This window comes from Cynocephalus volans, chromosome 3 (genome assembly GCF_027409185.1).
Source record: "Cynocephalus volans isolate mCynVol1 chromosome 3, mCynVol1.pri, whole genome shotgun sequence".
Classification (NCBI taxonomy): Eukaryota; Metazoa; Chordata; class Mammalia; order Dermoptera; family Cynocephalidae; genus Cynocephalus; species Cynocephalus volans.
The window spans coordinates 12004177-12076265 of NC_084462.1; the positions used below are offsets into that span (position 1 = coordinate 12004177).

General features: G+C 40.5%; 1 protein-coding gene across 4 annotated transcripts; it reads right to left on the reverse strand.

The window, feature by feature from the left end:
* Positions 1 to 15596: 15596 nt before the first annotated feature.
* Positions 15597 to 43908, reverse strand: PEG3 (paternally expressed 3). Of its 4 annotated transcripts, none has more exons than XM_063088610.1 (10): positions 43769 to 43908; positions 39691 to 39777; positions 32836 to 32911; positions 30618 to 30783; positions 29937 to 30026; positions 29074 to 29193; positions 27728 to 27831; positions 24103 to 24205; positions 23269 to 23361; positions 15597 to 23093 (listed from the first exon to the last, which is right to left on the reverse strand). In XM_063088610.1, the coding sequence occupies exons 4-10, from the start codon at positions 30631 to 30633 to the stop codon at positions 19189 to 19191; spliced, it is 4431 nt and encodes a 1476-aa protein (XP_062944680.1). In that variant the 5' UTR covers positions 30634 to 30783; positions 32836 to 32911; positions 39691 to 39777; positions 43769 to 43908; the 3' UTR covers positions 15597 to 19188. The 4 variants fall into 4 exon arrangements, with proteins under 4 accessions (XP_062944680.1, XP_062944677.1, XP_062944679.1 ...); XM_063088607.1 differs by having other exon boundaries at positions 30618 to 31097; XM_063088609.1 differs by lacking the exon at positions 43769 to 43908 and adding an exon at positions 42760 to 42825 and having other exon boundaries at positions 30618 to 31097.
* Between the last annotated feature and the right edge of the window lie 28181 nt (positions 43909 to 72089).

The window sequence follows — 72089 nt, forward strand, 5'->3', positions numbered from 1 at the left end:
GTCTTGAAGAGATATTCGTATACCCAAGTTCATAGTAGCAGTCATTATTCACGATAGTTAAAACGTGGAAGCAACCCAAGTGTCCATTGACAGATGAATGGATAAGCAAAATGTGGTGTGTATATATACCCCCCCCACATATATATGTATATATATGTATGTATGTATATGTATATACGTATACACACATACACATGCACAACACAATGGAATATTATTCAGCCTTAAAAAGAAGAAAATTCTGACATATGCTACAACATGGATGAAACTCGAGGACACTATGCTAAGTGAAATAAGCCAGTCATGAAGTAACATATACCGTATGATTACACTTATATGAGGTACTTAGAGTAGTCAGAACCATAGAGACAGAAAACAGAATGGTGGTTGCCAGGGGCTGTGGGGAAGAGGGTATGGGGAGTTATTGTTTAATGAGTATGGAGTTTCAATTCTATAAGATGAAAAGCATATAAAGATGGATGGTTGTGATGATGGTTGCATAACATTATGAATGTATTTAATACTATTAAACTGAATGTTTAAAAATGGTTAAGATAATAAATTTTATGTGTATTTTACCACAATAAAAAAAAATTAGGAATAAAAAGAAATAAAAAAACTCATCAGCAAACCCAAGGTCACACCAATTTTTCCTGTATTTTTTTCTAGAAGTCTTGTAGTTTTCCATTTAGGTCTATGATCCATTTTGAACTAATTTTTGTAAAAGGTGTATTTATGTATCTAGATTTGGAGAAAGGGAAGTGGATGGACGTCCATTTATTCAACTACTATTTATTAAAAAGACTATCCTAACTCTATTGAATTATCATTTCATCTCTGTAAATAATCAACTGACTATAATTGTGTGGGCCTATTTCTGGACTCTTTATTCTGTTCCATTGATGTATGTGTCTGTCCTTTGGGCAATACCACACTGTGTTGATTACTGTAGCTTTATTGAAATTATGCAATGTGAGTCCTTCAATTTTATTCTTCTTTTTCAGAATTGCCTTGGCTATTCTAGTTCCTTTGTCATTTCATACAAATTTTAGAATAAGCTTGTCAATATCTGTAAAAAATCTGGCTGGGATTTTGACTGGGATTGATTAAGTATATAGATCAAATTGGGGAGAACTGACATCTTAACAATATTGAGTCTTTCAATCCACGAACACAATATATCTCTACAATTATCTTGATCTACTTTGATGTCTTTCATTAGTGTTCTGTAGTTTTCTGCATAGAGATGCAGCACGTGTTTTGTTAGATTTATATCTAAGGACTTCAGTTTAGTGGGGTTATTATAACTAGTTTTTTAAATTTCATATTCCACTTGTTCATTGCTAGCATATAGAAATACAATTGACTTTTGAATATTAATCTTTCATCATGTGACCTTGGTAAACTCACTTATTGGTTCTAGGAATTTTAAAAAATAGACTCTTTTTTATTTCCTACATAGATAATCATATCATCTGAGAATAAAGACAGTTTTATTTCTTTCTTCCCAAATTTTGACTTTTATTTTTCTTGACATTGCAGTAGCTTCATCTTCCGGCGTGATGTTGAATCGGAGTAGTACGAGAGGACATTTTTGTCTTGTTTCAATCAGGGAGAAAGCATTCAGTTTCTCATCAGTATGGGTAACATTAGCTGTGGGTTTTTCATAGATACCTTGTATTAGGTTAAGGAAGTTCTATTCTATTCCTATTTTGCTGAGAGTTTTTATCATGAATTTTATCAAATTCTTTTTTTGTGACTATTGATGTCATTATACAATTTTTCTTACTTAGTCTATTAATATGGTGAATTACATTGATCAATTTTCAAGTGTTGAACCAGTCTTGCATTCATACAATGCACCCCCACTTAGTCATGATATATTCTTTTTATGTATTTCATATGGTAATATTTTATTAAGGAATTTTGCGTCTATGTTCATGAGAGATATTGGTTTGTAATTTTCTTTTCTTCTGACATGTTTGGTTTTGGTATTAGGTTAATACTGGCTTCATAAAACAGATTGGAAAGTGTTTCCTTCTCTTCTATTTTTTTTGAAGAGAGTGGAAAATTTGGTTCTTTCTTCCTAAAATATTTGGGAGAATTCACAAGTGAAACCATCTAGGCCTGGAGTTTTATTTTTGGGGAGGTTTACAACTACAAATTCAATACCTTTTATAGATATAGGGCTATTCAGGTGATCTATTTCTTCTTCAGTCAGTTTTGGTAGTTTGTATCTTTCAAAGAATTGGTCCATTTCATCAAAGTTATCAAATGTATGGACATATAATTGTTAGTGGTGTGCCTTTATTCTCCTTTTAGTGTCTCTGAGATCAGTAGTAATGTCCCCTCTTTCATTCCTGATATTGGTAATTTGTTCCATTTCTCCCTCTCTTTTTCTTGGTTAGCCTGTCTTTGAAAGTCATTATTTTGGGTTTTCTTCAATGAGGAGATTCCAGTATGGTCACAGAGCCCACAGCCTGGCTCTTTGGCCTATACCCTAACTGTCTCAGAAGGTGAAGTCTTTGGTTGTCATGGAAACAGAAGCTTGCAGCTGTTGACTAGGAGACAGCTAGATGCTTCTTCCTTCCTTGGGAAAGAGGATGAAGGAAAGCATGGTTTCTGATTGACTACAGAGATAACCTCATTCTTGAAGTTTTTCCAGAAACTCAGAACTAGGAATTCTTGCCCCAGTGGTCTGGCATCTGGGTCCTGAGATAGGTAAAATCCCTTCCCCACTGGTCATTGGAGACTTTGAAAACTAGGAGAACCAGGCACCAAGGTACAGTGGGGGATTGGAGTCCAAATCCTGCATAGGTGAACCCTGTCCCTCCATTCCTGAGACCTGAAGCACTCACAGCACAGTTGGGAAGACTATGGGGGTGTGGAGGAGCGTAGGACAGTACCCAGGCATGATTTTTAAACCTTATAATGTTGAGAAGTCCTTTTACTCACATTATTTTTAGAATGTACACAGGGTGCTGCAGGTAGAAACTATTTTCACACGCATTTTACAGAAGAGATTGGTGAGGCTCATAAAAGTGATATCTTTGCTCATGTCACACAGCAAGTAAGTGGTAGAGCCAGAGTGGGCCCAGGAGTCTGTGGGTTAAGCTAGCTCCCCAAGGTGATCCTAATTCATGGTAGAGGACAGCCCTGTCTGATACCTTAAATGCAGTCTCATGAGAGGACTGGAGCCAGACAGCTCAGATGAGTTGTGCTGGGATTCCTGACCCCCAGAAACTGTGTGTGCTTTAAGCCTTTCAGACTCCTAACCTCCAGAACTAAAAGATAGTAAATGTGTGTTGTTTTAACCCCTTTTAAAATTTCTTCATAATGCCTGTATCTGCCTGACCTTGACTTATATATTGGTATATGAATTCACTGTCTGCCACATCACCAATCATCAGAGAAGTGCAAATTAAAACCACAATGGGATAGCACTTCGCGTGGATTTAGAATGGCTACATTGAAAAAAAACAGATGACAAGTGTTGGTGAGGATGTTGAGCAACTGAAACTCTCATATATTGCTTGGGAAGTATAAAACGGTTCAACCGTTCAACAAAGGACATCATAGAAGAAACATCTCCACGCTTGGCTGGGAAAATCGGGAACAGATCTGGCTTCAGCATTTAACTACGTCATTTCTCCTCCTATGTCCAGTGCCAATTCTTTTAGAACCATAGTTTTTCAGCTTTCTAGAAATGCCTGGTTTCCCTGGTGAGGCTGAGGAACAGCTGGGCCTGTGTGGCAACACTGCCTTTACCTGTGGGGAGCGACAAAATCTCTCCCTCCCCTTTGCAATCTTAACTTCTCTCCCCAACTCTTATTACCATTAGATACTCACTTATTCACTTGTTTATTGTTTTACTTATTCACTTGTTTATTGTTTTACTTATTCACTTGTTTATTGTCTGTCTTAACTCACTAGAATGTGGGCTCCACGAGGGCAGGGATATATGTATGTTTTGTTTATTCTGTATCCTTAGTGGCTAGAACAGTGCATTGCTCCTTTATATAAAGTAATCAGAAGGATTGAAAAGTGATTGAAAAGAGAGTAACGTTTTCATCAGCAATGCCACCTGTGATAACCTTGATCCGCTCTAAACTAATCTCAACTATTATAACACTCAGCTATTGCACAATCATGGTGTATAACAAACGACTACAAAACGCCACTGGCTTACATCCATAAGCATTTATTTCTCATTCACACATCTAAAGGTCGACCAGGGCAGTTCTGCTTTGAGCTACAGGTTGGGTCCTAGTCTTCCTATGTGTCTCTTATTCTTCTAGGGTTAGTGGTTTACCTGGAACGTGCTTTTTTCATGTTAATGGTAAAAGTGCAAGAGGGCAAGGCCATTTGTGTAAATGCATTTCAAGGCTTTTCTGTGTCGTATCTGCTGACATTCCATTGGCTAAGGCAAATCATAAGGCCAAGCCCACCCTCAATTGGGCTAGGAAATATGCTCTACCTCTAGTGAGTGTAATGGAAGCATCACATGGGAAAGGGCATGGTTGCAGAGAGAGAAGTGAAGAACTGGAAGCAATAATGCAATCTATCACAGCTATTTCCAGCAGTTATTTATCACTGGTGTATGTATTATTGGTGGAGTGTCCAGGTTCTCAGTCAGAATGGGAAACATTGGCACTGCTTTTTGGGGAAAAAAATGGCATTTGAGTTAAACTACAACATTCAAACAGTTGCTGTTACACTAGGCAGCCTGCACCTCTGGGAACACCTATGTCTTGAATCTGTGCCAATAGCACAACACCCCTGATGTAGATATGGATGTTTCCAATGGTAGGAAGTCATTCTAAAAAGGGCCATTCATGGACTGAAGTAGAAAGAGTCACATAATTTCTACGGAAGCTAGAAAAACTATAAGATTCAGCATCCGTTCATGGAAAACTAGGCAGAAAAGGTAACTTTCTTAACTTGATGGAGGTTACTTATCAAAAGCCCAAAGCAAGTATTACTAAACTTAAGGGTGAAACTTTACACTTTCTGAAGACATAATACTGAAGAAAGTAGAGTTCATTATACTATTTTCTCTACTTTTATATATGCAATTTGCCATAGTAAAAAATTAAAAGGGATGGGTGAGAAGGTCATGCAACTGAGGACTTGTGTATGTCATGCATATTTTTTCATTTCCTTGTTAGGCTTCTGTTCCTGTAATCTCTCCCATTGTGGCCAAGAACACTGCCATCTGTTTCCCCACACACACATGGCCTAGACTGTTTTTTCTTTATCCAGTACCCTATTGAGAAATGATTAATCCTCTGTTCTTATAACAGGGTTGCAATGAATAGACCTAGTCAAATGTCATTCTGAACATTCACAAATATATCAGCAGGAGCTGAATGAGCACTCTTCCTGGCCAGGCCAGGGACAGATGGCTCCTTGGGTGTCTGAGATCCAGAGGAATGTTCTAACAAAAGTAAACCGAGTCAGTGGCTCAGGGTGGAAGCTCCAGGGTCCCATGGTTGTGTTTCAGCCTGACTTCAGCATTGCCATTTGTGAGCCTTTCAAAATCCATGCTGTCCTCTACAACCAACTATCATTTGACAGAAGATGCAGGGAATAGAGGAACAAATTAAAGGAAACCATGGGAGGATGCAACAGTAAAATCCAGACCATGGGAAAATCTACTGGACAAATGACCTGGATTCTTCATTAGAGAGGTTTTTTTCCTTATGCATTGACATACCTAGATGTGTATGTGTATATTTATATAATGTGTTATATATGTATATATTTATTAATGTAAGTGTATATATATTTATAGATGTATACATATTTATAATATACATATGCATTTATAAATGTGTCCATATGTGTGTGTGTGTGCTTTTAGCTGTATCCCACAGTATGCTTGCTTTGTACTTTATTAATTTCTACTTGTATCATTATCATATAATAATAATATTATTATTCTCCCTTTAACTTTTTTTAGATTTATTTACTGCTTATTTCCCAATTTCTTAAGATAGATGCCTAATTCATCAATTTTTAACCTTTATTACTACCTAATATAAGATTTAAAGCTATTCATTTTCTTTTAAGTGCTGCTTTGGCCCAATCCCATAAGTTTTGAATGTAGCATTTTCATTAGTTTTCAGTTATAAATATTTTCACGTTTCCACTGTGATTTCATGTTGCTATTTCCCCTTATTTCCTTAAGTGTATTTACACATGAACAAGATGCTCTAACTAAAAGAAAATGATTATTAGACTCAACTTTTTAAAAAGGCAACTATACAATGCTTAAAGGAGGTACACATTAAACATAAGGGCACAAAAAAGCCTGGAAGTAAAAGATGGAAAAAGACATGCAAACACTAACCAAAAGAAAACTGGAAGTTTTATTACTATTCGGACAAAGTAGACTTTAAGAGAAAAGCCATAATTGAGACAAAGGGGGTCATTTCATAATCATAAAAGGCTGAGTTCACTAAAAACATATATATATATATTTAAACAAAAATTAATGGAAGTAGGAATGGCCAAATCTATAGTTATGGTGGAAGATTTTTATAAATAACACCTCAGTAAATAAGCATATAAGTACACAGAAAAAAAGAAAAAGCAGGAAAATTGTAAAATATAGGAAAAACATGATTATCAAACTTGACCTAATTGACATGTAGAGACCAATGAAAGTAACAGTGCAAAATACAGGTTCTTTTTTTACACACATGGAACATCTACCAAAATAAACTGTATGTTCATCCAGAAATCAAGGCCCAACAAGTTTCAAATGATTTCAATAAGAACAAATCTGTGGTTTCAGAAACCAGGAGAGTGACTACCTATGTGGGAGGACAGAAGCACAGTGCTTGGGTAGGGACAGAGGGACTGTTTCTGGTGCAAGGATCTATATCTTGATATTTGTGGCTGTTAACAGCTGTGTTCTGTGTGGTAATTCATTGATATGTGCAAGTACGATTTGTTTCCTTTTCTCTATGTATGTCTTACCTCATTAAAAAAGTAAAAACTTATATTTATATTTTAAATTATAATTAAAATTATATGATTATTACCTATAATTATATATTGTTATATAAAAATTACAATAATCATATGATTCTAGTTTATTGTCTAAATTTAAATTATTTATAATTTATAATTTTATTTTATGTATGTATATTTTTTCCTTTCCTTTCCATTTTATTTATTTATTAAAACCATATTATTATTACAAATCACGATTTTTCTTTATGCCCTTTACCCAACCTAACCCTCCCCAACCCTTCTGCCTTCCCCCATCTCCAGTATCCTTAGATTTGTTTTCCCCTTCTGAAAGTTTGATGTATTGTTTTGGTCCTTTCCTTCCTTGTTCCTTCCCTTCCTCCCTTCCTCCCTCCCTCCCTTCCACCCAGTTATTTTATTTTATTATTTATTTTTTTGTGACCAGTAAGGGGATTGCAACCCTTGGCATGATGTCGCCCGCACCGCTCTCAGCCAGTGAGTGCACCGGCCATCCCTATATAGGATCTGAACCCGTGGCCTCAGCACTGCCAGCACCGCTGCGCTCCCAGCACCGCACTCTCCCGAGTGAGCCACGGGGCCGGCCCCCACCCAGTTATAAGTGAGAACATGCAGTATTTATCTTTCCTTGTCTGGCTTATTTCACTTAACATAATATTCTCCAGACTCATCCATGTTGCTGCAAATGGCAGAATTTAATTCTTTTATGAAAAGAATTCTTTTATGAAAAGAATTTCATTCTTTTTATGGCTGAGTAGTATTCCATTGTGTATACATATCCCATTTTCCTTATCCAGTTGTCCATTGATGGACACTTAAGTTGGTTCCATATTTTGGCTATTGTAAATAGAGCTGCAATAAACATGGGAGTGCAGGTATCCCTTTGATGTGATGATTTCCATTCTTTTGGATATATGCCCAGTAGCGGGATTGCTGGATCACAGGGTAGTTCTATCTGTAGTTGTTTGAGGAACCTCCATACTGTTTTCCATAATGGCTGTGCTAATTTACAGTCCCACCAATAGTGTAGAAGAGTTCCCCTTTTCCCACATCCTTGCTAGCATTCGTTGTTCTTGGTCTTTTTAATAATGGCCAGTCTAACTGGGGGAGATTCCATTTACAATAGTCACCAAAAAATAAATAAATAAAATACCTAGGAATCGATTTAGCCAAGGAGGTAAAACATCTCTACAATGAGAACTACAAATTGCTACTGAAAGAAATTAAAGAGGACACAAAAAGATGGAAAGACATACGATGCTCTTGGATGGGAAGAATTAACATTGTGAAAATGTGTGTTCTACCCAAAGCAATCTACAGATTCAATGCAATCCCCATCAAAATACCAATGTCTTTCTTCACAGAAATAGAAAAAGAAATCCTAACATTCAAATGGAACTACAAAACACCATGAACAGCCAAAGCAATCCTGAGCAAAATAAATAAATAAATAAATAAAGCTGGAGGCATAACACTACCCAACTTCAAATTATATTACAAAGGTATTGTAACCAAAACAGCATGGTAAGGGCATAAAAACAGGCAACTGGATCAATGGAACAGAACAGAAAACCTGGGAATCAACCCACATTCTTACAGCCAACTGATCTTTGACAAAGCCAACAAGAACATACATTGGGGAAAAGACTTCCTCTTCAATAAATGGTGCTGGGAAAATTGCACTTCTATATGCATAAGAATAAAACTGGACCTGCACCTCTCACCGTATACCAAAGTCAACTCAAAACGGGGTTAAAGCCTTAAATATAAGACCTGAAATCATAAGATTACTAAAAGAAAACATGAGGGAAACACTTCAGGAAATAGGGCTGGGCAAAGACTTCATGAATAAGACCCCAAAAGCCCAAACAACAAAAGAAAAAAATAAACAAATGGGACTGTATCAAATTAAAAAGATTTTTCACAGCAAGGGAAACAATCAACAGAGCTGAAAGACAACCCATGGAAAGGGAGAAAATATTTGCAGACTGTACATCCCACAAGGGATTAATGTCTAGAATATATTGTTTGGGTTAAAGAACTCAAACAACTGTACAGTAAAAAACCCCAAATAATCCAAATAAAAAATGGGCGAAGGAGATGAATAGACACTTTTCAAAGGAAGACATACAAATGGCCTACTACTATATGAAAAAACGCTCAACATCACTAGTTATCAGAGAAATGCATATCAAAGTCACATTGCAATATCTTTCTGCTTTTGAGTACCATTATGTGAGGATATGATCCTAAAGGTCTGTCTCTATCTTAGAAATTTGAGGGGAGATATTGCTATCACATGGAGCATGGCAAAATTCAATAGTGGAAATAATCTGCATCCTTAATGCTGTCCCGGAGCCCAGTGGCCTGAAATGCTTACTTCTAGACTTTCTTTTTTTTTTTTTTTTTTGTCTTTTTCGTGACCGGCACTCAGCCAGTGAGTGCACCGGCCATTCCTATATAGGATCCGAACCCGCGGCGGGAGTGTTGCCGCGCTCCCAGCACCGCACCCTCCCGAGTGCGCCACGAGCTTGGCCCTTACTTCTAGACTTTCTAACTGAAGCCATAACTAAACTTTGTTTGGCAGTTGGGCATCCTGTTACTAGTCACCAAAGCCACCCTAAGCAAATGACACACCTCAGAGTTGTGAGAACAACCCTCCCAACCACAGCTTTGCCTGGAGAACGTTTCTTTGACGAAGGCATCTAGGAGTTAGTGAGATCCTGACTGAATGCCACAGCAGGGCCTGGAGGGCTGAAGGCAGTTGAAGAAGTGAGCCGATATTTAGAATAACAAGTCAAATGACTATCGGGCAATCTACATTGTCTGCTCCCCCACCCTGCCCCCATTATTCTCTCTCAAAAACCCTATCCTTTTTCTTCATAGCATTCATCACAATTCTAACTATATATTTAGGTGGTCATTATTTATAGCTTCTAGTTATTAAAATATTTGTTTAATTACTGTAATGCACAGCCCCCAATTAATAATTGCTTAAATATGATAGACATTTATTTCTATTTATATAAAAGCCTGGGTAGATAGTCAAGAATAATCAGAGACATAGGCTCTTATCTTATTACTCTAACATCCTCAATACGTGGCTTCCATCTTGTGATCTGAGATGGCTGCTGTAGTTCCCACTATCATATCTACATTCCAGCCTGTGGAGAAGGAAGAGAAGAGAATAGAGGGCTAGTTATGACCTGGAATGACACACACCTTTACTGTGCCAATCCCATGGACTAATCATCAGTCATATGACCACATCAAGCTGCAAGGGAATCTGAGAAAATATCTACTTACTCTTTCTCATAGACTAATCATCAGGCATATGACCACATCAAGCTGCAAGGGAATCTGAGAAAATATCTACTTACTCTTTCTCATGGACTAATCATCAGGCATATGACCACATCAAGCTGCAAGGGAATCTGAGAAAATATCTACTTATTCTTAATATCCATGGACCCAGCTAACATTTAGGAAGAATGGGAAAAAATATGTTGGGAGATAACTTGTTTTTGCCACTGTCTTCCTCCCCATACATACTTCTACAGTCTGAATGTTTGTGTCCCCCAAAATTCATATGTTGATGCTCAAACCCCAATGCAATAGTATTAAGAGGTAGGGCCTTTTGAAGGTGATCAAGTCATGAGGGCTCACTCTCAAGAATGGGATTAGTGCCCTTATAAAAAGTTGCAAGGGAGCTAGCTAGTCCCTTCCACCACATGAGGATGCAGCAAGAAGGCACTATCTTTGAAGCAAAGAGTAAGCCCTCACTAGACTCCAAATCTGTTAGCACTTTGATCTTAGACTCCCCAACCTCCAGAACTTGTGAGCAATAAATTTCTGTTGTTTACAAATTACCCAATCTAAGGTATTTTGTTATAGCAACCCAAATGGACACATACTCTTGGTTCCATTAGGGAAAAGCACATCTGATTTTTCCACCACAGAATCCCTAGCTCAAAACAGTACCTGACACTTACAAATACCCCATCAATTACTGAGCAAATGAAGATGGCTTACAAGAAGAGTTCAGAGTCATGGAAATGAGATCTCATGGTTCTTTAATAAATGGCAAAATGTGGATATAAACCAAGATGAAAGTTGACTTCTCTCCCAGTGTTCCCTGAAGACAAATTCAGTATGATAGGCAAATGACCAATATATCCATCTATGAGCTTCCTTATGATGGGACAAGGGAAAAGAGCACAAAGAATTTCAACCAGAATCCTGAGGAGGTGAGCTCCCATTTGCAGCATGTTGTGATTATACAAATAGAATCTTTCCATCTGTTCAGCTGTGATAGAATAGATTCCCTTGGAAAAAAAGTCTTCTTGAGCTTGCAATGGTAATCTATATCTCTGACAGGAAAATAGAAACCACATCTGGTTGCAAGCAATAGGATCTCATTCAGGTTAACTTAAAAGGGAAAACTTATTTTATTGGAATAATATTGTGTAGCTTAAAATAGTAAAGGGTTGAACAACTGGTCCTTCCAGAAGGAGAGCAATCAGAGAAGACCCATTAATCTCATTAGGGGGAAACAATAGACAATCTCATTAAGGTGTGGCCATAAGAATGACTCAGCTTTGAACACTTTCCAACCATGTGTTGCTCTGCTGAAGATTCAAATTCTTGTGTAAGGGAGTCTGACTGGTCTTCCCCAAACCACGTGCTTGTCCTTTGGCTGAGATGAGGGAGGGGCACAGATAGTGATCACAAGGAATTGGGGAGGGATAGTTCACCAAAATCATGCAGTGTACTGTTATTAAAAGGGTGCTGTGCAGACAAAAGAAGAGCTATCTATCCTGGACAATCCTCCTTTTGGCTTCTGGAAGAAACCCTGAAACTCTCCAGGAAACCCTCTTGAACTATATTGCCTGAGGGTAGTTGTAGTGCATAGAATTATGTTCCCCCCAAACTCACTGAAGCTTGGATTGTGTCCCCCAGGTTTTATGTATTAGAAAATTGGTCCCCACTGTAATTATTAAAAGGGTGGGAAATCCTACTATGGTAACTGAAAGGTGGAACCTTGAGAGGTGATTGTAGGACCACGCCATAGTGAATGGATTAAAAATGGTGGTCAGGGGCATGGTTCTGAGGGCTTTAAAAGAAGAGAGAGGAGATTCTGTCTCTCTCTCTGCTCTCTCTGCTTCCACCATCTTGCAATGTGAGACCCCTGGGTCACTGTTGCCACCACCAGATGGACTTTGTACTTCTCAGGCTCAGAAACTGTAAGCAATAAATTTCGTTTTCTTTATAAATCAGCCAGTTTCAAGTGTTTTGTTATAAGCAACAGAAACGGACCAATACAGTAGTCTCCACTGATTCCTTCCATACTTCTCTTTGCTCCTATTGTTTGGCAATTTGGTGGAATACAGATAGCCATAAGTTCTTTGCTTCTTTTCCCATCAAGAGGTAGAGTGTATTTCTCCTCACCTTGAATCTGAGCTGTACTGTGCCTTGCTTTCTACAACAGAATATGGCAGAAGTGATGCAGTGCCAGTAATGGGCCTGGGTCTTAAGAGGTCATGTAGCTTCCTCTTTTGCCCCCTTGGATCCCTCAGCCACTGTAAAGAGGTCCTGATATCCTGCTGGAGAGGCCATGTGGAGAAGAAGAGATGCTCATTCAGCCCCAGCCATCACAGCATGGGAGTAGAGCCATTTTGTGTTTGAAGCCACAGTTCAGCCTCCAGATGAAGGCAAGACCAGTAGAACCTTCCAGCTGAGCCCAACTTGGACTGCAGAATTGTGAGCCAAATGATTGTTGATGGTTATTTCATGTCATTAAGCTTTGGGATTGTTTCTTACATGGCAAGGGATAACCAAAACAAGCAGCAGCCCTGTTTCTATTTGATGGTTAGGGCCAACCTCAGCTATCACAATAATCCTCTTTTGCCTGTTTGTCTAGTAATAAGAGATACCCCTAGAAGGCTAGGGGACAGTCTCAGCTTCTAGTTCTATGGGACTATTGTGTCTCCTGTCTAAAAAATTCCCTGGGTAGTAAAACTTCTAAATTGACAGAGCCCCTGGTGGCAGGAAGAGAAAGCAAGAATTTTTATAGTGGGTAATTGATGTTATGGAGAAGAGTACACCTGTTTTCACTTCCTTGCTTCTGCACATTTGTGTTCCAACTATGTGTATATATCATAGGTTCTGGGGCATATTTTGCAGCTGGTAGAACAATTCTCCAATGTGAGGAAGCGCTATTCCTCATTGAAGACCACAGCTGAGTTTTCCTTAGGCCATGCCATTGTTTTATAAGGATTATAGGGATGTGGAGGACATATTTCAGTGAGAAGAGAATTCCTTGGTTATTAGCAATGTGGTGAGGTATAATGTGGTATAGCAATTGCATTAATGCCCCAATTCTTCACTCCTCCCTGTGGCCTTAGAATTCCTCTCCTAAAAGTGAAGTGTATTTCTCACTTGCTTTGGCCAACTGACTGAGGTGAAAGTGACAGTTTACTAGTTCCAAATGTAGGCCTCAGGAGGCCTTATGTTTTCATTTCTTTTCTTGAACTTCTGCCATCACCATGAGGAAGTAGTCCACTCGTCTCAGGAGGAGACATGTGGGATAAGAGCCTCCCACCCCCAGCTATAACTAGCCTAGGTTAGCTGACAGCCAGCCAACCCCCAGATTATGAACAAACTAGCCAAGATAAGCAGAGCCACCTTGCCAACCCTGAGCTGATCCTAGATGTGAGAGCAATAAACACTTATTGTGTGCCATCGAGGTTTTGTGGTTGCTTGTTACACAGCATTATTGTGACTAAAGATAACTGCTACATATGGTATATAAGTGGTTTATGAGGCACGTAGTAAGTCCACAGATGTGGATAAGAGGCTGGTGGGCAGGGAAATAATAATCTAAATCAAGAACAAGTCTCCATTCCGTTGAGGATACACTGCCTACTCTATGGTGAAAGAAGCTTGGTGTGATCAACCTGCCACCAGATATCTGGCTAGTGGGGGAGATATAGTACCAGTCCTGGCTTCTTTCTCATTTATGCCTTCCCAGGGAAGAAATGTCTTAAACTACTTAAAAGCTGGCTTGCCTGCAGACAGCATGCTATATCTTAATAGCTCTTCACCTTGCACTGTTCTGATCCCCAAGAATTAGTACTTATTTAGATTCAACACCCAGTAGTCCTTGGAAGGTTTGTTTCTTTGTCAACAAATGGATTATCTATGTCAAAGGAACCTGAGGGCAGGTGGTTCAGCCAGACTCCAGAGTGTGTGAGGCACCATGAATCAAGATTCCCTCTGGCCAAGTGGCCTTATCTCCTTCTAGGCCTGTTTGCTAATCAGTAGACCCAGTCCCAACCTATATGACCATGCAGCTAGCCCTTAGTCTCTTTTTGAATCTGGCTGGGCACTGGGAATCCATGAGCACCAATCAGCTGAGGCCAAATTTCGTGGAATAAACATGGAAGCAGGGGAGTCAGTTATCCCTTCAAGGTGTAGATGGAAGAAGGAATTCCCCAAGATAAGGACTGGTCAGGCAACCTCAAATGACACCCACTTCATTTTCTTCCTCTACTACCTTTTCAATATATTCTTCAGGAAATCAGTCAAAAAAGGACTGACTCTCTCACCTTGACCTACACTGCCACTCCTTGTCACAGAATAACCATTGAAGCTGTGACCAAAATGGTCAGATGCCATAAGAGATAACCATAATTCAATGAGCTTTCATTTCAGTATAAATGAAGTTCTAAGAATATGAAAGAACACAGGACTGTCAAATCCCAGAGTAGTCAGAATTAAATGAGAAGTAAATATCTTAAATATCTTAAGAGCAAACCCCAATCATGTGACATGCAGGAGACCAGAAGGGCATGGAGACCAGCTAACTTTCAGTTATGAAATCAGGGACACAGCAGCCACAAATTGCATATGGTGCAACCCACTGTGGTTGCCAACAGTCATCCACTTAGCAACTTGGCTGAAAATCTCTGGTCGTCATGGAATCACAAGTGTGTTTAAAAAAATTAATCTATCTGGGATGATATTCTGCTGAACTGCATGGCAGGTTTCTGGTGGTGAGGTCAAATTAGAATACGGTTAATGAACTTGGGGGGAAAAGCACAGAAATAACTCTGATGAGGATAAATGCCTTTTAACCTCAGGCAAGAGTTAGGAATAGACACCTTAAAGAGATTCTAAATCTCTTAACATTAAATGTTAACATTAACATTTTTATGTTAAGGGTTCATTACTATCTGTGTTTTCTTATGTTTGAGATTATTTCATATTAAAAATGCCCACTCAAGTGACTGAAATATACCTGTGGTTATTATCAAGTTTAAAAACACTACTGGGGGGCCGGGCCGTGGCTCACTCGGGTGAGTGCGGTGCTGAAAAACACTACTGGAATATGTCTTAATTTAAGTGCAGTTGAAAACTGTGGAATCAAGTAGTATTAAAAAAGATCCCTTACAAGTAATTGTTGAAATACACAATAGACTAAGTAAGATATTCAAGCTGACGAGGCACTAAGTTTTTGGATTTATAACTTCAACAACAACAAAACATATTTAATAACCCTAAATACTTAAAATGGACAAAAGAAGAGACTGAGAAATATCTTATTTTTAATTTTATTTTTATTGTTGACACTATTTCAGATAGAACAACCACAACCATATTAACAAACCAAAAACCTGTGCACAGAAACGAGATGATGAAAATATATCAAGATGTTAACCACAGTCTTTGGATAGTGAAAATATGGGTGAGTTTCTTTTCTACATTTCTGTAACTTCAAAGTTTCTATAATGAACACAGACTGCATATATAATAGAAATATATGTAATAAAGGTAGACTACCAAAACACTATGCTAGAAGACCACTCAAGAAAACCAAGACAAAATACTTAACCATAATCCCACAACAACCACACAACTATTTCTTGTTTTCCAAATTTCTTCCCATCTTTGACATGCATATTTATCAACATCCTAATAATCACAGACCAGTGCACAGATCGAGATGTTAACAGTAGTTGTTGTTGGGGATATGGGTGAATTTCCTTCTTTTACTTTACCAAATTTCCCAAAGTTTTCTATGAGTATGTATTATATTTGTAATGGAAAAATACATACATAAAATTTAGTACAAAAACACCAAAGATTATTCAAGGAATTTGAGACAAAATAGTTAACCATAATCCCACAATTGACAACACTATTTTAATTATTTTCCACATTTCTTTTCATTTTAGACTTTATGCATACATATTTAACACTGTTATAATCACAAGCTTGTGCACTGAAAGATGGAGGAAACAGATCAAGATGTTAACAGTAGTTGGTGGGTGTTGGGAGTATGGGTGAATTTTTTTTCTTTTCTAATTGTTTATTTTCTGATTTTTCCTCTGGGTACACATTATGCTTATAATGGACACATACATGTTAAACTTTGTTAACAGGACACTACTATAAGAAACATTTGAAAAAATTAAGTACTTAACTATAACCCACAAAAGTAACAATAGCTACTTTGAATACACATTATGACACAGTTATCATAAACCTGTGCACAGAAACAAGAATAAACAAGATACTGAAGAGTATTTTCTGTCTTTGGATGGTGGGGATATGGATTTTTTTCCCTCCACATTTCTGTATTTTCCAAATGATTGATAATGAATTCAAATTATGTTCACAATGGAAATGTGATCAGAACCTTTTTAGTTTAATACTACTGTAAAGAACATTCAAGAAATTTAAGAAAAATAATGCTCAACTATAAGCCTACAACAACACAACAGCTTTTGACTATAAGCACACACTTTAAACAGTTATAATTGTAGTATAAATATAATTTTGTGTCCTGCTTTCTCCACTTAATATTCTGTAAATATACTTCCACGTTGCTACATAACTCTTCACGATTATCATTTTTAAACAGCTGCATAAGAGCCCATGGATACATTTACTTAATCATTCCCCTGATGTTTTGGCATTTAAGTTCCTAATTTTTCACTAACTTAAGGTTGGGATAGACAACCTGACTTTCGACAAGTTGCTTTCTGAGAAACGTCTACAATTAACACTGCCAACAGTAATTAACCCACCAAGTTCAACTGACAACATCAACACTGACTCCCATTTCAAGGGTCCTCTTCTGATGCAGTGCCCCACTGCCCCTCAGTTTTCCTGATGTCCATTCTGACCTTGGGTTTTCTTATGCAGCCAGCCCTCACCTCTACAATACTGTCAAAAAGGCCCCTTCTTCCAAACTGCCCAGGACACCCCACTCAACTCATTCTCGCCAACCTGGCCGTCTCATCCCTGCTTCCAGTATTTTCTTCTGTCTGTCTCCGCTCCCTCCTAGGTGTGGTGATGTATTAGGACTCCTTTCTTTGGCTTACTCATTTCTGTTTCTCAGCTCTACAACCTCTCTAGACTTTGGCATTCACTGCAACTTTGACATACTCCCCATGAGCCCTAGTCCCACAGATCTAGGAGAGTAAGATTCAGACACGTTTCCCCCAGTGGGCATTCTAATTTTGCTTGTTCAAATGATCAGCGCTTATTTTTCGCTTATGTAATCTAGAGATCTGCTTTTTTAAAGATTGTTTCTTTTAATTTTTTTTTCAGCCAACTCAAGGCCAAAAACTTATTAATATAGTTATTATATGAGGGAAGGGGAGCAAAGGAGCATGGGTGGTTCACAGAATAGCACACACAGAAACCTCAAACTGTGAGGTTAGTTTGTGATTAAGAGGAAAACTGAGGTGATCAGACAAACACAACACTCTAATGGATGGCTCAGAAATACTTAGCAATGTTGAAAGAGAAGAAACAGATGGTAACAAAACAAATTAAGGCTGCTGGGGAACCTGAGTCCATGTTAAGCTTGGGTTGGCTGTAAAGAAAGCTTTTATTTTTTTTTTTGATTTTTTTTAAAAAATGCAAGTTAGACACAGAGTTAGAGGATCAGACAGGTACATAAGAGAATTAAGTTTAGTGATAGAAAGGATTTAAGAATACTAGCTCCTGGGCACCCAGGGTTAGAACTGACTTGTGGTAGCACAAACTAATGCTGCACAGGCGACCCAAGCCACATTGCTACTTGTCACTTAAGGCAGGAAGCGCACAAAGGAAGTGATGAAAGGTCGTTAGCCTGCATCCTTATTTACAGCATGAGAGCCTCTCTTACGGTTCTCAACCTTCATTAGGCACTACTGTGATGTAGTGATGGTTGCAACCCACTCTTCAAAGGCAAAGATGTAACATTTACAGGGAAAAGCTTCAGATTTTATGAATTCACTGTCAATCACACATTGAGTTGGTTTAAAAAAAATTTTTTTAAATCAAACTTCTAATATTTTTGCATGAAAACCACTCACTGCAAAGTGCATACAATGTGGCAACCAATGAACTTGGGTCACAAAAGGCCAATCTACATATTGTATTACAAAAAGGCTTACACAACATTAGGTTCCAAAGTATTGGTGCAGACAAAATGGCTGCAGAAGGAAGCTAAAAGTACTTCTCTTTTCAAACAGCAAAGAATAAAAGACATGTTATCTTTCGTGCCTACACCTTACAAGACTATTTAAGAGTAAAGAACAAAACATAGTCAATTACTCAAAAAGATATTGAGAAGGTTCAAATAATGCACTAAGGATCTAAGGATCTAAGACATTTACAAATATATTCTAAATTGTTGCTCTCTCCCTCCTCCAAAAAAAAAAAAAAAAAAATTCAGAGTACAGGTAAGGTACTTCTACGCAGTAAACTGTAACTGTATAACATATTAAATCCAAATATAGGTGATTGCTGTTCTGCTATGATTTTTGCTATTTTATGTACACCTCAAGAAACATTATATATAGGCTACAGGAGTGCCATTTACAGTTGATTGGGGCAATCTCTCTAGTCTAGAATAATCATAGGATTTTCCCTCAATTTGGTTGCTTAGATGGAAGGTAAGATATGCACTGTGGCTTTCCCACATGCAGATGCACTGATGTGTGACAGGGGAGACCTAAGACTGAAGGAGTCTCCACATTTAGTCTCTTTTCAGTCTGAGTTGTCTGATGTTAAGTCAGGTGTGTACTTGCTAAGGTAAGTTTCCTACAGACATTATTATGAGTTGGTTTGAATTCTCTGTGGTTTGGTAAGGGTCAAGTCCTAGGTGAAGGCTTTCCAGCCTTTACCCTGGTGTTCTCAGCCAGTGTGGGTGTTCTGGTGTCTAGCAAGGGACAGGCGGTCATTGAAGAGCTGCCCACAGACATCACATTTGAAGTACTTCTCATCAGCATGATCGGTGCCACCTGTGCTGGTGCTGGCACGTTCAATGTAGCCCGAGCACTCCCCAAAGGCATTTGCAGGCTCAAATATGATCATGCTGGCATGGGTTTTCAGGTGCTCACCAAATGCTGCTCTGGAAGTGAAGGTTTCTGTGCATTCATGGCACTCATAGTATGGTTCTTCAACCTGAATCTCTTGGTCTTCATCTTCTTCTTCTGGGTCTTCAATCCCTGCACCGTCAGGCTCATCAGCATCTCCTTCTGGCTCTTCAGCTTTTCCCTCTGGCTCTTCAGCTCTTTCTTCTGGGTCTTCGATTCCTGCACCATCAGGTTCGTCAGCATCCCCATTTGGCTGTTCGGCCTCTCCGTTTGGCTGTTCGGCCTCTCCGTTTGGCTCTGCGGCCTCTCCATCTGGCCCTTCAGCCTCCCCATTTGGCTCAGCAGCCTCTACCTCTGGCTCCGCAGCCTCCACCTCTGGTTCAGCAGCCTCCACCTCTGGTTCGGCAGCCTCTACATTTGACCCCTGAATCCGCAGAACTTCTTGTGGAACGAGGACATTGGTTTCAACTTCCTGGGCTGCTTCTTCTTCTTCTTCTTCTTCCAGATGAAGTTCCTTATGTTTAGTGAGGATGGTGTTATGAATAAAGGACTTCCCACAATCCTTGCATTCATAGAATGGTATAGCTCCTTTCAGGGGCTCAGTAAGAAATGAGGTATGAGTATAAGAGGACCCATATTCATAGGGCTCATTCTTATGAATTCTTATGTGATGATCCCCCAGTTCTGCGGCACTGACAAAGGATTCTCCACAGATTGTACATTCAAAGAGTTTCTCTTCAGTTTGACTTCTCTCAAACTCAGTGAGGGCTAAGCCTGGAATGATAGCTTCCTCAGCCATCTGGCTCTGCTCTAGCAACTCATCATCCCTATGATGTCTCATATGCTCATTAAGGGCAGAGCTATGAATGAAGCCTTGTCCACACTGAAGACACCGAATAGCAGACCCAGCAAGAGCAGGATTCCTCTCTGCAGCACGATTCCTTCGTGGTTTCATAGGCAAGAGAGCAATAAAACCATCATCACATGCCTTCATGGAATACAACTGGTCTTGTTCATGAATTCTTTGATGCTCAAAAAGGAATGAGCTATGAATAAAAGATTCCCCACACTTTGGGCATTCATAGAGCTGCTCTCCAGTGTATTCTCTCTGATATTCACTGATGGAATGGGTGTGAATTACAGAATGTGTGTATTCACGACTATCAACGAGGCACTTCCTGCTGTGGACTTTCTGATGGTCTGTGAGGTCTGTGAGATTCACAAAGCCTAGTCCACAGTCCTGACATTCGTAGATTGTGTCACCAGGGTCATCCTTCTGAGGCTCATTCATGCCTCCTCCTTGAATGACAGAGTCTTCAACTGTCTCACCATGAGTTTCCTTGCCATACGTCTTCTCATCATGGGTTTTCTCATCATGGGTCTCTTCATCACGGGACTCCTCGCTATGGGTCTCTTCATTATGGGGCTCCTCGCCATGGGACTCCTCACCAAGGGACTTCTCTTGGGCATAGATATTCTGATGTACACCAACTTCTCGGCTGGTAGCAAAGCATTGCCCAAATTCCTTACATTTGTTGCGCGCTTGCTCTTCAGCATATTGCTGCTGGGCATAACTTGTCTGAGGGTCAGTAGGAGCCAAGCTGCAAATGACAGATCGTTCATAGTTTCTACTTCCAGAGGGCTTCTCTCTATCATGAATTTTCTGGTGCTCAGTGAGATCAGAGCTATGAGCAAAGGACTCCCCACACTCTTGACATTCATAGAGCTTCTCTCTAGGGTGAACTGATTGCTGTTTGCCAAAAGCTAGGGAGTGAATTACAGAGGTCTCATTGTCCCTATGTTCTATGTACTTTTTTTTAGCACGAGCCTTCCGGTACTGACGAACATCTGAGCTAGGAACAGAGAATTCACTATCCTGCTTAATTTCACCAGATCCCTCTGCAGTAAGACTTTTTTGAAGTTTTGTATGGGATACACTCTGTATAACAGAATCTTCACAGTTATTCTTACTCTCTTCAAGAGGGTTCTCTCTGGCAGGAATCTTCTGTCGCTTATCATTAAGGTCTGAAATGTAAGTGGAGGATTCTCCCTTTTCATTGTATTCAACCAATTCATTTCCATTTTGACTTTCTGAAGGCTTGGGAGCAGCTAAGCTATGGATAACAGACCTCTGATGGTTGATAACATCCGAGCTCTGAATGGTAGACTCTGCAATCATTTTCAGTTTACTGGGCCCCACTGCATTGTGATTTTTCTGAGCTTCAGCAGAGGCTAAGCTATGAATAACAGACCTCTCATATGATTTCCCCTCATGGACTTTTTCTTTAGTGGGAAATTTCTGGTTTTCATAGGGGTTAAAGCTGATAGTGAATGCCTTCTCGTCTTCCTCATTTTCAGGCGGTCTTGTTATAGTATGACTCTTCTGAGATTCAGTGAAGGGCACACTACGAATGACAGATTTCTCATATCCCCTGGCTTCAAAGAGGTTCTTTTGAGAATGAATTTTCTGATGCTCATTGAGGTCTGAGCTTTGCCTAGAGGCATCCCTGCCATCTTTAAAGCTGTAGAGCTTCTCCTTAGTGTAAGTTTTCTGACGCCTTTTAAGAGACTGACCAGGAATAAAGGTTTCCTCACGCACTTTGCCCTTATTTTCAAATGGGTTTCCTCTAGTATGAATTTTCTGATGTTCTTTCAGGGATGAGCTATGAAGGAAGGTCTCCCCACAAACCTTACATTCGTAGATTTTCTCTTTACTGTACATTTTCTGAAACTCATTAAGGGCTGAGTTGGGCATAAAGGCTTCCCCTCGCTCACGTTCACGCTCATATTCACGCTCATTATCTTTTTCATCATTGAGGTTCCCTCTACCATGGATTTTCTGGTGCTCAATCAGGGCAGAGCTATGAAGAAAGGTTTCCTTACACACCTTGCATTCATAGAATTTGTCTTTGCCATATATCTTCTGAAGTTCACTGAAGGTTGGGCTAGGCATGATAGTCTCCTCACACTCCTGTTCCTTATATTCCATGAGATACTCTCTAGCATGGATTTTCCGATGCTCGGTGAGGGCGGCACTCTTATTGAAGGTTTCCCCACACTCCTTACACTCAAAGCGTTTCCCTCCAGCCTGATTTTTCCGAACCTCACTGACAGCAACGCTGTGAATAAAGGACTCACCATACTCATAGAGGTTCTCTCTAGTATGCATGATCTGGTGCTCTACAAATTCTGAGATGACACTGAATGACCTCCCACACTCATCACATACATACGGCATTGCTCCAAAATCAACTGGCTGCGACTCAGTGAAGGAGGGGGCACTGAGGCTGCTCAGACTGCTCATGCTCATGGCTTTCCTCATCTCACTACTACATTCAAAGGGCTTCTTCCTAGCACAGCCATTCTGATCATGAGCTGAGCCCTGCCCATCTGTGTCAAAATGATAGCGTCTTTTTCTTTCAAGAACTTTCTTTCTAGAAATAAGGTTTGATTTAAGTCTTTTGCCTCCCCTAGTAGCATTACCTTCATAACTCCTCTCTTGGATCACTGACTCCCTCTTGTTGAATGAAATGCCCTTCCAATTATCATCTGACATTCTGGGGAACCTCAGCGACTGATCATTCGGCTCCCTTGCTCTTCCTGACTTGGAGCTGCGTGACACATCCTTGATGAATTTTTCCATTATCACCCCATGCGAAGATTCATCTTCACAAATTCCCCGTCGGTGAGTTGACTTTTTGGCTTCAGGAACAGTTTTCAGACCTGGAAAGAAACCCCAAATATAAATACTCCCTAATCCCTGTACTTGTACAAAATGACAGTGGAACTTGGAGCAGAGCACCTTTCTGTGATGTTTGGGAATGGAAAGTGTAGAAAGTTTCTTGATATGCATCTCACTGGTTGCATGGCTCCTCTGTGGGATCTGCCTGGTGCTTACCTCGACTGGTGCTTGGGTAGGCACTTCTCTTGGACCTCGATGAGTGGGCTTGTGTCATGTGAGAGTGGCCATCCTCTTCAGCAAGCTTCACTCCTGGTTGCAAGAACAATACGACAGCTCAAGTTTGAGTTGGGGACCAAGACTCTTCACCATAGATTAATCTCTGTCTTTCTCTGAGCCACTTGATATGAAGGGGCCCATATCTAATTCTCTCGATGTCTTTCATTTGCTGTCTCACCTCCCTAACCATCCATTCCTTAACTCATATAAAACTGGATCTTAATTAATTCTTGAGACTCCATCCAGAAATCTACAAGACCCCATGTGTCCCTAAATTCAGCGCATCCTCTTTTAGTCTTCACCTTCTTGTAACTACCTCTCAAGTCTTGATATACTCTTTTTCACTGGCTTCCATGGTCTTCCTCCCACCTCTTGATTGCTCTTTCTCCACCTGCTCTCCAAACACACTGCTCCAAGCCCCCATGGCTTCACAGACCTGCATGATCAATGGCCTACTCCGACCTGGGCTAGATATCTTCCAAGAGAGTCCACATGGGAACTCAGGATCCCATTCTAAATATATTAATTAAAAATCTCCACTGCCACCACTCTAGAAAAGGTATCAAGTCCAACGTGTACAATGTATTCTTCACCCAAAGCCGAAGGGATTTCTTAAAAACATAAATCTCATCATTAATTCCCCTGCTTGAAATCTTTCAAAGCATTCCCTTGAAGCCCAAATATAATAACATGGACTCCATTGTCCTGCAGCTTGAAAAGAGCTTGAAATGCTCCAGACTGGATTGAGAATGACTCAGAGAAGTAGCTACTTACCCAGTGAGAGCAGCTTCCTGTAATTCTCCATGTTGTCCTGGATCGTGTTGTAAGGCTTCCTGTCCTCAGCGAGGTCCACAACATTTTGGTATGATTCAGCATCCTAAAACAGCAAACACAGCCCTCTCAATGGAGTCTGTCCCCACAGATGTCCAGAGAGAGAAGAATAATGTTGGCGACATGGGAACTATATATACGAGGTTACACAGAAAGTGCTCACGGTATTTGGGATTCTGAGTGATCCAAGTCAAGTGTTACTAGGGGCCTACATCGTACCTACCTTGGTGCTACACTCTGAGGCAGATCCCAAAGACGCATGACACATATTCCTTGCCCTCATGCAGCTTATAATTTGTTTGGAGAGAAAAGACTCATGAAACAATTAGAGAACAATAAACAATAAATTGGGATACAAATAATAAGTGCTAAATGAGTTTCATAGAGGGACAGTTCAGGGCGGGCCTGAACAGTGAGCAAAAGTTTTGCAGAGGGCCTCAGTTGCGGCCATAAGCGGTGGGTGAGATTATGATACATACAGAGAATGACTGGTGGGAAAGCTTGAACAAGCTATATATCAAAGCATGCATGGCATATTTGGGGAATGGATAGAAAATGCAGTCAAGCAGACATTTGGTCAGGACATGTGATTTAAACCTCTCTCTCTGTTCCTCCATGCATGGCATAGCTATGCTGTGGGTAATTCCAGTGTGCAGAATTTCCAAATAACCCAGGAATAACTGTAAGCACTGAGGGTTATTTTATAGCTGCCTTGTCTGTTTTAATGGATATTTTCCTTAAAAAGGATTTAAAAATTCCCTGCGTTACTCAAGAGAATCTTCTATGAAGGATCCTAACGGACCTTTGTTTATTGACAGAGGACTGCACTAGAACATCACTGATTTCAGTGAGTGGTGGTTCCAGTGAAGATGGCACCAAGGCCTGGAGAGAGACTTGAGAGGGAGATGGTACTATGGGAAGCCTACAAGCTTTGGAGCTGGAGAGAACTCTAGGATAAAAGGAGGACCACACCATTTATGAGCTGTACAACTTTGGGAATGGAAATCTTTCTGAGTCTCCGTTATTCATCTATAAGATGGGGAGAAGAGTATCTATCTGCCTTGTAATATTTTGGGTGAGGATTTTCTACAACATGATGTGTTGTTGAAATATTAAGAAAAACTATGTAAGGAAAATATAGATATTTTGATATTAAATTTACTATAATTCTATTGCCGGGAAGAGGCGTGGATGTTATAGCAACATGGAAAATATAGCAAAAAAAGACAGCGTTTGCTGAATAAGCTGTATCTCCTACTAAGAAAGAGAAAGGGGTACAGGCATTATAGTTTAACAGGAAAGCCTCATTTATGCAACTGCCAGTGTGAACAGTCATTAAAAAGCAAAGATAACAACAAAAACTAAGTAAGGCAAAGAAACAGAGCAGAGCTTCAAAATTGAAACTCTTCTAAGGTTAGCGCTGAGAATTTCCAGGACAATGAACAAGCGATAAAAACTCAGGAGGCATTGCAAAAATCAGTACAACTATCACCTCATAAAGCTAAATCATATTATTTTTGTGGGTGCCCATCTCCTCTCACCACACTGCAGGTTCCTCAGAAATAGGAGCTCTGTTATATTCAGGTTTGCAATGGTGCCTCCTATCATCTCAGCACTTGCTTACAATAATGAAAGAAAGAGTGGGTGGACATACAGATGTGCTTGTAGTGAGATGGAGGAAACCAGAGCTCACAACTTGGGGGCTGGCAGAGAGCAGCTGAGGTCAAGAACTTGGGAGGGTGAAGGGCCGAAGGGTCACCATTCCTGGGATGGACAGAGCCCTGAAGACAATCGCAGAGGGAAGCGTTATTTTTCATATTTTTTTCTCTGAGTAAAATAAATGTACACTAAATTCTGATCTACATTGCTCATATGAAAGAAAAAGGATTCTTTGACTTAAAATTAAGTTTATTGATATTTAACTTAAGTTAACCTACACAAGTGGGTAGCCCTAAAGCAGCTGTTCACTTTGTGTTTGTGATCAACAATGACACCTAAATGTATATGAGCTGCAAACAAATTCAACTGGAAGAGATGGTGCCCTGAGAACAATGTTAATTAACATGGCACAATTTAATTTTCACAATATGTCCCATAAACATGAACAATGAAGAGATTTATACATGATGCTAAAAGGTGATCAGAGAATTTTTTTTGTACACCCTCAAATGTAACTTTTATCATCTGCTGCTGCAGTTTGTACCGTACCAACAGTAGGAAATCAGTGGCTTCCAGACTTCTGGGCTATGCAGATACAGGGCTTAGTTGACAACTCTTCACACATTGTCAAGGAAGGGCATTTAAAAATCAAAACAAGACAAAGTCCAACTACTAGAACACCAGTGTCCAGGCCCACCTGTGCCTCCAGCCCATCTCCCAGCTCTTCTTTGGTGTCCCAGCCAGTCTGGACTTTGTTCATTCAGTTCCTGTCTCAGAGCCTTTGCTGAAGTTCTCCCTAAAGCCAGGGATCTTTTCAACCCAACATCTAACCCGGCCTGCTCCTGCTCATCCTAGACATGTCACGTGTTACTGCTTAAAGACATTTTCCTTCAATTCAAATTAAGACTCCTGTTAACAATTTATTGTTAACCCTCTATTTTTCCTGGAGCATACTCAGAACCATCAGCAGTTACACACAATATTTTTATGAATATTTATGTGTGTGACTGTCAAAAGCTTCTCTGGGCAGGGCCCCATCTGTTTTGGTCACTGCTGTACTTGCCAGGACGTACGCCTACTGTCTGACATAGGCCCTCAATTGTGAAGAAAAAGGAGGCTCAGCTCACTGGTTCCTCCCTCCTTTCTGAGCTGTGTTGGTGCTGGAGTCCTCCTCCACACTCTACTATGTCAAAGCGACCCCTCTCCTTCTTCCTTAAGAACCAGCTCAAATCCCACATCCTTTCCCCCTCCTCCAATCTCCCTGGCACAAACTGTCCCTTACCCCACAACTGCCATGAACTCTAACACTCATGGTGTGCCTACATATGCCAGGCAGTGTAGAAGGCGCTTTATGTATATGTGTGTGTGTTTGTGTGTGTGTGTGAAGTTCACTGACTCCTCTCAGTACCCATGGGAGCAATCACCACACCCATTTTATAGATGAGCAAACCGAGGTTCAGCTTAGTTGAGTAAATGGCCCAATGCCACACAGCTAGCAGGTGGCAGAGCTGGACTTCAAACCCAGCTCTCAACAGCTCCAGAGCCTTTGCTCTCCCTAGCTGGTCTGCTCTGCAGACCTGAAGTTTTCCTGGCTCCCTCCTGAGAACCAAAAAAGTTTCCAGAATTGCTCTGCTTCCCTGGGCCCATAGAGGATGGCCAATGTGACCAACTTACCAAGTAACCACACATGTTGAAGGGGCAAGAATTCCTCTGACTACATGAATGAATCAGAAAACAGGCAACAGCAGACCTGTGGGGATGGGATAGGCTCCTCGAGGGAGTGATGGGGGCTCTCAGCCCTGGGTAGGATTCTAGGGGGGGGCAGATAACATGTCATCTCAAGAAAGAAAGGCATCTTTGCCATGATATAAAGATGGCCTTTCCAGAAAAAGAGGAAACCTGAGCATACCTGGGATCGGGATTCATAATCCACGGAGTCCCTGTTGTCATCTCTTTCCACATCAAACCTTGGTTTTGCCATCGCAGGAAGGGAAAGATCCCGTTGTGGCAGCCCTGGGAAGAGAAAAGACATCAGAAGAGAGCAAGGCCCAATCCAACCTAGCAGGTCCCAGGTTTGACCTACTCAACTCTGACACCAGCTGGGTGGGTGGGTGGGTGGGTGGGTGGGTGGGTGGGTGTGGGTGGGTGGGTGTGGGTGTGTGTGTGTGTGTGTGTGTGTGTGTGTGTGTGTGAATTTCTCTTCTCTGCAATCTGAGGCAGACTCTAAAGAGCCAATTAACACAGTGGCCCTGCAACACCCCAGAATCAGGGGAGGGCCAGGAGCCCCGCCTTTTCTTTCTGTGCCTATTGCCAGAGGCAGTTTGAATCGCACTCAAAGCTGTGTGGGTCCAGGCATAGTACCTACCAGTCTGTCCTTCATCATGTATCCTCTCAGTCTCCTTAACTGTGACATGGAGATGGTATGAGAAAAATAGCAGGGTCGCTGCTTTGAACAGCACCTAGTTTTGATATCCTTTCCCTGATCACAGTTTTAGGGGTACCCCATTGCCTACCGCAGTGTTCTCAAATTCCAGAAGCAACAAGAGATGATTTCTGGCAGTATGAACACCAACAATACACTGAGGTGATGATTAGTTCCCTTCCAATTCTTTTCTAATCAATAAGAAAGTCAGGCCTGGCACTCATATGTGGCACTTCCCTAACACTTGCACGAGGCCCAGGCAAGCATTCTTAATTAGTTAACAACACTGTTACAACATATTTTCATTACTACACCTTCTACGTATGGTATAGCTTTATACTAGTTTTCAATTTTCATAGCAGCACAGTGTTTTATACAGAAACTTCTAGTTTAAAAATAAAATGTGGGCCGACCCCATGGCGCACTCGGGAGAGTGCGGCGCTGGGAGCGCGGCAGTGCTCCCGCCGCGGGTTCGGATCCTATATAAGGATGGCCGGTGCACGAGCAGCCGGTCACAAAAAAGACAAAAAAATAAAATAAAATAAAAAATAAAAAAATAATAAAAATAAAAATAAAATGTGCCAGCTGAAGAAAAATATTGAGCACACAGTAATACAAATAAAAATGAATGTATATGTCAAAAGTGGTGCTTACTTAGTGGTACTACTAAGCAGAACTTAATGAATAGGAGTCTTCAACTACACTTTGGGGGGAACCAGAGTACAGTCCAAATTGAGTGGCGAAGGACTTCCCAGGTCCCTGTCATCTTGCCCTCGAACCCACGCACATAGCACATAGCACCTGCACCAGGTGCAGGTCAGCAGATGACTTACTGCTTCTAGGATTTCTGGTATATGACCAGCGGTCTCGAGATGCCACATCTCTGCTTCTGCCCCTCCTGTCCCAGTCCCGGTCCTGGTCCTGGTCTCGATCCCGGTCCTGGTCACAGTCACCTGAGCAGGTTAGATGTTTCAGTAGTTAGCAAATAGCTTTGACAAGCCGCCAGTTCTCCCTTCAAGCACATGCACACCCCCCTGGGAAAAGGATGCTATCCTTACTCCTCTCTTGGTAAGATGGATCCAAAACCAAGGGCTCTAGACTCCTGGACTCAGTCTGGCCTCTTCCCCATCCTATACCTGCAACATGATTTCTGGAGGCTTTGCCCAAGTGGGGCTTGCTTCAAAGCAAGTTCCAAAACTCAGTCCAGAAGCCAGCTCCCATTTCAGACCATTGGCTGGTTCCCCAGTTACTGAGTGGTCAAGTCCAAGTTCAGGAAAATGGACTGCAGACCCTCTACTGTCTGGCTCACACCAGCTGATCGTAAAGTGCACATTATTCTACTGCGAAGAAACAAAACCCAAGAAAACAATGCTCCCTCAAAAAGTTTACTGAATTATCTTTAACAAACCCTCCTGAGGAGGCTGGGGGTACAGTTTGAAGCAAACTGCTATAAATTCCAAATAGATTTAAAATACTTTTTCATTTTTAAAAAATGCTTATATTTCACTCCATCTATTGGTGCCTGTTTTGATATTAAAATGCCTTATTATGTCAATTAATGTACTCTCCCCTCAGACCTCTGAGTGATACCAACCACTCTGGGGATGGCATGCCTCGAAGCCCACTGTGCCTCCATGTAATAAGGCACCTGGAAACGCCCTCCTAAGTGATGTGAGCGACAGGGTTGGTTACTCACTGCTGAAAGAATGGACAGAGCGAGGTGGTGGAGTCTCTCTTCCCTTGCGGCTCATGTCGTCGTCGCTGGTCACGTCACTGCTGGTGTCGTCTGAAAGGATACCAAACACCAACTTAACATTTTTTCATATCTGGTCTGTATTCTCACAAGTTTTCTCCATTTCCTGAACCCTCCCCCTACACACGAGTAGCTGGAGTGATCTGATCCTGTTGTCAGCTCAAAACCCTTAGGTGGCTTCCAACCACTCCTGCCACTTAAAAATTGGGCAGGAAATGTGGCTGTGACCACCTACACCTCACCCCCAGACATGAACAGCCAACAGACAACTTCCTAGGGCACGGAACCAAAAGGGCGTAGATCAGGGGAAGTTCTCTTCCTATTGGAATTCCTTCCAGAAGTGTCTTTTTTCCCCTTTCCTGACTCAGAGAGTTGGTTCTCAGCAGGGGCAGTTTTGTCCCCCAGGGAACATTTGGTGATATATGAAGACATGTTGGATTGTCACATCCAGAAGGAGAAGGCTACAAATAAGTTTCAACATACCATAGTGCACAGGATGGCCCCTGGCCCCCACTCCACAATAGAGAATGATCTGGCCAAGAGCGTCCATCAGTAGTGCCAAGGCTGACCCCAGGGAGTGCTTGCCAGCTGCGCCAACGGACACCACCCCCTGGAGAGTCTCACCTTCTGGCTGGTACATCTCCTTGTAATTCTCCAGCAGAGTGACGAGTGTCTCACAGTTCTCTGGCTTTTTTGCTTGCACCCAAGGCTTGAGCTTTTCAGGGATGATGGTCAGGTACTGCTCAAGGACCAAGAGCTCGATGATCTCCTCCTTGGTGCGTGTCTCCGGCTGCAACCAATCGAGGCAGAGGTTTCGGAGTTTGATCAGGGTCCTCCGAGGCCCAACAAATTCCACATATGTTAGGTTCCGAAACCTCTGATGAAAGAATTCAGAGTCAGTTGGGCCTTCTCCTATGATGACATCCGGCTCCTTAGTCAAGTCACTGTCTAGCTCATACAGATTTGGGGCCCAGAACTTCTTAGGTTTGGTGGCGTACAAGTGCTTTGGAGGCAGCATTTCTCTAAGTAAAATTTTCACTGGAGGAACCAAACATGAGTCAACAGGAAAGACGCGGCAGCCTGTGACAGTCAGTACTCAGGGACCTGTAGATCGTAAGGAGATATACACATGTCCCAGAAGTTGAGGACCAGGTAGCAGTGCAGGACTACCCTAACGGGGTGTCAACAATGCTCTGGGATATAGAAGTCCCCCAGTACACAGAAGCACACACACACAACTACACAAAGCTGGCCTTAGCACAGTAGTTACAAGCATGACCCCTGGGTTCGCACTGACCTATGCTTGACCTATGCCAGTTAGCTCTCTATTAACTGGTTATATGACCATGGGCAGTTTATCTGATGCCCTGAAGTCTGTCTCCATAATCTGTGAAATGGGAATAAACAGCACCTACATTCTTTTTAGAATGGTGAAGCTTAAGTAAGCTAAGATACCTAAAAGGTCTAACTGCACAACACAAACCACATGGAAAATATTCAAGGCCCCAAAGCTATAACTAAAATTAATGTCAATTTTTTTCCTTTGCTAAAATGGAAAGGGGTAAGTAGGAGATGGTGGGCAACCTGCCATTTCTGAGCATTTCTTCCCTTAAACAATTATTGAAATACAGTATATAACACTGTTTCAAAAAGAATATTCTAGAGTGTCAACTCACCCTCATTAGCCCATTTTTCTACCAATCCCTTCTCAATACCCTCTTACAACAGGGCCTAGTACACTGAGGAAAATGAAATTCACTATGGGTGAATCCATATGAATCCTGTGCAGCTGATAAGCAGACATTATTTACAGACAATGAGAGTATGATGGAGGGACCTTCAAGCCTGTGGTTGTTACTATACATTGTAACTTCAATCAGTCTTGCTAGATGTCTAGTTTATCTCAAAAGAACCAACTTTCTGTTTTAATAATCCTATCTATTTATTCCTTAAGTGTTTTTATTTTATTATCCGCCCTCGCCCTTTTTCAAAAAAACTTTTTAGATTGGACATAATCTAAAAATCATAAATCTATTAATTTTCAAACTTTCTTCTTTTCTAAAGCTGTATATTTCCTTTTACTTAAGCCATTTTTGCTATCATTTAAGTTTTATCAGGTCGACTTTTTATTACTGGTCAGCACAAGATTGCAAGAAAGTAGGGCAATATGGAAAAGAAATCTAGGTTTGGGAGGATGAATTAACTACTGGACAGTTTTGTACTTCTGTCTTCCAGAGATGAACAAAACCATATGTAGCAAAAATTCTCTGCCTTTGTTTTAAAAGGAAAGCTTAAAATTAAGGTGTTTTTTAAAAAAAAGTTATAAAAGAGTCTCTAACTAGACTTTATATCACTTATCACTTGAAAATAAATGTAGTAACCTCAGTAAACTCATGCTTTTTCTCCTCAGTGATGGGCCCCCACTTTCCTCCCTATGCAAACCGCCCTTCCTATTGAGCTTTGGCACCAACCAACACAACATGTCTCAATCCTGAAGACCTTGGCAACTCAACCTCTCCCTCCCTGCCCTTCTTTGGGAGGACTGAGACACAACAGAGAGCACAACGTAGACAATACTCTGCTGGACAAAAAAAAAAAAATCCCTAAGCAAGGGAAGGGAATGGGCCAGACTGGGCTCCAGAGAAATGGTGTGACATTTCAGACATGAGGACAAAGTGAACTTCACCCAGGGAGGGTGAGCAGAGTTCTATGCTGGTAAGGGAGAGAGGCAAGAGCAGAGGGCCCAATCCTGCTTTGTGGCATCCAGATCAGGAGAATGCTTTGGTATCCTGGATGACACTGGCCCTCACTTTTAGGCAATGAAATATCCTCAGGTAATCACCTGTCTGGGAATAGGATCCTTTCTGGAACTTCAGACCAAGCAGCTGTCCACAGGAACAGAGTCGAAACGTAGGTACCTGCAGACATTTTAAAGAAAGAGATACAAAGACTAAGAAACATGAAAGAAATGTAAAAGGAGTGTCAGAGAATTAGCTCACCAAATGGCTGGGGACTTGGGACACGCTGGAGTGAGGCCTTACATAACTTCAGGAAAAGGTCATTCCCATGCCATAGAAAATTTTAAAATTGTCTTTATGAAACCAGAATAATAATATGAAACCCGAGACAAAGATAGCAACAACAAACTGCAGACCAAACTCACTTATGAAAGCAGAAATAAAAGTCTTAATGCTGCTATTACAAGACAAAAAACAAAAACAAATCTGAGGCACAAAGAGAAAAAGATAAAACTATCATTCTCTTACATAAAATTTATATATTTACTTCTGTATTACATAAATTTATCTCCCCAATAGGCATGTATTTGAAGCATAAAGCACCACTAGATGAACTGCAGACTTACTTAAAAAGTTTCAAATTGATAATTTTCTAAGAAACTATAAATAGCCAAGCCTGACTCAGGAAGCAGAGGAAACATGACCACAAGGAAAGAAATCTATAAAGTTGAAATGATTTAAGGAACAACTTCCCAAATGAATGTTCTGTGAACAAGTTATTGACCATGTTATAAAAACCCTTCCAGAGCACAGAAAAGAGAGAAACTCCTACTCATTAATAACGTGACCCCTTGGGCCGGCCCGTGGCTCACTCGGGAGAGTGCAGTGCTGATAATAACGTGACCCCTTAAATGCCCCTAAGTCTGTTGTTACAAGGTAGATGCCATTTCTGTACCAAAAACCACTAAGTGTTTTTTCAAGAAATTCAGGATTGGAATAAACAGATATGATCTTAATTTAACTTGTTCAAGATTTCCTGACCATGCCAACAGAATAGCCCTTGGTCAATAGGAGCATCCAAAAATGAAAGATTTCTAACAAAAAAACCTTAAAAAAGAAAAAAAATCAGATTTTAGCTACTCCTCCTCATCAAGGAAGGAAGATACAAAAATATTTAGTTAATCTAATGTGGCAAAGTCTAAATAGCAGCCCATGACCATGAAAGGCTATTCCGGGAATACAAGGATGTACTCTCTAGGGTAAACTGTTAAGAAAATGGATTAAAGAGGGAGAAAGAGTCCATGAGCAGCATTACATTTAAAAAGCACTGCAAACTTCAACAACCTTTCCTCATAAATTCTCAGCAAAGAGTAAGACCAGGAGACCATCTAAGCACAATAAAGATTTATCTCAAATAAATGCATGTAAGCTTATTATTAAAGACTAAAGGTGTTCCTCTAGAGGTAGGGATGAGGAAGGGATGCCTTCTTCCACAACCACCATTAACATTATCCTGGAAGTCCTAGCTAATGCAATTGAAGAAAAAGAAATGTGTAAATATAGAAAAAGCATTATTTTGAACTGAAAAATCTTATCAGTAAATACTGATTGCAGATACCTTGTTAAATTTATTTATGGGGATTTATTTATTTATTTATTTAATGAGTAAATACTGGTTGCAGATACCTTGTTAAACTTATTTACAGGGATTTATTACTATTAACAGCAAAATAATTAATTTTACTATTAATAGCAAAATAAATAAATAAATCCCCATAAATAAGTTTAACAAGGTATCTGCAACTCCAAACAAAATTGAAAAAATTTACAGAAGAACATAAAACAAGTCTGAAATAAATGAAGACATATGTATCTCATAAAAAAAAAGCTCCTTTTTTTCAAGATGGGGAGCTTTGACAAATGATAATCCAGTTCTTCTAGAAGAACAACTAGACAGGAATATCAAGACAACTCTATAAGAAAGTGTATAAGGGATGGGTGGAGGTGGTGTCTGTAAAGTAATCCAAGCATCGTGTTCTTTCCAACGCAAGAATATGGATGTGAGGACAAACATACCACTGAGACATACAAGAGCCCAGAAAATGACTTGTGTAAAAGTACATATGTTCATGGGGGTTTGGTTAATAATAAAAGACATTAAATCAGGAAAAGGATTAACTACTTGAATACAAACTAGGAACTTCCTTAGAACTAAATGGTAAAGGGTAACTTAAACAAAAGGGACAAGAGGGGGCTGCTAACACTTCCGAGTCTGACCAGTGACTCAAGCATGCATTTCCAGGAAAGTTAGATCAGCTTTTTTACATTAGGAAAGACCAATAAAACTAGTGCTGGCATTGAACCTCCTGCAAGAAATTATGTATTTCAACTACACAACTCTGGAAGACTAAGGCTATTAGGGCCAATGACAAACATGCTTTGCTCGCACTACAAAAAGTCACTGCACTCAAAAAACAGCATTCCTCCTGAGTTTTCATTTATTAGAAATGAAAATCATCTTTAATAGAATATTACATTAACTATTGTCATGTTTTCAAGAAACTTTATAGCTTTCTGATTACAAACATAAATGATGGTACTACATTCAAGCACTGCAAAATCTTTAATGCAGAAACTGCAAGCCACACCCACTGATCAATTTGTTGCTATAGCTAAACTTTTGAAATTCTATATATGTGTTGTTCTTACTGCAAATATACCCATTTATGTGTGTACAGAAAATGATGAGAATGCCCACTCAACAGAATATAATGCAGTTTTCAGAAAGCAAAGCTATAGATGGAGAGCTTGAACTTGAAATGTCTCATGAATGGCATGATCTCACTTACATAAAAAAAAAACTATAATTACTTAAATATATGAAAGTATATACAAACTGAACTGGAAGAAAACTTTCATATAAACTTGTGTAAAAACTATTAATAAAATAGGGACAATCTATAAGAAAAATATGAATGACTAATAAAAGATTCTTCTGTTTTTTTCATTTCTATTCAGAATGTTATTTTAAGTCCACAATCAGGAAAAAAAATTGAATATAAAAATTTGGAAGTAAACCCAATTGCTGTTTTCTGGAGTGTTTCCTTTTCCTTTCCGCATTGCTTGTTAGGCTCATCAGCCCCTCCCCTCCCCACTGGGGTCCCCATGGTGTGCATGCCCCTCTCTCACTGTGTGACCCCTGTACCTCCCCTAAGTACTCCCAGGCATCCCCCAGTCGCTATTTGTATACTCCTCTCTAGTGAGCATGCTCCTGAGGGGGCTCACTCCCTGGAACCAATGGGCTCCATACTCAAACCCTCATTTCCCTGACAGCTGTCCAGTCTATGTCACAAATCAAGACTGAATTCTGGCCACAGGGCAAACCCACCTCCTTCATTTCCTGGCATGAAGGTGGCCTTCCCACATACCCCTCGTTACTAAAACTCCCACTTCTCCCTCTGCTCTCCTTAGAGCAGGAATCCTAGAGTGAGTGGAGGAGTAGTCAAGGGCAGGTGGGGCACACAGGGACAAGCTGGACTCCAGGCTAGGGTCCTGAGGGAGGCTACCAATTCCACCTGGAGGGAAGAAGAGAAGCCAAGTGATAGGAGCCAGTAATAAAGTCTCCCTCTCCACAGCTGAGCAGGGAGGGTGTTTTTAGGCATCTGGCTGTTCTTCAACCTAGAAAGAATCTGTTGTTAAATATACTAGATATCTAAGTTTGATACAGCCTTTTGTATAGAGTTAATTTCGTTCATGAGCTGCAACATCTACATCCATGGGAAAGCATTGCCACTGTGGTCTGTGTGGTTGTGTTAATGCTGTTCTTTGGATATATGATACTTTACTTCTATTTCATAAAAGCGAGAAGAAACTAAAAACATGGATCTCACAATTAATATAATGTATAATAAACAAAGATGAAATTTATCAAGCATCCTTACCACTAACAGGGGAGATCTTTGGCCTCAATCAGAGAAACCATAGGTCAGTGTTCAACTGAACAGGGAAGGAATCAATTAAGAAGACAGATCAGGTGCTGGTGTATGTCTGGGACCACATGAGAGAAGAAAAAGAAATCCTGTGACCCCGCTGCTTGACCTCAGGCTCCCATGTCCCATCAGACATGAGACACATCTCTTTCAGCCCGATTTCCACTTACTTACTCTGATTCCTCATCATGGTGAACCTAGATTCAGCCCCCTGACTTAGTTTACCTACGTCATCGAAAGGGGGCTGGAATTGAGAACTTTAAAGTCCGGAACCGAGGAGGTTACTCTCTTCTTCTCTTGAGGACAGCCTGCCGTGCGGCCTCTTCTCTCTTCTTGCTTGCTCCATTCTCCTGCCTCTTTCTGCAGACCGCCATTCTCCACTTCAGCATGCACATGGAGGAAAAGGCTGTCCCAGCCCCAGGCCTGCCTCACCTGCCTGTTTAAGAACCCACCACCAACAGACTCATCAGTCAGTGTCCCTTCAAACAAATTCTTAGTCTGAAAGTAACACTACAGCCCAATTCCTTCCAGGGCAGTGGTTCTCAAACTCAGGTGTGCTGAAGAGTCACCTGGGGTGCTTATGAAAAACTGCAGCTGCCTTCCTGGGGTGTGGGAGTGAGGGGAAAGCAACGCAGGTCTGTGGTTGCCCCAGAAAGAGGCATTCTAACAAGCATTCCAGGAGCTGTCCCTTGAGAAACACTGCTCAAGGCAGGAGCTGTCCCTTGAGAACCACTGCTCTAGACTGGGTAAGTCTAGTCCAATCAACTATGAGCAAGAAACGTATGATACAACAGGGGCTTTGGGGGGAACAATTTTATATGGGAACGTGAGCAAAGAGTGAATGACCTCCACCCTCTGGTCTGTTGGGTGGCTTCTCTCAGAAAATTTTCACAACACCCTGGGCTTACCTCTATCATGTAAGCTTAATACTTACCACACTGCTGCAAAATCTCCTTACTGTTGTCCATTCTGGAGGGATTTCCCCAAGTTTAAAAAGAGAGGAAATAATACCTAGAATTCAGTTTTATATGACCAGCACAAAAATGGTTCAAGACAAATAAAGCTACTTTACAGAGGCAAAATATCTTTCAGACCAATGTGACTTATTTGACCATATTTTGGTAACAATAAGTGGCTGATCTTAATTTTTCAAGTGGAGAGGGCATGAAAAAGTAGGCCACCAAGCATGGCTCATTCAACCATCTCTCATAGGAGAGGGTGCTACTCTGATCAGACCTAACTTGAATGGAGATTATGGAGGGTGCAGGCATAGATAAGGGGCTCCAGGTATCTGGTAGCCTGGCAAGAGCTTCACTGTGACCAGATGGCTGTAGAAGGCTATCTTACAGGCCAGTGTTAATAAAGCTCATCCCATTCTCTTAGTTCTGACTCCATAGTCACCAAGCAACCTTCTCATTATAGTTTTTCTTTCCCTGTAGGTCTGTCTACAGGGAGGGAATGTGCTGATCATATGCACTTTTGAGTACTTGGGTTCCTGCTACTATGATCTCCCCCCATGAATTAATAAACTAGAATTAAGGGAACAGGAACATCCTATTTCAAGTCACGTGTCGGTATGGTTTTATTTAAATCTCCCAAGCTTCATTAAACGTAGATCTATCAACACAAGTTCTTAGGCCAAAGGTTTCTGTCTCCACTGGCTTGAGCACCACTGGATACCTGGAGCATTTTCTGGGGCCAGGAAGCCACCAACCCACCACCAGGGCCTCTTGGGCATGGTAGCCTCTCCCCAGGTCGTCAGTACACTACCACCAGCACAGCCATCTATCTTGGTAAGCATGTTTCCTTGCTGTCCTTATAATGGGAGTACTCATTCAGTAGACACTGAGGCCAGGGATTATGTCACTCACTTCTGGAGACCCAGCATCTGGCATTATCCTATCCTGGATCAGGTCCAGTATCAACACTTGCTGACGGAATGAACAAATGAACAGCTTTTGGCTATTCTGCACATTTCCCCGCATCACATGACTCACTGCATCTGGTCAGAATCAGCTGGCAAGCCATGGACAAAGAAAGCGAGTCTCCCTCCTCAGCACCTATCAAATCTGCCCACTTCACTTCATGCCATTATCCTAAGCCACTCAAGGTGGTCACCCCACACCAACTGTGTCCACCCTTCCCTCTGTACCCTGCAACCAAATGATTGTTCTAAAACAACCGATCTGATTATCATGTTACTACCATGGTTAAAACACCTCAATAGCTTCCCACTGTACTTCAGGTCAAGCCCAAATACTTACCACTGACTGCAAAGCCTTTCACAATGAAGCCCCAACTTACCTTTTCTCCTCAGACAGAGGCCATTTGACTTCCTTGCTGTAGGCATCCTGAGTTTTCAGCTCCTCTCTGCATCCCTCAGGAATGTCCCTGTCTCCTCTGCTTATACTACTCTCCCCAGGACACACACCATTCACAGTACTTCAGGGCTCAGTTTTAATGTCCCCAACTATCTCAGGGAGGCCCTATATGGCCTCTCCCAGATTAAGTGAGCTGTATCCTAGCAAATGTTCTGTTTCAAAGGCACACAATTATGTTTTCCACATCTTTAATTCCCAAATAGATCATGAGATCCATGAAAACACTTCCTTTCCCATTTGGGGCCATGTTCCCAATACCTGGCACAAAGTACACACTAAATCTATACAGCAGATGAGTAGATGATCTCTCACACTTCTTTAATCACCCAACCAGAGAGAAAAAGTATGCCTAAAGGAATAACTAAGCATTGGGAAAAGAGGTAGGACCCCAAAAAGGATGGCCTGAGGCCAAGCAGGAAAATTTCTGGTGAATGCAATCCACCAGAAGAGTCTATGGGCTCTCAAAGGGCACATATGGTGTTCATGTGGCTATGTGGAACGTACGTGCAGTAGGGAAGTGTCAGGGTGAGAAAAGACAGCGGTCACTCCAAGGATGGGTGTGGCACTGTGAGGAGAGAGATCAACTCACCTACACCCAGCCACCTCGCGTTTGGACCCAGTCCCTCTTCCTCTTTGCAGTTGTCTCCAACAAGGGTGAACGATCAAGAAGGCAGAGCTGTGGAAGGAAAAGAAAACATGAGGCACGAAATTTATTTTGCAGTTACTAGGTTCCTCAGGCTCGAAATGACCTCACAACTGCTCCATCTCCTGCAATGGCAAAGGTCAAATGAGACCAGAAAGACCAGCTTTCCCTCCCAGGATGGAAAGGCCATAGACATTGTTCTCTGGGGTTCATGTTGCACCCTGGGCTATAATCATAGCCTTTTCCCAATGAGGTTATGCCAAGGACATTCAAGTCATTCTCTGGGGTGTCTTAGAACCTTTTGTGGAGCTCTGGTCCAATGAATCAATTCAAGAAACCAATTTGCCACTTATTAGCTATGTGGCACTGAACATCCCTCTAAAAGCAAGAACACACCTTGAAGGTAAATACTGAAGGAAAAATAGGGCTAAGGAAGTACTGTTAGTGCTATGTGATACATACAGTTCTTAGCACCTTACTCTGTTAATCTTCACACTATTAATTTTCTAGGCAAACTATTACAGATCAATCTAATGCCATTTTTTAAAAAACTGAAAGTCTACTGACATTTTCCACAGACCATGTAGAGTACTAACACCCAAAGTAACAGGTGCCCATTATAAAAATTAGTTGAAACCAGTTCTGTCATTTAACAACCAGTGGAGTAGGGCCAGAAATTTACCTTCGCTATGAATCTAAATAGTATCAAGGGAGTAGCCTATTTGGGGACCTTAACGCTATTACCATCATTACTATTAAGTAAAGGCACCATTACTTGTGTGCAATATTTTAGGGCTTACCAACATGCTCCCAGTGGACACACAGTACATAAGTACATAGTTCAAGTCCCACTGCACCTCAGAGCATATGTTCAATCAAGTTAGGGGTCTCTGGGGGAAAGAGCTTCACGATTATGACCTAAGAGTCAGGTAAGTGTATTTTGGTGAGGTTAAAGAGCTTATTTATTAAAAACCATTCAACATTTACTGATGCTCAATAAACATCAACTGTTACTGTTAATACTACGGTCACTGGCAAACGTATAATTTAACTCGGACTACCTGGGAAGGAGAAATCCTGCGTGTCACTCCCTACCTCAAAAAAATAAAAAAATTTAAAAAATAAAGAAGGCAAGGACTGGAGCTAGGACTGGGAGTACCCCACCAAAGCCAGCTTAGCTTTGGAAGCTATGCAGCCCTCTAGCGGCTCTGCGCCAGAACGGCCTCCTCGCTCCCTTCCTCCGTCCCCTGGGTGTGGCCAGCAAGTGGAACGCCCCACCCCTCCCACTGATTAGAGCCACCCCCTCCCTATTCCGCACGCTCTGCCCCCTTTCAAGACCACTTACACCTCTGATTTCTCTATTCCACAGGCTGTAGGACTTTGAGTAAAATCTCTTTTGCCCCCAGAGCCTAAAATTGCCTAGACCCCAAAATTTTATACCCACAGCCCACCTACTCCGTTTTCTCACTTAAAATCCTCCCTTCCCCAAATCTATTAAAACCTTTGAATTCTGTACCCCAATTTTCTCAGAGTCCACAACTGCGTAGCTGAACCTGTCTCCCTCCCCTGTGACTTGGCTTTGGCGCCCCCCTGTGGCGCCACTAGTCATGTCCGCGCTGCTGCCCAAGATGGTGGTGCTGCGGCACCCGGCCAAGATGGCAGGGCGGGGCTCAGGGGATCAGTCCCTGCAGCTTGCTACCACTCTAGACTTCACCCGCGCAGGCCCCACCCCCTGGCTAGCAGAGAAGGCACAGGTTGAAGGAACCTAGCTCTGCTGGTCCCGCCTGCCAAAAATCCCTTCAGCCCGCCTGCTGTCATTCAAGATGGCGCCTGCGCAGTACGCCTCGACAGCCACCCACCAGCCAACACACTCAGTACTATGGTGGGCGGGACAGCTGTCATTCATGATGGCACCCGAGCAGTATGCCTTGGTGGCCTCACTGGCGTGCGCGCACTAACACGAACACACCCACCCACCCACGTAGTCCCTGTCAGTCACTCAGGTCAAGACAGGTCTTCCCCTGTCCTCTTCCCTCACAGCCCCACTGTCATTCAAGATGGGACCTGCGCAGTAAGTTTTGGCTGTCCCAACTGCCAACACACTAAACTCTAGGGTGGGAGCGGGTAAGGATAAGACAGCCAGCCCCTCCATCATTCAAGATGGCACCTGCACAGTACACCTAGGCTGCCACCCATCGGCCAATAAAGATGGCACCAGGGCTGGTGTAGCTCTGCAATTCCTACAGTCATTCAGAGCAAGATAGCCTCTCCCTCGCTCCGTCCTTCTGCAGCCAGCCCCGCTGTCATTCAGCACAGCACCTGCGCAGTAAACCTCAAGCGCACCTTCCCGGCCAGTAAAGATGACGCCAGGGAAGGCGGGGCTTTGCAGCCCTGTCAGTCATTCAGGACAGGACAGCCTCTTCCTTGGGCCTCCCCCCCCACAGCCTGCCCTACTGTCATTCCAAATAGCTCCTGAGCACTAAACCTCAGGTGGCCCCCTGCGACCAGCACAGATGGTGGGTGCCAGAGGAGGCTGGCTGGGCTCTGCAGCTTTGTTAATAGCGAAAGACGCCCCCCGTAACCCACTGACAGAACGCATTCGCAACACACCTTTTCTGCTCCCCCGCCTCCAGTAGCGCCACCCCCACACCCCTCCCCAGCACAGCCAAAAGATGGAGCCAGATACATCCCAGGGTGAAAAAAGTTTCGGTCTGACAACGACTGAGGACGGAGTGAGCCTCTGCAGCCCCCAGACTTGGCCAAGCAGAACAGTGGGCACACCAACATACTGTAGCCCCCGTCCCTCAGGACAAATGGCTCTGCGGCAGTGGCAGCTGCGGCAAACTTTAGGCATGGCGCCTGGTTTTCCCAGATGCTGGAAGACTTGCAGACCGCAGACCCAGCCAGATCCAAGGCCCTGCGGCCTCTAGCCACGGCCGGATCTCAGAAAGCACAGCATGCCTCCGTTGCCACCCCCTCCCCGCGACTAGGAAAGGAAGTGTAAAAAGGCAGCACCTTGCAGCCTTCAACCACTGCAAAGAACAGAAGGCCACCGCAGCCACCACCAGTGCCCCTCCCTGCTACCAGCCAGCCAAGGCCACACCTGCGCAGCAAACCACGGCCGCCCCATCAAAGATGGCGCCTGGGTAGGCGGGGCCTGACAAGACCATCACAGCCCAAAGTGACCTGCAGTCTCAACAGCTCTTAGCCCCGCCCAAATCTTCAGCCAACCAATCAGGACAACGCGCCTGCGCGGCAAACCTCAGGCGCTCCTCATCAAAGATGTCACCCGGCGGGAGGAGCCTAAAAAATACCTCACAGGCGCGGCAGCCCCGGGCCCCTCCCCCTTACGATCCTTCCCTCCTACCACCACTGCGGCAAAACAAGCCCCGCCCCCAAATGACAGGCCCCTCGTGTGCAGGGGCGGCCGCGAGGACCCAGCCAGTCAGAGGCCCTATGGGATGGGGTAGTCCTTTGCAGCCCCAGACCCAGCCGAGGAAATTGAGGAACGACCAGAGAGCCGCAGCCCCGATCACGGTTATCAGGCACGGGTCCCTGGCGGCCAGCCTGCATGGACTTGCCCATGACATAAGACCTCAGCCACCCCAGCTCCCTACCCCAGGTCTGCCACTGTCCTGCCCCCCCCCACCCAACAACCCAACAAAGCCAGGCAAGATGGCGCAGGGAGCCCCCCATACTCCCCTGCCACCTCCGCAAGGCGCACCACCCCCGAGACCCTGGCCATACAAGATGGCACCGCTGCAGCCTCCCCCACCCCGGGACCCCGAAGAAGGCGCTTCCGCAGCCTCGCCATTCAGCTCTGCCCGCAACCCCCTGGCCTTCGGCAGTGGCGTGGCTATGCCAAAGCCCTGTGTTCCTTCCAGGACCTGCCGAGGTGGTCCGTACTCCGGCCGAAGGACAGTCACTCATGGCCCCACAGCACTGCACCCTAGATACCGTCCTTACACTGAGGTACGGTGGCCAGGAGGGTGTGCTCGGGCGGGCGGCAGAGCGAGCAACTCACCTCACCGCACCACACAGCACAGTTCGCCCGGGCTCGGACAGCAGCTGTCTAGTGTGCCCACATGGCACCTGGCGCCCTGCGGCGCCACCAGCCCAGGGTGGACATCGCTAGCTTCTCCCGACCCTCTTTCTCCCGCTGCTCCCAGCCGTCTGCACCCAGCCGCAACCCAACACCTCCTAGTCAGGGCTCCTCTGCAGAGGAGGGGTTTCCACAAAGGCCAATCAGCGGCAGTGCCGCCCTCCCTGGGCCCCCCACGCCACGCCCCCAAACCATGCCAATCAAGCCTCGGTTGCCGTGGCGATGGCTTGGCGCGAAACAGGGGGGCTGACATCAAACCAACCATCGCTAGGGGCCCCGAAGAGCGCTCGGGAAAAGGGGGAGGGGATGGGTGGGAGTATAGAGGTGCAGCCCCCAAACAAAGAAACTGGGGTGAAATGCAGAAAGGCCCATTAACGATGCCCAAATGCAAAACCCGTGAAGAAAAAAAGAAATTTATACATCTGTCTAAATGAAAAAACAAAACCCGACAGGCAAAACCATATACGTTGAGGTCAAAAGACGAACGGCAAACCGGGAAGACAAGACTTTTCAGCCTGGGACACACGAAAGACACCGGGCTAATTTCCTTAACAAATGAAGAGCTCTTGGAAACCAACAAGATAAACTAAACCAAGAAAGAAAAATGGGCAAAGGGGAGAAAACTTGCAATTCACAGGAAAATATAAATGGCTGGAGGACCTACGGAGGAAAAATCCCGACCTGACTCTTTGCATAAAGAAATGCAAACCCAAAACACCGGATAAATGTGGTTTATGGGAGCAGGCAGTCTCGCACACTGCTGGGCTGTTATCCATCAGCCCTCATCACAGATCTTCCACTGCATGAATCCACTGCAGTGCCATTTAGTAAAATAGCAAGAACTTGAGAGATGAATAACGAGTAAAAACGCGACCCTGTCTCTGACACAGGGAAATCCTTATGAAACCCGGGAGAATAATGAGGTAAAACTGTATGGGACTATTAAAGACCGATGTCTCAGTAGATTTAGTGAAATACAAAAGTTGCTGAAGTTTGTAGAAACGAACTGGTAAGTGTTTTCGCATTTATTTATTTTGTTTGTTTTGTTTTATAAACACAATTACATGTAAAACTTCTAACCGGTTACCTCGGGGGAAAAGAAATGGGGGAAAGGAAGGATGAAGGAGGGATTTTTTCCCTTCTCCCATCCACACCATGAATTTCCTTGGAAGAAATTTCGTTGGTAGTAAAATCAATGAATTATTAAAAGCTCATTAATAGACCCTTTGATCCAACTATTCCACCGTCAAGGAACTAAAGCAAAGTAAATATGTAGAGATGTGCCTAAAATTATATACAGGGATATTCATGGAGCATAATTTTTATCACCAAAATGTACTCCGCAGAAAAGAATTAAATTGTATGCTGGTAAATCAACACTGAAATTTTATGTGGATAATAAAAACGTTGTATGATTTTAATTTTAAAAGAAAAAATTCGTAAGGTACAATTAGTTACAAAAAGCACTTTACCTAAGAGCACACAGAGTATAATACCTAAAATCAAACTTTACATTTATACTTAGAGTTATCAGTGGTCGCTTGCTAAATTGAGAATTTGCAGGCTTGGGGTGGGGTATTTGTTTTAGACTTCCCAGACCCTCAACAGTCTCTTCTCTAGCAGTGCCTCATAAACATAAAATATAAATGAAAACACCGTGCTTGTTATGCAAATGCACCTTCAAAACAAGTTCCCCAGCAGCACCAGTGAAGGTGAATGTGGTACTACCCTTAGGTCCGAGGTTTTCAAATCTGGGTACTCATTAGACTCACCTGGGTAGCTGTTAAACAATGCAGATACCCAGGAAGACACAGAGATGTTTGCTTTGGAGCTCCCCATGGGATCCTAATGTCTAGTTAAGGTTTTAAAGGTGATTTTAACATATTCTAAGGACCCCATACCCTCTCTCCTCAAAGGCTTCCATATACAATACCAGTTTCTCTTTGGATCCTGGATCATTCATTTCCATCAGATACCAACTCACAATTCCTGCAACCACAACCCCTTTTCTCAGCCCCATAGTATGCGGTCACAGACTCAGCAGCCTTACGGCACATTCTCTCCTGCTAACATATATGCCCTTTGGGCTTCTATCCCTTCTGCACCCCTGAAATCACTTGGCAATTTCAGCAATTCTTTATGCAGCTAGGAAACTTATTCAATCTCACTCTATCTCTCAGTAGCATTCAACATCTTTATTAAAAACAACAACAACAAAATCCCATGCTGTCTTTTTCCGGGGGGGGGGGGGGGGGGGGGGGGGGCAGGGCCAGCTTGCCGGTCAGGGAATCTGAACCCATGACCTTGGTGTTATAATGCTATACTCTAACCAACTGAGCTAACCAGCCAGCCCTCCCACACTATCTTCTTATTTTCGGTGATACTAACAGGGTCCTGGTTTACCCCCCTGCACCAATGGCCTTTTCTCCCTCACTGCTGGCTTCTACTCTGTTCAACCTCTAAATGCTGGAGGGTCTTGTCTCAGAACACAGTCACTACTCTTCATCAACATCTACTCGCTGGGTAGCAGCCTCACCTTCTCAGTCACATGGTTTAAATGCCACCTATATGCCACTAGCTCCCAAATTTCAATCCTCTGCCACAGAACCCTCTACAGAAGCCTAGTCTTATATATATCCACCTGTCTGCTTGAAAGCTGACTACTCCACTTGGATGTTTAACAGGCAACTTAAAGCATTTAAAACAAATATTAGTTTTCACTTTCCCCATTTCTATAAATAGCACCAGTTGCTGTAGCCAAAAATCTCACAATTGTTCCTGTTCCTTTTTTCCTCACCACCACCATCTAATTCATCAGCAAGTCCTGCTGATTACACCCAATACACATCCCAAATGTGTCCCATGTTTTCCCTTTCCATGGTAGTCCTAATCACCATTATCTTCCTGAGATAATCTTCTTCCAAACCTCTTCCTCCGATATTCTCTACACCCCATGGAGGCTAATTTTTAAAGGCAAACAAGATGTTATGTTCCAGTTTGAATTACCTCCTGCTCTCCACCCCAGTCACACTTAGAAAAAAGTCCACAATCTATACCATAAACAAAATTAGAAGAGCTCTTATTTTTTGTCTTGGAGTGTTAAACATTAGTGTTGTAAAATTTCACAATCTTTTCCTTCAGATTTCTGCTTTTTATAAAATCCCTTCCCAGATTGAGGCATAAAGATATTCTAAAAGGTATAGTTTTAGTTTTTTGTTTATTTTTGTACATGTTCAGTGGTAGGGATTTAATTTTTCTCCTAACATTATATCATTTTTCTGTATATAAGTGAGCCTGTTCTTGAACTCTCGTCTGTACCACTAGTCCATTTGTCTACCTCTGTGCATTAACTGACATACCTTATTAATTATTACAGCTTTACAATATCTTGATATCTGAAAGAGCAATTGCCCTACCTTGTTTTTCAAGTGTCTGACTATTCTCAGCCCTCTATCTTTCAAATGATTTTTAGAATCAGCTTGTCAATTTTGATAAAATATCCTATTGAGATTTCAACTGACATTTTATTAAATCCACAGAGCAATTTAGAGAAAACTGAAAATGTTACAATATAAAGGTCTATTGTCTTTGATCACTGTCTACATCATATTCTTTCATGTCTCTTCCAGCCATCAACAATATATTGTAACTTTTTTTTCCAGTAAAGATCCTGTTTGACTTTAGGAGGTCTTTTTTCTATTAATTGTATAATTGGTTATTTCAAAATTGGTTATTTTTAAAATTATTTCAGATTTACAGAAAGGTTGCAAAGATAATACAAAGATCACCTCACCCAGTTTCCACTGATGTTAACATTTTACATAACCTTGGTGCATTGTCAAAGAAAAGAAATATTAGCACAAAACAATTAAACTACAGACTTTATTTCTATTTCACCCATTTTTCCATTAATGTCTTCCTTCTGTTCCAGGATCCCATCCAGTAAATCACATCACATTTAGTGATTACATCTCCTTAGGTTCCCCCAGGCTGTGACAGCTTCTCAGAATACGTTGTTTTCATGATGTTGACAGTTTTGAGGCATACTAGTATTTTGTAGAATATTCCTGAGTTTGGGTTTCCCTGATATTTCCTCATGACTTTTGTTTATGAATTTTTGAAAAGAGTACCTGCTATTGCTTTTTATATGTTGAGTTTGTATCCAGTAAACCTGCTGACCTCTCTTATTAGTTCTAATTGTCTTTAGATTTTCCTGGATTTTTAAAATTTTAGCATCTTCATTCACGACAATTTTTTACTTTCGTTGACAATCATACCATATTTCATTATCATAATGAATCAGCTAGGACCTCTGGGGTGATATGGAACAAGTCTTGTCCTAGACTTGACAAGGGATACTCTTATTTTTACCATAAAGTAAAAATGTTCACTTCAGACTTTTTTTGTAGAGCTTCCTTATTGAGGTTAAGGAAATTCCCTTAAATTTTAGTTTTTAAAAAGATTTTTATCATGAATAAGTTAAATTTTATATAATGACTTTTCTGCATCTATTAGGAAGATTACATTTTATTATTTCATACCATCTGATTATGTGGTGAATTCAGGTAGATTTCCTGATATTGAAACATGTTTGCATTCCTAAACCCTACTTTATTATGATTAGAGGGCCTGGTTTATATGTACACATCCAGCTAGATACTACAGTATTGGGTTATATTTTACTTTTGTTTTTGGCATCTAAGTACATACTTTCTTACTATACTATCCTTGTCTGGTTTTGGAATCAAGGTTATACTAGCCTTAAAAAACGCTTTGAATTGTTATCTCAATGCTTATATTCGTTACAACAGTTTATAATCTCTTCTCCACTGGGAATTATGTCCCTTTTTCTATTACTAATATTATTAATCTATTTCTATTTTCTTCATTGGTTTTGCTAAAAATTTTAAAATTGTCTTTTTAAAGTGGCTTTTGAATGTGTTGATGACTGTCTTTTCTTCTTTTCCATTTAATTAATTTCTGTTCTTTATTTCCTTCCTACTTATGTGAGTTTCTTTTCCTAGATTCTTGAGTTGCATATTTAACTAATTTATTTTTAATCTTCCTTAATTTTTAACACATACAAAGCTATAAATTTCCCTCCAAGTGCCACTTGAACCACATTCTATATACTTCATTATTGCTCAGTTCTATATTTTGTTGTTTCCATTAGATTTCCTCTTACTGACATTAAGGAATGTGTTTATTAGGGTTCCAAATTGTTTTAAGAACTATATTTTGACTATAGATTTCTAAATTAACTACATTATAGTCAAATAGCACGGCCTATATATTACTATTTGACATTTGTTAAAACTTCTTTTGTGATCTTAGGACATGGTCAATCTTTAATTGTTCAATGTGTTGGAAAAGAATTAGTATTCTGTAATTGTAAGGTATCGATTTCCATTTATGTTCACAAGATCCAGCTTGTTAACTGTGTTAATATTTTCAGTATTCTTATTAATTTTGGTCTGCGATCTATCTGTTCTAAACAGTTATAATAAAGTATCCCACTATGCCTGTGATTTTATCCATTGCTCCTTGTAATTCTTTTATGCCTATGGTTTTATCCACTGCTCCTTGTAATTCTTTTATGCCTGCGGTTTTATCCACTGCTCCTTGTAATTCTTTTATGCCTACGGTTTTATCCACTGCTCCTTGTAATTCTTTTAGTTTTAGCTTTATATAATTCAAGGCCATGTTTTTAGGTGCAAACAATTCCATGATTTCCTCTATTAAGTAGCACAAAGGAGTTAATGTATTTACATTTTTAATGACTGATATATTTCTTTGTTTAATGTGCCTTTTCCTTTGCTTCTTATTTTCTCCTTTCTTGTTTTGTACTGAATTGATCAAGTTTTCTTTACTCCCCTTTTTATTTTTATCTATATCCCCTCTGCTTATTTGGAAGCTTTCCATTATGTATCAGTTACTTCATGTCTATCTTTAAGTTCCTAATTTATACAGAAGCATATTTTTAAAAAAGTAAAAAGTACTAAAGCAAAGATCCTGGCACAACTTAGCAATTCACTGAATTTTCCGTTTCTACCTTTCTTATTATTGTCTAGAATTTTAGTTGCACCTTTTTAAAACAAACCAAAAAAACTCCCACATTTTTAAAGTCAATGATTAATTATAATTACTGATATTCTAAAATTTATTCACTCATTCTTTTATATTTTTGATATTCTTTTCTATGCTGCTTTCTGAGCAACTACTCTTTTTAACTGCATCTGGTATAGAGTTTCTCTAGATGTTTTCATTATGGTGGCTATATTTTTTCAGTTTTAAGGTTTCTAATTGGTACTTTTTATATCCACCTTTCTCAAATGGATGAACAGTTTTATGGATAGTATTCTTTATCCCTTCAAGAACTGTAAAGTCGCACTGAAATTGCTTGATTTGAATTGCTTTTTGTCAGGAGTAGAATTTTTGTCCTGATTGATAATTTTGCTGTCTTGTTTATTGTTAAGTTTTCCTAAGTTTAACTTAGTGCCTTTCAAGTTTGTTTCTAAGTGTTTTTCCTATTGAATATCATTCCCCCACCCCCACCCCCACCCCACAACTTCTTTTCCCTCCACATCTAGCAGTTTTTTGGTTGTCTCTGCTTCACCACTGAGAAACATAGTCCAGAGACAAGTCTTACATTGTTAACTGGGGACTCTGTGCCATGTGACAAAGTGATAAATTAGTCATTGAGCAAAATTAAAGCTTAGACTGAGTGCTCTCTGCATGTCTCTGTTTTTATCCCCCGCCACTACTCATAATGCAAGTTGGAGCCCTGGGTAACCATCACTGTTTGGTTATTTTTAGGCTCCTTTCATGTCAGGAGAGTCTCCCACCCCAGCTCCTGTTTTATACAATGAGCCTGGGACCACGATACGAACGGGGTGCTTCTGTACCTCATTACCCCACAAAGGTCAAATTCTAACTATCTCTGCCTATTTCAAGATCAGAAGTCCAGCAGATTTATGTCTTCAACTCCATACATCTTTGCATTTTTCTGTTCAATTTTTGGTCCATGTGATGTCTTATTTCTATCATCGCAAGATTACATTAAAAAGAGATTAGTTTGAAGTGTGGACTCACAAATTCATAGCATCATCTTAATCAAAAGTATTATCTTCTAAATTGTTCACAACAGTAGTTTTCACTTCTTTCCCAAGAGTACAGTGGCATTTTCCTGAGGCTATATGACCTGTAGCGTAACAGACTGGATGCTAAAGCAGAATCCATATGTTTTCTATTAAGTCAGATGCTAAAGTGATTTGTAAAGATGTAAAACAATGCAACTCTTCTCAGTAACCTTTTGTTCTGAAAATTAAGTCATTTTTTAATTAAAAAAAATGTTGCTTATATTAACTTGTAATGGGTTTACTACTGTTATTTTAAGTTAATAAATACACATTTAAATTATGATTTAGTTTTTTTCTTTATTAAGGTATAACTGACAAATTTTAAAATGTGTATTTATGGTGTACATGTTCTGATAGTATGTATACATTGTGAAAGGATTATATCAAGCTAATCAACATATCCATCACCTCACATACCATTTTTTGTAGTAAGAACATTTAAGATCTATTGTCTTAGCAATTTTCAAATATACAATCATCCCTTAGTGTCACTGGAGGATTTGTTCCAGGACCTCCCAAGAATATCCAAATCCATGGATGCTCAAGTCCCTGATATAAAATGGCATAGAACTGTCATGTGCTCCATAATGACATTCTCATCAACAATGGACTGCATATACAATAGTGGTTGGAGCAATGTGCTGTGTATAACCTAGGTATGTAGTAAGCTATGCCATCTAGGTTGCGTACGTACACTCTGTGATCACGCAACAACAAAATCACCTAACCACCCATTTCTCAGAACATCACCTCTTCATTAAGGCTGTATTTGCACATAACTCATGCACATCCTTCTGTGTACTTTAAATCATATCTAGATTAGTTATAATACTTAAAACAATGTTAATGCTATGTAAATAGTTGTTACACTATATGGTCTAGGGAATAATGAAAAGAAATAGTCTGTACATGTTCAGTACAGACACATTTTTTTTAAAATGGTATTTTTGATACATGGTTAGTTGAATCCATGGATGCAAAACCCAGGGATGTGAAATTCATGGATATTGAGGGTCGACTGTACAATGATACATTGCTATTAATTATAGTCATCATGCTGTGACATAGATTTCCAGAACTTATTCAACCTAACAGTCTTTACACCCTTTGACCAACATCTCCTCATCTCCCACTGACTCTACAGCCCAACAACCACTATTTTACTGCTTCAATGAGTTCAAGTTTTCTAGATTCCACATATAAATGAAATAATGCAGTATTTGTCTTTCTGTGTCTGGCTGATCTCACTTAGCATAACATCCTCCAGGTTCAACAATGATGTCAAAATAACAGTTTCCTTTTTTTTAAGGCTGAATAGTGTATATATACCACATTTTCTTTATTTATTCATCCATCCATGGACAATTAGGTTGATTATATATCTTGGCTAATATGAATAATGCTGCAATTAACATGGAAGTGTATACTAATTTCATTTCCTTTGCATATATACTCAGAAGTGGGACTGCTGGATCATATGGTCATTTTATTTTTAATTTATTGGGGAATTTCAATACTCTTTTCCGTAACGGCTGCACTGATCTACATTCCAAGCAACAGTACACTAAGGCTCCCTTTTCTCCTTGCCAATACTTTTATTTATTTATTTGTTTGTTTGTTTGTTTGTTTATTTATTTATTTATTTTATAACAGCCATTCTAAGAGGTGTGAGGTAATGTCTCATTGTGGTTTAAATTTGTATTTCCCTAATGATTACTGATGCTGAGCATTTCTTCATACACCTGTTGTATGTCTTCTTTTGAGAAATGTCTGTTCAGGCCCTTTGCCAATTTTTAAATCAGATTATTTTCTTGCTATTGTGAGTTAAATTCTTTATATATTTTGGATATTAACCCCTTATCAGATGTATGGATTACAAATATTTTCTCCTATTTCCTAGGCTGCCTCTTCACTCTGTTGATTATTTCCTTTGCTGTGCAGAAGCCTTTTTGTTTGATGCAATCCCATTTGTCTGTTTTCACTTTTGTTGCTTGTTCTTTTGGGGTCATATCCAAAAAATCATTGCCCAACCAATGTCAAGAAGTTTTTTCCCTATGTTTTCTACTAGTAGCTTTACAGTTTCGACTCTTACATTTAAGTCTTTACCATTTTGAGTTGATTGTTGCATATGGTGTGATATAAGGGTCCAATTTCATTCTTCTGCATGTGTATACCCAGTTTTATCAACACCATTTATTGAAGAGACTGTCCTTTCCCTATTATGTGTTCTTTTCACCTTTGTTGAAAATCAATTAACCATATATATGTCGATTTATTTCTGTACTCTCTATTCTGTTCTGTTGGTCTATATGTCTGTTTTTGTGCTGTACTATGCTGTTTTGATTACTATGGCTTTGTAGGAGATTTTGAAATCAGGTAGTGTGATGCCTCCAGCTTTGTTCCTTTTGCTCAAGATTTCTTTGGCTATTCAGGGTATTTTGTGGTTCTATAGAATTTTAGGAGTGTTTTTTCTATTTCTGTGAAAAATGTCATTGGAATTTTGATAGGGATTGCATTGGATCTGTAGATTGCTTTAGGTAGTATGAACATTTTAACAATATTAATTCTTCTCATACATAAACACAAGATATCTTTCCATTTATTTGTGCCTTCTTCAATTTCTTTCATTAGCATCTTGCAGTTTTCAGTACACAGGTTTTTCACCTCCTTTGTTAAATTTATTCCTAAATATTTTTTATGGTATTGTAAATGGGATTGTTTTCTTGATTTCTTTTTTGAACAGTTCATTAGTAGTGTACAGAAATACTACTGATTTTTATTTGTTGATTTTAAATCTTGCTACACTTCTGAATTAGTTTATCAGTTCTAAAAGTTTTTGGTGGCATCTTTAGGGTTTTCTATATATAAGATCATGTCATCTGCAAACAGAGACAATTTTACTTCTTCCTTTCCAATTTATATGTCTTGTATTTCTTTTTCTTGCTAATTGCTCTCACTAGGATTTCCAGTACTATATTGAAAAGAAGTGGCAAGAGTGGACATCCTTATCTTGTTCCTAATCTTAGTGGAAAATCTTCCATTTTTTTCACCACTGAGTAGTTGTTAGCTGTGGACTTGTCATATATGGACTTTGTTGAGATGCATTCCTTCTGTACCTAATTTGTTGAGAAGTTTTATGATGAAAGGATAAGTTTTGTCAAGTGCTTTTTCTGCATCTATTGAGATGCTCATATGATTTTTATCTTTCATTCCATTAATATGTAGCACATTCATTGATTTGTATATCTTGAACAATCCTTGCATCCCTTGGATAAATCTCACTTGATCATAATGTGTGATCCTTTTAATGTGTTGTTGAATCTTGTTTGCTAGTATTTTGGGGGGGATTTTTGCTTCTATGTTCATCATAGATATTGGCCTATAGTTTTCTTTTCTTGCAGTGTCCTTGTCAGGCTTTGGCACCAGGGCTAACGCTAGCCTCATAAAATGAGTCTGAAAGTGTTCCCTCTTCAATTTTCTGGAAAAGTTTGGAATGGGTTTGCATTAATTCAGCCTTAAATGTTTGGTAGAATTCACCAGTGAAGGCACTGGGTCCTAGGCTTTTCTTTGTTGGGAGATTTTTGATTAGATTCAATCTTCTTACTCATTATTGATCTGCTCAGATTTTCTATTTGTGATTTGGTCTGAGTTGACTGTATGTTTCTAGAAATTTATACATTTCTTCTAGGTTATCCAGTTTGTTGGCATATAATGGTTCGTAGTAGTCTCTTATGTTCCTTTGTATTTCTGTGGCATCAGTTGTAATGTATCCTTTTTCATCTCTGATTTTGTTTGAGTCTTCTCTCTTCTTTTCCAAGTCTAGATAACACAGTTTAGCCAATTTTATTTATCTTCTTACAAAAACAGATTTCACTATTATAATCTTAGTTTCATTGATTTTTTTTCTATTTTTTTTCTAGTCTCTATTTCATTTATCTCTGCTCTGATCTTTATTCCTTCCTTCTGCTGACTTTATTCTTAGCTCATCTTTCTCTAGTTTCTTGAGTTGTAAAGTTTGGTTATTTGAGATCTTCTTTTTTCTAAATATAGGCATTTATCACTATAAACTTCCCTGTTGGAACTGCTTTTCCTACATCCCATAAGTTTTGGTATGTTATGTTTCCATTTTCAATTGTCTCAAGAAATTTTTTTTTTTTATATCCCCTTTATGTCTTCTTTGACCCACAGGTTGTTAAGGAGTACGTTGTCTTATTTCTACATATTTGTGAATTTTCCAATTTTTCTTTTGTTATTGATTCTCTAGTTTCATACCAATGTGGTCAGAAAAGATACTGATATGATTTCAATCTTAAATTTGTTAAGACTTGTTTTACAGCCTAACATATGATTTATCCTGGAGAATGTTCTGAGTCTGCTTGAAAAGAATGTGCATTCTATTGCTGTTGGATAGAATGTTCTGTATATGTCCATTTGGTCTACATTATTGTTCAAGTCTACTGTTTCCTTATTGATTTTCAGTCTGGACGATTTATCCGTTCTTGAAAGTGGGGTATTGAAGTCTCCTGACTTTTTAATTTCTAAAACCATGTGTTTGTATTGATAGGTATAACCCACATAAGCAAAAATTCTTTGGGGTCGTCAATCATTTTCAAGAACATAAATGAGTCTTAAGACCAAAAAAGCTTGAGAACCACTGGTCTACAATAAATTTTTAATAGATTGGACTATTTGGGTAGGTATGGATGGAAGTCTATCTTTCTCAATATTGTGATCCCAAGGCCTAGCACAAAGCTTAATATATAGAAATATCTCAAAAAATCCAGCCATTCTTTCAACAAATATTTGGGTGCCTACTTTGTACAGACCCAATGCTAGGCCAGGTTCAGTGTTCAGTGAGAATGAAACTGAAATGGACCCCACCCTAATTCTTTTATCTAATAAATCATATCTTCAGAGTTTCAGTCTAATTGGGAAGAGACATTCAATGAGTAAGCTGACAAACAAAATAAACCTTTAAAGATTATGGTGAGTGTTTTGAAGAAAAAAAACAGGGTGCTGAAATGAGGAGGGGTATGTTTATATGGTAGATACAGAGTAGTCAGGGAAGGCTTCTCTGAGAAAGAGAAGCTAAGACTAAATTTTAAGAAGAGCCAGACCTAGGAAGAGCAAGAGAAAGAACATTCTAGACAAACAAAAGAGCAATATACAAAGACCATAAAGGACAAAAACATAAAATACACCAGAATGGCTGGAGGAGAGTGAGGGGCATAAAATGAGGTTGTATGGGTATGCAAGAGCCAGATCTTTAAGAAATGTAAGTGAAGGTAAAGATGCTGAATTTAATCCCACGTGTGAAGGGGAGCCATTAAAAACTTTTAAATAAGGTTATAACGCAATCTACTGTACGATGATTCAGTTGTTCTGTGGAGAACTAGGGGACTAGAGGCAGGTAAGAGAGGAAGCAGGAAGGAGGCAGCTGTCTAGGCAAAGGATGACAGCGTTCTGAACTAGGATGATGGCAGTGGAGACAAGGAGAAATGAACAAGTACAAGATGTTCTTTGAAGACAAAATAGACAAATCTTGCTGATGACTTGTGTATGTGTGGCAAAGAAAAACAGACATCAGAAATGACTGCATGTATCTGCTTTGGGCAAGTGGGTAGATGGAAGTGTTATTCAGTGAGTCTTGGAGACGCTGGCTTAGGCAGGGGAACAGCATAAAATCAAGAGCTCTCTGGGATACAAAACTTTTGAGATGCTTATACTAAAGCAAGTTAGAGACATGGAGGAGGGATTTTGGAGAGGTCTCTACTAGAGTTCTGGAGGTCTTCCCCACAGAGCTGCTTTACTGCATGAATAGTCATATTAAAATAAATACTACTTTACAAAATAAATTTAAAAACCAGTTCTTCAGTATTTAGGACTCTCGCATATTCAGTACTGGAGAGGTAAATGTCTTCATATACAAATTTGTATATAGTTCCTCAGTAATGCAAATCTAACAAATTTTCCTTTAGAGAAAACTTACTTTTATTTTTTTAACCCTGTCAAGGAGTTTCAGGACAATATAAAGCCAAAAATTCACATTAAAGGCAACAGACTCTTTCACAAAGCTGCTCCTAAATCCAAACAATAAAAGAACAGTTCTCAAAAGCAATTACATACAAGATTAAAGATAGGCAAAGGATCACTGTGTTACAAATCAGATGTTATAAAAGAAAATACATCAAATCTGGTAAATGGTGTTAAGATTCAGAACTACCAGGAAGGCTCAACTCCCCAACGTTCAGCTTGCATGTCCCTATCCAAGAGGGCACTGGGTACTTTTTCTCATAAAGAACTAAAACATTCAGAAGTCAAGTCATAACATACTAGCCAAGTACTTTATTGACGATGCAGGGTTATTCATTCACTTTTTTTCAAGTTGGTTTACCAGCCAAAAGCTCTAATCCTGAACTGGCAAAATGATACATATTCATTTACTCAACCTTCTATAAACAGGTATTAAGTATCAAGCTATATCCAGACGCTAGGAATACAACGATAAACAAAAAAGACATAGTCTCTGCCTTCATGGGGTTTACTGCATATTGATGAAGCCAAACAATCAAACAACTGTACTAATAATGAGAAGTAATGAGCAATAAATGTGATGAAAGATACACTGTGGTATAAACATGTATCAGAGAACCTGATTTGGTGCAGGCAGTGAGGAAAGACATTCCATGCCTAGTTAACAGTGTACACAATGGTTATGAGGTAGAAAGGAATATGAAAAACTGTGAAGCTGGAAGACAGAATGGCAGAAAATAAGGGCTAGAGAAGTAGAAAGGAGTCAGACCCCATAGGCCATTTAAGCACTGGAGACCCAAGACAACCACATCCTCTAGTGTACCACAGCAATTCCTCCTAGGTGAGACCAGCACTCAAATCTTACCCAGGTCCCCTGAAAAATGGCATGATTTCCACATATACTCACGTATCAATGCCTCAGGACCTGACCAGAATAATAAGAAGTAATCTGGTTTCCACAATGCAGATCATCAGGCCAGAAGAGAAAACGCATTCTTATCTAGTTGGTTTTAAAGGCCCACCACAAGATAAATCTAAGGAGAACAGAGGAAAAGACAATCATTGAGATAAAAGTAAAACATGAATCAGAAAGCAGAAAAATTGCCGGATGTAAGAGATACAAATTTTACAAATTCTAACAATGACCAAAAATATTCACAAGCAGGGGACTGGTTGAATAAATTATGGCACATACATTTAGTAGAAAATTCCACAACCATTAAAAGAATGTAAAACTTATGGAATGATCTCTAAGATACATTGTTAAATGAAAAGCGGAAGTGTTGAGCAGTGGACACAGTATGCTTCATTTATTACTTAAAAAGAGAAACACATATATACATATTTGCTTCTATATGCATGGAATAACTGGACAGATATTCACAAAACTAGTGATACCGGTTATCTACAAGGAGGGAAACTGGTGGCTAGAAAGCGGGAAGTGGAAGGGAAATTTTCACGATATGTCCTTTTTTCGTTTTTGAATTTTGAACCACACAAATATATTATCTATTAAAAGTTAAAGCAAACATGTTAATGTTCAACATGTTAATATTCAATTTGATTTTATATTAATACATATGAAAAGAAACATTTCCAGGGAAAATAAAAATGACCAAAACTGACTACCCAGAGAAAAGGGGAAAAAAATAAAGTCTTTTCACAATGAATCCCTTTGTGTTAAAACTTTCCAGTACATTTTAATAATCTAGCACTCCACAGGCTTAATGAGATAAAAACTATCATTTATTGAGTACTTCCTGTGTGCTAGATACTGCAATCACGCATTTTGTGTATTTGCAGCTCATTCTCATAATACCTATGAGACTGGTGTCCTCACTACCTCTATTTTACATATAAGGAAACTAGGAGAAATCAAGAAAGCCTGCCCATTTACAATAGCCACCAAAAAAATAAAATACTTAGGAATTGAGTTAACCAAGGAGGTGAAAAATCTCTATAATGAGAACTACAAACCACTGCTGAGAGAAATTAGAGAGGATACAAGAAGATGGAAAGATATCCCATGCTCTTGGATTGGAAGAATCAACATAGTGAAAATGTCCATACTACCCAAAGTGATATACAAATTCAATGCAATCCCCATCAAAATTCCAAAGACATTTTTCTCAGAAATGGAAAAAACTATTCAGACATTTATATGGAACAATAAAAGACCACGAATAGCCAAAGCAATGCTCAGCAAAAAAAATAAAGCTGGAGGCATAACACTACCTGACTTTAAGCTATACTACAAAGCTATAATAACCAAAACAGTATGGTACTGGCATAAAAACAGACACACTGACCAATGGAATAGAATAGAGAATCCAGAAATCAACCCTCACACTTACTGCCATCTGATCTTTGACAAAGGCACCAAGCCTATTCACTGGGAAAGGGACTGCCTCTTCAGCAAGTGGTGCTGGGATAACTGGATATCGTTATGCAGGAGAATGAAACTAGATCCATACCTCTCACCATATACTAAAATCAACTCAAAATGGATTAAGGATTTAAATATACACCCTGAGACAATAAAACTTCTTAAAGAAAACATAGGGGAAACACTTCAGGAAATAGGACTGGGCACAGACTTCATGAATACGACCCCAAAAGCACGGGCAACCAAAGGAAAAATAAACAAATGGGATTATATCAAACTAAAAAGCTTCTGCACAGCAAAAGAAACAATTAACAGAGTTAAAAGACAACCAACAGAGTGGGAGAAAATATTTGCAAAATATACATCTGACAAAGGATTAATATCCAGAATATATAAGGAACTCAAACAACTTTACAAGAAGAAAACAAGCAACCCAATTAAAAAATGGGCAAAAGAGCTAAGTAGGCATTTCTCTAAGGAAGATATCCAAATGGCCAACAGACATATGAAAAAATGCTCAACATCACTCAGCATCCGGGAAATGCAAATCAAAACCACATTGAGATACCATCTAACCCCAGTTAGGATGGCTAAAATCCAAAAGACTCTGAACGATAAATGCTGGCGAGGCTGCGGAGAAAAAGGAACTCTCATACATTGTTGGTGGGACTGCAAAATGGTGCAGCCTCTATGGAAAATGGTATGGAGGTTCCTTAAACAATTGCAAATAGATCTACCATACGACCCAGCCATCCCACTGTTGGGAATATACCCAGAGGAATGGAAATCATCAAGTCGAAGGTATACCTGTTCCCCAATGTTCATCGCAGCACTCTTTACAATAGCCAAGAGTTGGAACCAGCCCAAATGCCCATCATCAGATGAGTGGATACGGAAAATGTGGTACATCTACACAATGGAATACTACTCAGCTATAAAAACGAATGAAATACTGCCATTTGCAACAACATGGATGGACCTCGAGAGAATTATATTAAGTGAAACAAGTCAGGCACAGAAAGAGAAATACCACATGTTCTCACTTATTGGTGGGAGCTAAAAATTAATATATAAATTCACACACACACATACACACATACACACACAAACCGGGGGGGGGGGAAGAAGATATAACAACCACAATTATTTGAAGTTGATACAACAAACAAACAGAAAGGACATGGTTGGGGGGGAGGGGGGGAGGGAGAAGGGAGGGAGGTTTTGGTGATGGGGAGCATTAATCAGCTACAATGTATATCGACAAAATAAAATTAAAAAAAAAAAAAAAAAGAAAAAAAAAAAAAAAGAAAAAAAAAAAAAAATACATATAAGGAAACTGAAGCTCAAGTAGGTCTCACTCAAAGTTGCATACCTAGTAAGTAGCATAGAGGTCAGACTCCTCAACCACTATGCTATACAATTCTATGCTAATAAACTGGAAAACCTTAAAGAACGGCATCATTTTCTAAGGAAGCAGAAATTACTTGGAATTTCAGTCTCACTAGAAGTGTCCCTCAATGTCCAAGGAACAAATTATTAGTCTGCACAACTTGTTCCAGGGTATTAAAAAGACAAGGCTTGTCAACTCATTGAAGTAAATCACAAGAGCGGCTTTAAAGAATCTATTTCTTAAAATGAAAATGTGTGATGAGAATATCTATCTTGTATGGAGCACTCACTCTGTGCCAGGCACTGAGGTAAGTGCTTTAAAAAATATCTAGGTACCACTTAGAAAACAGTCTAGCACGGGCTTCTGGTCAAGATGTCATAATAGACAGTCCCCAGCATCACTGTCTCCTACCAATCAATCAATTTACAACAATTAAAAAGCCATGACAGCCAAGCTGGGCCGCTAGTGCTCAAGGGAAGAGGAGGAGAGATCTATGGAGTCCATAAAGGCAGGAGAAGCCATGATGAGAGAAAGAAAGGACCATTCCCACCATTTCAAATCCTGGCTGCTTCAAGGCTGGAGCTGGTGAGTGCGCAGAGCAAGAGCTGGCAAAAGCTGCAGCTGTGCCCTGCAGGTGAAGTTGCTTGGAGGCAGCAAGGGAGAAGACAGCCTTGGTGGCCCTCAGGCCAGCAAGACCACTAACAGGGTTCCAGTGGACCCACGTAGGACCAAGGAGCCACAACTGAAAAAAGGAGCCACTCAGAGGGCAGTGAGTCTTCACAAGGGACTAGTACATGGCCCATCCCATGGAAAGTGTTTGGAGTACAGGCAGTGAGTGAGACGGGCCCACTGGGGGAACACTGGGACACAGCATGGACAGATGATCTGCCCTCCAGTCAGCACAGGCCCACTCTGTGTAGACTTGGTTAGAAATGTGGAACTTCAGGGGGAGCAGACTGCTAAAAAGACTCAGGTCCAGACCAGAGTTTCTACAAAACCCACGTGTACTGGATCTCATGAGACCTGGAAGTACTTACTAAGTCAACCATTTAAACCTGAGGTACACAAAAAGACTTCCCCAGGGAATCAGCAGCAAAGCAGCAATTTAGCTCAACTACAGGGCTCAAGTGCTGGTCCCCACAGGAAGTTCCCCCATTCTGGAAGTAAGCAAAGAACAACAAATTAGTTCCAGAGCAGAGTTTAAGTAGTGGAACCAGTAAATAATTCAACACAGAACTGAAAGAAAAAACAAAATACCTATAGACCAGAGAAAAAGTTTGATATTAACTAGTAAAGGTCTCACTTCACCAAAGAATGCCTATAAAACCTAGAAGCAGAAGCCCCCAAGGCCCCTAAGCCAGGGAGTGGGGGAGGGCCAGGGGCCTCAGCCATGGCCCCCCAACACCCACAACCAGCCCAGCGATGACCATTGAGCTGCCACAGGAAACACGCTGGGCTCCTGAGCTGGGGCAGTAGGGGTTGAGGGCTTCAGCCACACACACCTAGCATCTGCATTCAGCCCAGCAACGACCAAACCACCACTGGAAGCCCCTGGTCTACCCTACAGGAATGAGGAGGTGCCACGGACCTCAACCACACCCCTCTCCTCCTTCCTCCTTCTTCCACCCTAATTCCTCTCCCCCTCCCACCCAACTGCTATGGAACAACATCTTAGAATGTAAAAACAGATGGAGCTGGAGACCAACTCCTCCTCCCACAACCAGGCATGCTACCACTGCCACTGCCACAGGGCCTGCCTGGGGTCCTGAAGCATGGATCTGGGAACTGATCCCTCCTCCCACAACCAGGCATGCTGCCGCTGCCACAGGGCCCACCTGGGTCCTGAGGCATGGAGACAGGGACTGACCCCTCCTCCTGCAACCAGGCAAGGAGCACACCAAAAACACCATTTCCATGTGACCACAGCCACCACAATAGCCACGGCTGCCACAAAAGTGGCTACACACCACAACCACCTTGCAGATGGGCCGCTAGCCACTTGAGTGCATTGACACAAAGAGAGTCACCAGCAGAGACCAAAGAAAAGAAAAGGATGTCTCTATCCACAAAGCCCATTCCAGAGTGATGGAAGAAGCATCTTTTCTGCTATAATAGTTGGGGACCTGAACATACCTGTCTCAGCACTGGACAGATCATTTAGGCAACAAATCAACAGAGTAACTGTTACTCTTTCAGAAGGAGAGAAGAAATCTAGGGTTATCAGAGGTGGGACAGGGAGAGAGAGGGGAATGGGGATAGATTGGATAAGGGGCATAAATAAGTACGATTTGCAATAATATAATGCTAATAATATTGATTTGATCAACATACATCAACACTGAACCCCCAAAATACATATAATCAATAATGATTCAATAAAAAAATAAATAAAATAAAATATTTTTTAAAAAGTCTAGCAGTTTTTCAAAAGGTTAAACACAGTTACCACATGACCCAGCAATTCTACTCCTAGGTGAAATGAAAACATATGTCGACACAAAAACTTGTACACGAATGTTCATACCAGCATTACCCATAATAGCTAAAAAGTGCAAACAACCCAAATGTCCATCAGCTAATGAATGGGTAAGTAAAATGTAATATATCCATACAACAGAATGATGTTTGACAATAAAAAAGAATGAAGTACTAATACATGCTACAGCATGGATGAACTTTGACAACATTATGCTAAGTGAAAGAAGCCAGTCACAAAAGCTCACATACTGTATGATTCCATTTATATGAAATGTCCAGAATAGGCAAATCCATAGACAAAATGTAGATTAACTGTTGTCTATGGTTGGGGGAGAGAGTGAGGGTTTCTTTGTAGAGTAATGAAAATATTGTAAAATTGTAGTGATGGTTGTACAACTTTGTGAATATACTAAACATCATTGAATTGTACACTTTAAATGGGTGAATTGTATGGCATGTGAATTATATCTTGATAAAGCTGTTACGAAAAATACATATCTAGGTGCATTTCCCCAACAACCTTAATGAAACTTAATTTACTTGTTTTTAGGTAAAAAAATCTACAGGTCAGATAGGACATTATCTGCTCACAGTGATAATCTGAATAGCTGAGGAAGCTAGTATTCAAAAATATGGGTCCTTCTGTGTATACCGCTTACTACTTCCAACACAATCCTATGAAAATATACTGAAAAATCTCCAAGAAATGGTTCTTTTTTTTGAAACAACAAACTGATGACCAATAGGTTCATGAGGGCAGCCTCTTAAGAACAAATAATTCCTAAAATTCTATTGAGCATTACAAACCTAGAATAAGAGGGAAGTCACCTCATTTAAGAACTGAGCAAATGGCTTTCAATCTCAAACGGGTCTTATATTGAGAGTACCCTTGAAGATAATAAAATAATAACTATCATTTATTAAACTTTTACAATGGGTAAGGCCTGGCACCAAACACTTTATGTGAATTATTATGCTTAATTATCATAACAACTCTATAAGGTAAACGCTATTATTATCCACGTTTTATAGATGAAAGGCCTTGGGAGGTTAGTATCTTTTCCCAGGTTACAAGCTAATGAATGGCAGACCTAAGTATCAAACCCAAATCTGTCAGACTCCTGAGCCTGAGCTCTCAACCACCAATGGGTAAATTTCTAGGCTATTAAATTTGAAAGCAATAATGAAATGTATCATTCTTGAAAGGAAGGCAGATAATAAAAACTTGGCAAATGTCAAGGCAGTGCTTTCCTCAAAAAGTTCGCTAAGTCCTTGCCATTTACGGGCAACTTTCTTCACACTTCCAAGGAGCAATAATTCCTATGCTTTATAAATTGTACCCCTTCAGTGAAAAGAGACAAAAGTCTTTCATTTTAACAACACAACACAGGGATTTTCAATCCCAAATATACCTTATTTTGAAATAATAACAACTAATATTAATTGAGAATGTATACGGTCCAGGAATGTTTGTAAGCACTTACAAAAAGTGTTGGCTTATTTAATCTTCATGACAACTGTCTAAGATAGGTAGGTACTATTAATAAACATTATTTTACAGAGCGAAGAGAGGGAGGCAGAGAGAGGCTGGATGCCTGGCCCAAAGTCATATGGCCAGTAAGTGGCCAGGATTAAAACCCAGGTCATCTAGCTCCACCCTCCAGCACTTAATTCTATTCAACTATCTCTCAAAAAAGAATGTGATATAGCTAACATGTGATTCACTGGACTCCAAACACCATGCAAGACCTTCAAATGTATTATCGCACTGTAACAACATAGGAGGTAGATATATTTACTGCCCATTTGCAAGATGAAGAACTTGAGGCTCAGAGTGATGTGGTGAATTACCCAAACACACCCAATTAATACATATCTGAACCCAAACTTAAACCCATGTCTGACTCCAGATCACATCAGTAGTCACCATGTCATGAAATTCTATGGTAGGGGCTGGCCCATGGCTCACTTGGGAGAGTGTGGTGCTGATAACACGAAGGTCACGGGTTCGGATCCCTATATAGGGCTGGCCAGTTAGCTCACTTGGGAGAGCACGGTGCTGACAACAGCAAGTCAAGGGTTAAGATCCCCTTACTGGTCATCTTTTTAAAAAAAAAAAAAAATAGAAAGAATTCTATGGCAGGAATCAGCAAACTATAGCCTGCAGGCCAAATCCAGCCCACTGTCTGTTTTTATACAGTCCACATACAAAATGGTTGAATTAAAAAAATGGTTAAATAGTTGAAAAAATCCAAAGAATATTTCACAACACAAGACAATAAAAAGAAATCCAAATTTCAACATTCGTAAATAAAGTTTTACTAGACACAGCCACACCCATTTGTTTACATATTGTCTATGGCTACTTTCATAGTACAAGGGCAGAGTTGAGTAATTTCAACAGACACTGTATATCCCACAAAGCTCAAAATATCTGATATTTGGCCCTTTACAGAAAAGGTTTGTTGACCCCCATTCTTTAGTATTAAATTTAAACTCACTGAAATGGAGGGGAAGTATATAAAAAGTATCCACCAAAAAGGAAGAAAAAGCATGGCTTTAAAGAATGACTGGAGTAGGAATGGAAACTTCCTTCCAACTTTCAAGGAACAAATAACTTCTCTGTTCCACAAAGTGTTCCAAGACCTAGAAAACAGTGCAGGGCTTCCCAGTTCATTTTAATTAACCGGTTCACAGAGGTTTACAATCCCTAAGCTGTTTTAACTGGAAAGAACTCCTTATAATGAAAATAACAACAGCTGACAGTTGTGGAACTTTCCCTATGCTGCCAGGTGCTGTGCTAAGTAAAATATTTCTATTTAATCCTCCTGACAACCAGGAAAAGTAGGGTGCCATTGTTACTCAATGCTGTGGATGAAACTGGGATCGAGGAGTTTAAGCAAATTTCCCAATGCCTCACAGCTGGTAAGAGCTCAGAATGCTAACAGTTGTTTCTGCCTCCAGAGACTACTACACTCCTAACATCACACCATTTAATTTTAATCTAATACATCGGCAAATATTAAGGAAATGCAAAATTTTCTGAAAAAACAAAGTACCAAAATTATCAAAAAAAAAAAAAAAAAAACTTGGGGGGGGTTTATAAATTTCCTATCAACTCCCAGGGAGCAAATAATTATATGCCACAAATTGATCATAAAAAATGGGTTTCATAAAAAAAGGCTTCTCAACAAATTTTAATACCCTAGCCCAGTGGGTTGCAATAACACTCACCTCTTTAACACATCACCCACTCTCCCCAAATAAGAATCCCTGCAAGATAATGATAACTAACATTTCTAGCTAGACTATGTGCCAGACACTATTCTAAACACTTTCCATGCAATAACTCATTTCACCTAGGAACAAGTATTCCACTGCAAACTGAGACAAAGAGAAGTTGAGTGGTTGTCCAGTCACACAAATGGATCCAAAGCCAAGCCAAGCAATCAACGTCAGCATCCTTAGCGGACTTTCAGCTAATAAATCTGAATATCCTAATTAAACATGCTCGACCCAGGGAAAACAGAAATTGGCAAAACTGAGCCAAACTCAAGTGTGTGGGAGGGAGGCAGCGGCATACTTACAGTTTCCAAAGTCAACAGTTTTCACAACTCACCTGAACTCCAGCAGAGCAGTTCTGGAACAAAACCATCTTCCTTTAAAGGGGGAGGGACTAAACTCCTGACAAACGCTACAACGTGGATGAACCACAAAACGTTATGCGAAGTGTTAGAAGCCAGCGCAAAAGATTACAAATTATGATTCCATTTTCATGAGATGTCCGGAAAAGAGAAATCTAAAGCGACATAAAGTAGTTAGTGGTTGCCTGGAGCTGGGAACCACAGCCTACGGCAAATGGGCTCTGGGGAAATCTTAGAAGATGATGGAAATGTCCTAAAAGTGGATTGCGGCGATGGTTGCACAAATTCATAAATTTACTAAAAACTATTGAGTTGTACACTGGGTACACTGCGACATATGCAAGTTACATTTCAATAAAGCTGTTTTAAAAGAGGCTGGAGAGCCCAGCAACCGATTCTTATTGAAGGCCGTTTCCCAGACTCAGTGCTAAGCGTCTCTCAGGCTTTCTCCAAGTCAATGCTAATAACCAGGAATTCTAAGTCCTGAGAAAACACTAGTGCACAATGGGTGCTTGTGGGGAAGAGGACAGGTCCCAGACTTCAGCAGCGGTTCCTGGAAGGCTCTCCGTTTTTTTTAAAGACCCCAATGGCGATGTTGGAAGCCTCTGTTGAGACTCGGTCCAGAAGAGACCAAACCCGGTTGGTGAGGAAACCGAGGTTGTGCAGACACCAGGGGAACACCTGACTTCCCACCGACTGGGCCTAGCGAGCGGCCTGTGGCCTGGAGCGTAAGAAGACCCCAGGACTGCCGACCAGAAGACGGAGGGGGTATTTCTCCAAGGGTGGGGAAGCCCACGTGCAGAAGGGCCCCGGCACCGCAAACCCACCAACCTCGCGAACGCCGAAGAGACTGAGAGCTTCCTTTCCACTACGGCTCCAGAGGGCGCCACGGTCCACGGCCCTCCGCGCATGCGCGCTGGGCCCCGCCTGCCTCTGGAGCCCCAGGTTGAGGCAGCGGAATTCGTGCACCTGCCGGCGGCTGTGGCCTAATCTCCCGGTTCCTTTGAAGAGGTCAGTAGAATCATAGTCTCCATCTACTACGTTCTCAGAGTCGCACGTCTCTTAAGTCGTGGTCCATTCACAGAAGACTGAGGTGGGACCCAGGATAGGCATTTTCTGGTCAGCAAGGACATACGAAGTGCTCACGGGCGTAGCACGGGAACCCTGCACACCGGTGCCTGGGAAACCGTCAGTAAAATGACACAAACCCTGACCTCAGGGAGCTCATAGCTACCCGAAAACGGATAAAGAGCAACAGGTCAAACGTAGGACATCCATTAGCTGTATACCCAATAGTCTGTGACAGAGCTTGGTGAAATGTGTTTGGACACATTATTTTTACATGGATAATTCTTTAAAAATAAGTTTTAGTTTTAGAATATGTTAAATTGCAGGTTCAGAATTATATTTAATCATATTCTGAATAGATTTTGTTATGTTGTGGGAAAAAGATATATAATTCTGGACTAGGATGAAAGCTCTGAGAGGGAAGGCACTGTGTCAGTGCAGTATCCACTGAGCCAGGAATCGTTCTTGCCATAGAATGGATGCTCAATGAATATTTCCAAATGACTGAATGAATGAAGTCTTTGAAAAGGGAGTGCTGTGTCTGGAGTTATTGGTAAGTGAAACGTCTGATAGATTAGCAGATAAAACCACCTTTTCATTTGTCACAAACTAGCCTAGTGTGAGAAGTAGGGTTATCAGATTTTCTAAATAAAAAATACAGGATAACCCAGTTAAATTTAAATTTTTAAATAAACAACAAAATAATTTTTTAACATAAGTATGTCCCGTTTGGATATACTGGGTGGCCTATATTTTGTCTGGCACCCTTGTGAGTAGGCAGTGTGTTGAGGTGGGGAGGGAAGATAATTTCTCTCCTCTTAGGAAAGAAACTAGAGGAGGAAAGAAAATGGTAGCTGGAATTTATAAATAAGTACCTCCAAACAATTATGGACATGATCATAACATGATCCAAACATGATCAGAAGACCATGCTTGAGAAACTGTGACTTATCAAGTTTGTGCTAAGAGTTGTATTTACATCATCTTAATTGAAACCTCCTATGATTATTATTCTCATTTTACAAGTGTGGAAAGAGGCTCAGAAAGAGGAGGTCACTTGTCCAAGTTATCACATTTTCATTAAGTTGCCCCCAAAATATTTATTTTTTTAATAAATTTTATTGTGTATATTTGAGGTTTACAACATGATGTTATGGGATACATACAGATGGCTATATGGTTATTATAGTGAAGCAGATTAACATGTCTATCATCACATATAGTTACTTTTCTGTGACAAGAGCAGGTAAAATCTACCACTTAACAAAAATATCAAATACAATTTTATAAACTTAAGTTTCTATGTTATACATTAGATCTCTAAATTTGTTCATCCTCTACATCTGCTATTTTGTATCCTTTGGCCTTTATTGCCCCATTTCCTTTTGCTTCCCTTACCCCCCACCCCACTGGTGGTAACTACTGTTTCATTCTCTATCTCTGTGTATTTGAGCTCTTTTTTTTTTTTTTAATATTCCACTTATAAGTGAGATTATGCAATCTCACTTTTCTTTCTGTCTGGTTTATTTCACTTAGCATGATGTACTCCAGGTTCATCTATGTTGTGGCAAATGACAGGATCTCCTTTCTTAAGGTTGAATAATATTCTATTCTGTATGTATGTGTACACACATACTCATATACACACATACATATATTCATATATATATATATATATATATCACATTTTCTTTATTCATTCATCTGTCAATGGACATTTAGGTTGTTTCCATATCTTGGCTGTTGTGAATAATGTTGCAATGAACACGGGAATGCAAATATTTTTACAAGATGGTGATTTCATCTTTTTTGGGTATATACCCAGAAGAGGGATTGCTGGGTGGTATGGTAGTTCTCCTTTTAATTTCTTTAGGTACCTCCATACTGTTTTCCACAGTGACTGTACCAATCTCCATTCCCACAGTGCACTAGGGTTCCATTTTCTCCACAACCTCACCAGCATTTGTTAGCTTTTGTCTTTTCGATAACAGCCGTCCTTATGGGTGTGATGTGATATCTCATAGTGGTTTTAATTTGCACTTTCCTAATGCTTAGTGATACTGAGCACCTTTTCATATACCTGTTGGTCATTCTTATGTCTTCGTTGGAGAAAAGTCTGTTCGGGTCCTTTGCCCATTTCAAAAATATTTATTGAGAACTGACTGTATGTGCTGGTCTGAAATTTTGATTCCACACAGTCTGCCTCCAGAGCTGGAAAATTCCCAAATCTGGCTATTTCTCAGCCTCCCTCCCTTTCCCCACTTCAGCAGTTTCCATGGTAACAGACTGAATCTACCTCTATAACTACCAGAAGCTAAGAGCTCTTGAAGGGGAATAAGCCAGAATAATTGACATCAACATAGCCTGTCTGGGGGATGGGAAGGCCTGTCTGAAGCCTTAAAGCCTGTTGTTTCTCCACGATTGATTTATGCAAGTATTTTGTATGTGTTAAAATTTGTCTTTGGATAGAGTCTCTGCAAAAGAAGAAAAAGTTGTCTATGTGAACCTCTGCAGACCTTATGACGGTTTTCAGTTCAGAAGCTGCTGCAAACACTAGTCACATTAACTTTATGCATACTTAGCATTTGTTTATTCGTTTAATCTATCATTCAACCAATGGTCATTGGGTAAGGGAGGGGGTTTCTATATGTCAGACAGTGCTACATCCTGAGGATATAATTGCTATCAAAACAGACATGGTCTTTATCCTCCTGTTCTTTAGTACATTCTGAGGACCCATTATGTGTCAGATATATATTAGGGTTTGGGGGACACTGAGGTGAGTTAAAAAAAAAAAAAAAAAAAAAAACACTGTGCTGCATGGAAATGACCCTGGTGGGACTGAGGTCAGACATGAAATAGATAATCACAAAAACAGCAAATATTTACTGAGCAGCTACTGTGGTGACAGGCACAGTTTTAGACAAGATTATAGCAGTGAACAAAATACTTGGTATCTGTTCTCATGGAACTTGCATTCTGGTGGAAAGGGAGGAAAAATATATCAATGATTTAGTTAGTGTGCTTTCAGTTACAAGAAACAGGATATTCTACTCAAGTTGACTTCAATACAAAGGGGAATTTATTGACCTAAATAACTGAAAATGCCAGAGATAGAGTGGGTCTACTCATCATTCACGAACATCATTTACATTATTGCGGGCCTCTGTAGTTTTTCTGCCCAGCACTGCTTTCTATGCTTCTTGCCACAGAAGGTTTCTTTCCTATGGGGAACTTGTTAGCATCGGACCCAAGCCTGGTCACTCCATTCTATTGCCATGCCTGGATGGGCCTATGACTCCAGATGGGCCAGTCAGAGACTTACTTACCTGGAACTTTTCCTTGGGAGCTATGAGGAATGACATTTTCTTTGCAAGGATGCTAAACTGATCTGAAGTGTGCCTGGCCCACACTCATCTTTTCTGCCTATCAGAGAACAAAGCAAGAGAGCTAGAGCTCCCCACTCTTTTCCGATGCTTCCATTAGATGAAACATGCCTTGTTTAGCACATAGTCAGCTCTCCATAAATGTTAGCCAGTGTTGTCAGTAATTTGCAAAGGGGTGAGTGAGAAACATTCTTTGTAGTGATTGGAAGATTGTCGTTTTGTTAACTTTTTCAAAATGAAGGTAAATCAGGAGGTTTCTTGGAAACTATAGAATGAAAACAATTGGAGGTACACAGCGTATAGAACAATGTTTCCTTCAGGCCATGGTGAGGTTTTATGAACTATACAGTATTCACCACAGAGTATATTTCTCTGATTTCAAAATGTTTGGATCAACCCATTCAGAGATTCTCTGACACCTTCCCTGGGTAAGATTCTGCAGAAGAGAAAGTGCATAAGACATGATTATAGCTGTTAAGGACCTCACATTCAGCTGGGATAGCAAAGAACGAATGATATTATAAGTTCTCTGAGCTTCTATGACATTCCCTGTTTTTGAAGCTGGGGGATGATGAAGCAAACCTCATTTGGAAATTAACTGACATAAAAAATATATTTGAGTAAGGCCGAACCCATGGCTTACTCGGGAGAGTGCGGCGCTGGGAGCGCAGCAGCCGCGGGTTCAGATCGTATATAGGGATGGCTGGTGCGCTCACTGG

What these genes read in the sequence shown, in the direction of transcription:
- PEG3 (XM_063088607.1), bottom strand. Translation starts at nt 31,011, where the DNA reads ATGCTGCCTCCAAAGCACTTGTACGCCACCAAACCTAAGAAGTTCTGG. An exon ending in GGAGATGTACCAGCCAGAAG is followed by an intron (nt 30,027 to 30,617) that starts GTGAGACTCTCC and finishes GTATCCTTTCAG; the next exon opens with ACGACACCAGCAGTGACGTG. An exon ending in CTACCCAAGCACCAGTCGAG is followed by an intron (nt 23,094 to 23,268) that starts GTAAGCACCAGG and finishes GTTTCTTTCCAG; the next exon opens with GTCTGAAAACTGTTCCTGAA.